General features: G+C 31.0%; 2 protein-coding genes across 2 annotated transcripts; both read right to left on the reverse strand.

Moving 5' to 3' along the window:
• Nucleotides 1-1,310: 1,310 nt before the first annotated feature.
• LOC132747348 (uncharacterized) lies at nucleotides 1,311-7,497 on the reverse strand. Its single transcript, XM_060736698.1, has 6 exons — nucleotides 6,883-7,497; nucleotides 6,180-6,230; nucleotides 5,096-5,194; nucleotides 2,542-2,607; nucleotides 1,949-2,208; nucleotides 1,311-1,325 (listed from the first exon to the last, which is right to left on the reverse strand). Exons 1-6 carry the CDS (start codon nucleotides 7,070-7,072, stop codon nucleotides 1,311-1,313), a joined length of 681 nt encoding a protein of 226 aa, XP_060592681.1. The 5' UTR covers nucleotides 7,073-7,497.
• Nucleotides 7,498-19,933: 12,436 nt separating this feature from the next.
• On the reverse strand, nucleotides 19,934-40,019 carry LOC132747347 (sushi, von Willebrand factor type A, EGF and pentraxin domain-containing protein 1-like). Its single transcript, XM_060736697.1, has 17 exons — nucleotides 40,004-40,019; nucleotides 34,395-34,610; nucleotides 33,221-33,436; nucleotides 32,157-32,405; nucleotides 29,892-30,098; nucleotides 29,059-29,265; nucleotides 28,670-28,879; nucleotides 27,421-27,627; nucleotides 25,895-26,074; nucleotides 24,152-24,328; nucleotides 23,754-23,842; nucleotides 23,434-23,502; nucleotides 22,989-23,082; nucleotides 22,392-22,492; nucleotides 22,126-22,194; nucleotides 21,473-21,590; nucleotides 19,934-20,771 (listed from the first exon to the last, which is right to left on the reverse strand). The coding sequence occupies exons 1-17, from the start codon at nucleotides 40,017-40,019 to the stop codon at nucleotides 20,767-20,769; spliced, it is 2,430 nt and encodes an 809-aa protein (XP_060592680.1). The 3' UTR covers nucleotides 19,934-20,766.
• Between the last annotated feature and the right edge of the window lie 32,070 nt (nucleotides 40,020-72,089).

A 72,089-nucleotide genomic window follows, 5' to 3' on the forward strand; every position in this document is an offset into this window, starting at 1 on the left:
TTGCCCAATGATCATTATAGTAGTCAGTCTTATGAAATGTAAATATTATTACGCATTACTCGACAATCAAATTATTGAGCATAATGTCACATAAAAATATAGATTCATGTTAAAACGCATAACTTTTTGTTACCGCGATACTTTATTACACTGTCCGTATCAAGCTTCAGATGTTGACAAAATTATGATAAAAACCAACTTCATAAATTATATCATCATCATGGTTTAAAAAATTAACAACTTTAAGTCAACAAGTAAAACTCCCTCTGAGCGTTAAATACCGTATTCATTTGATAAAGCATATTTTAGCATATTTGGCATTACATTTTACTTTGCTTAAATGTAGATTTCATGGCAAATTGTAGTAGCTGTTTAATCATATTGTAGCAAATTAGATGTTATGGTAAGGTTTTCTCAAAACTTGATCATAATAACAATAAATGATCATATATATCCGTAAATACACACTGGAGTCTATTAAAAGAGCTGTCATAAATTAAAGTGACATTATGCTAATCGAAGGGTAAATAGTGACTGTGGGTGAAGATCAAAATAAGTTTTCATATAACCATAATTCCTTTCAATTTAAAAAAATAAGTTCGCATAAACAATAAATAACACACAGATCCAAATGAAATTTCGGTAAAGATCCATTATAATTTACATATAACGCTTAGTTTATAAAAAGAGTGTGGCAGTCTTTTTAAATTTTAGGCAGATTTATAATGTTATCCTAAACATTTTGCAATATCAACTGTTGGTCAAACACCATTTTGACAGTCAATCTTTTGAAATATAAAGTCAATTCAGCTCAACTTGATAATGAATATATGAGCATAACGTCTAGTTATTCTAGTTAGTCAAGAATTCTAGTGTCATGTAAAAGTTGTGCAATTTTAAAAAATCGAACCATGATTTTCTTATATATCGACCCCTGGAGTTATTCAGTTTAGATAGATAGATAGTTTTATTCTGGTAAAAAATACATGTCATAAAACAACTACAAATTCAATGTCAACATCAAGAGATACATGTAAACATGAAAGTGCATGTGTTGATGCCATATATTCAATACCAAGGATGACACAAAAAGAAGGCATAAGCCGACTTATTTCCATTGTGGTCCTTAGAATTGATCATATGACACCAGAAAGGCAAAATATTTACTAATTATTAAGTATTGCACATAAATTATTCAGTCACAATTTCTTATATCAATTATTGCACATAAGTATTTCCATCACAAAATTTATCACACATGTATTATAATCATAATTATTATGACAGATATGTTTGACAATGAATAGGTACTACTTAAATATGCACTAAACATAAAAAAATATATAAATAAAAACTAGGTAAGATGACTAGATTAAAATGACTAAACAGATATTGATTGCATAAAATGTTCCTTATTAATAAGAGATTTTTTAAAATTATCACGACTTGCTATGAACCTAAGATGTGTTGGTAACCTGTTCCATTCCTGACAACCATTAAATACAAATGTTTTCTTACCGAAACCCTTAACTCTTGGAATAGAATAACTGTTACTATCTCTAAATCGGGTGGAGTAAGAATGTACCTCATTTGCAATTTGAAAATGCTCATTTAAATAACTAGGTGCACTATTGTTATGTATCTTATGTACATGACCAAGAATAAGGAAATTTACCCTCAGATGTACTGGTAACCAACCAACTTCCTCAAAATGAGCCCTCCCTATATGAGTACGGGGACTGAGATTAAGTATAAATCTCACCAACTTATTCTGTGTGGCCTGAAGTCTATTTTTTAGATTTTGACTCAACCCTAAATACCAGGAGGCACACGCATAATCAAAATGACATTGTATTAATGAAGAAACTAAAAGTTGTTTAGTATACCTATTTAAAAATGAACTTTTTCTATATAAAAACTTAAGTTTTGCATTGGCCTTCTTAATTACCTGGTTGGCTATAGACTCACCAGATAGACATTGATCTAGGTCAGCACCTAAGTATTTAACAGATTTGGTGGATGTTATTGTAGTACCATTACATACAATATTTAGTTGATCACATGACCTAAGTCTTGGTTTAGACGCAAATAAAATAGACTCTGTCTTTCCAAGATGTAAGGAAAGTTTATTATCAGTGAGCCACTTACTCACACTGCTGAGATCATCAGTAAGCTGAGAGGTAATATACTGGATATCTTTACCTGATACTAAAATACCTGAGTCATCAGCATATAGAAGCAATTTATTACGAACCACAGCCTCCATATCATTAACATAAATCAAGAATAGGAGAGGGCCAAGGATCGAACCTTGGGGTACCCCACAAGTTACATTGGCGCTAGATGAAAGTACACCGGAGACATTGACCATTTGTGTACGGCTAGATAAGTAAGACCTAAACCAGTGAATAACATCACTAGAAAACCCCATAGCATCAAGTTTCATGAGTAAAATATCATGATCGACAGTTTTAAATACATTGATGTCCACAGTAAATGTAGTCGGAAATTACATCCTTGAAAGGTGAAAATATGCCTTACCTTGTTTTTGAGTTGAGGGATTTGGTGTAGTAGCACTTGTCACTTTGGTTGATTTAGACGTGGGATCTGAATGGTGAAAAATAAGTAGATATGCAGAAGTCATTATAATTACTTATTTTTTTAAAAACATATTTGCAAAGCGTTTGATCATTGTGGCTCGCCATGACAGGATAAATAAAAAAACATTGATTTCTCTATTTAATGAGCATGCTCGTGTATAATAAAGGTTGACGCTATCCAACACCAACTTGAGCAAAGTTACATTGACTTAAATATATGTGCAAATTTTTTATGTGTGGCTTTGTTTGTTTGTTTTGTTTGTTTGTTTGTTTGTTTGTTTGTTTTAAAATCCAACTTTTAGCCAGCAGAAAAGTAACCAGCACAACAACTTGTCTCTACCTCAAATTTTTAAATAGTCGTACGAGTTTACAACACCTAAAAGCAATGCACCGCAAACAAGAACACATAAGTTCTACTAAAAAAATTCCAATCTTCTATTTCCACGAGATCGATCTTCTATAGTCCAAAATACAGAAAGACAAACTTAATGAAATAATTTACGAAATTTAAGTAACACTATAAATAGTTTATGTCAATCCAAACTCTATTCTTATTCATTTTTTTTTCAATTGAAGATTAGGGCGATCTCCTAGTTCTTGCTAATTTCAATATATACTGAATTAAAGCGTCTAGAAAGTCTCAGTTCACTAGATTAGATTATATCAACATGTAATTAGATAAAACAATAAATTATTTTCAACATGTGTTATTTACTATTATAAATTGAAAAGCCTTTAAGAACTTTTAAATGCAAAAAAATTAATTTGTCGCTATTGGAATAATTTTAAAAATATTTTGCGACATTTTCAACTTATTTTTTTAATATATGTGTCCATCATCTTATATAGCTAAAACTATTAATACACAAATATTGTTATATCTAAATTTCATAATAAAATATCATCACAATGGCAGTCAAACAGTATATAAACAGTAAATAACAATTGTAATCATAAATTTGATCTAATCTGCAGTCACCTGAAAAAATACATATCTAACTGATCTTAATTCACAAATATCATTTTTAACTTTAACAGGGGAAAATTTCTGGATACAATTTCAACAATAATACGATATATGCATGATACATCAATGCGTGTACATGCACATGTATATATCTATATATTTTACATAATTCGGACCAAATAGTGTGTTATTTGTTCAAAAACGTTTTAAGACATACAACGATAACTTCTGAATAACGATTTTGTTATCATTGTTTAAAAGATCAGTAAATTTAAATACATCAGCATTTCTCCAAAAAATATTCTTTTATATATCGTTTGCGTCAATCAATATACAGAGGACACTCAAGTAAAAAGTGAAATTCACCCTCTAATGTTTTACAGATTAAACATTTACGATCTGAATATGGGATTTTTTAAGGTTTGTGCCATCTGCCTGTTTCTATTTCTAATCTGTGAGCCGAAACCCTTAGCCTTGATAATGCAATTTTTAATCTCGTGTTTTTGATAATGCCTTAATACGGCTGAAATTTAAAATTTTCATATAAAATATATTTTCTTGTTGTAGATGACCCTTTGCAGATGACTTTTCCAATTTTGAATAAAACCATCGGTAAGTCTGCTTTTAAAATGTTCAAAAATAAAGTTTTATTTCCTACTCCCTGAAACAACCATGCAAAACTAAAACCTAAATTTTCTAACAAATCTTTAATAAGTTTAACCAAAGAATTCTTTTGGGGAAGCATATTCAAATCATTCAACATTAAGCAATATCCCTTTTTAATATACTTTTTTTGTGTTTGGGGCCTAACTCCTAGTATCCTAGTAAATGTTTGCAAAATTGTAAGTGAACAAGTTCTATTTTTTCTGAATTATAGAACCCCCACACCTCACTACCAAAACTTAAAATTGGTAAAATAAGTTTATCAAATAGATTTAATTCATTTTACAATTTTGCGCAATATATTAATTTATCACTTTTATAAGCACATTACGCCTCAGAATCGAAGAAATTTTTACATCTTTAGAAAGTGCAAATATGAATTTTATTACATTTAAATAATAGTTTTTAAGCATGTAAATTGCTTGCAACTGAAAAAGTAGAGATAAATGTGATATAATTTGTCATATACATAAAACTGTAAACAAAGTGGTATTTTGACTTCCACACAAAATACTAAATCACCATTACTGTACAATTTGCCAAAAAGCAAAAGATGCATAAGATAGTTCAGGTAATTGGCAGATAAGAAACGTTTTGGAAACTATAAAAGAATACCAAAATTAAAGGCTTTTCAGGAATAACAATAGAAGCATTGCTTAAGCATAATGGGCCTTTAAGATAAGCTAAAATTTCAGTTAGTATTAAATAGAATATGCTACTAATTCGCTTTGCCGTTCTTATATAATGTAAAAGGTTATATAACACAACGAAACATATTTGTTACTTAATGATATATCAAACCTTTACTTTAATTCACTTTTTTGACAGAAAGATTTAACATGATCGATGATCTATTAAAACCAACGAAAGATACCTGCTGATGTGTTGACTGTCTTTGCTTCTGGTGTTGGTGGTGGTGTTATTGTTGCTGTAGTACTTGAAGTGCTTGTCGTAGATAGATTAGCTGAATATAAAACAATAAATGCATTTTGTATTTCTAGAACATAATTGACAAGGTCAACATTAAAAATCTTTTCAATTTGTCATATGCAAAAGACATGAAATATTAAATGAAACCTTTGATATATTTAAGATGAATCAAAGTATGGTATTATTGAAATAGTAATGATATATTCATGTCTAGTAGACTAGTACCTATTATGCCTTTATTCATTTGTCGCCAAACAGCGCGTGCAAAGCATACAAAACAATGCCGCAAACCAGTTAAATTCCACGTTTATTTCACTATAAATACTCTGTATTTCGCTTGAAAAATATAAAGGGAAATTGAATAAACACACATAAATTTTTATAAACGTTTTCAAAATGTTTCTGCAAACGGTAGACTAACGACATTTTTTTTCAACCGAATGGAACAGCATTTAAAGAACGTTTCTATTTTCGAAAAAAAAATTAACCACCAAACATATAGTCCAACTATCTTTTTTTTTTGTTAGAATGGAAACAGATATTAATTCTTCGTGCATTATAGTATAATAATTCAAATGTTTTGTAAGCCTACCGACCCCTCGTACAAATCAGATAGCCTCGTGTTTCGATGCTCTTTCTATTACTAATTCGACTGAACGAGTACACCTCTGTCAAAGAGGTGCTAGCAAATACCTTACGATAGGGGATATTAGGGGTGAAATGTTTTAGTAATTTGCCATGAAAAAGGAAAAGTTGTTATTTTAAGGTTTATACTACGTTTAAGTGTGTTTGTTTTTGGTGGTGGTGGTGGTGGTGATGGTTGTTGTTGTTGTTGTTGTTGTTGCTGTTTTTGTTGTTTAAGCAAGTAAAATCAGAATTATGACAAAACATATCATTGCTAAAAATATTGTTTTATTTTTTAATTTGTATCTTACTATGAATTGTGTGTGTCTTGTGCGAAATTTTGTTTTGTATTTTTTATATTTTACGACATAACTGAATCATTTTTCACTGCTTACCTTGCGTATCGTCTTGTTGTTCACTTTTATTGATTGCATCGTCTTCTAATTCTGAAATGTTCAAAATAAAATATCAAAAATGACCAAAACAACAAATAAAATAAGCAAAATTATCCGAATGGTTTAAAAATATTGTAAACATGATTTAATAATACAGCAAGTTACAGAACAAGACTGTTTACATTGGCCGTCAAAATTGTTTTAATAATAGTATTGATACGAAAATAAGCCAACTATTCTTTTATTGTAAATCACTGTACGTTATTGTTATAGTTTTTTCTCTTTGTATATGTGTTTGTGCGTGCGTGCGTGTGTGAACGTTTGTGTGTTGTGTGTACGTGTGTGCGTGTTTCCTTCTGTTGTTTTATTGATGTTGTCTTTCTTTGTTGTTTTGTCTTTCACTGATTTTGTGATTTTGCTTTTGTTGTTTATTGTTGTTTACAAAGTGATAATAGCATAAATTAATTTGTTAAACAAAGAATAAAAGTAAAAACGGAAACAATTATAATCTCATTTTCTTGTGGTTTTCCATATTCTTGTTTCCTTGTGTTCCTGTTGTAAATTATGTTGATATTTTTTTCACGTAACATATTATCGTACAAATAATATTATGCTATCTTCACAAAACTGAAAGCACAAGAAATCGTTATAATGCAAAAATGTAATACATGTTTCAGCAAAAACAAAAAGAAACAATATTTACCGTTCGGTATATCAGTGATGGTTGTTGTATATGGCGTTGCGGTCGACATTTCAACTGAAGAGTTTGTTGTTTGTGTAGGTACTTTTGGTGTGGCTTGTGGTGTAGGATCCTCCGTCGACGAAAAATTACCACTGTTAACCCACGTAATAATGCATAAACAAATCAACACGTGCTTCACGTGAAAAGTCATTTTCGTGCTATATTTTCCCTTAGTTTTGTCACAAGAATAAAATCAGGTAAGTTCAACATCCATAATTGCTCAATGCTGTTCGGAAGAAAGCATAAAACTTACTGAGACGAAAATGTAGAAACAAATGAGTAGGTATATATTTATATACCCGTTTATCTTAAATAAAAGACCATTGGTAAACAAGGTTGATATGCTCGTCAACTAGTTTCCGATAAGAACATTTACAATTTCAACAGTTATCGACAAGTTCGATTGTATCGGTATGAAATCAGGTTACGTCAAATGGCTTTGATACAATTTTTTCAAATGTGATGGCAGAGAATTTTGTCCGCCTTACCAAAAACGCAGCAGCGGAATGACAGTAATTGTTGACAACAAATACGAAAGCTTGAACCCCGGCTTTATAAGTGACTTTTCCAGAGGAGTTTATTTGATGTCATTTGTGTTGCAACGCTATCATAAATTGTCTACCAAAAGACATGTTTCACACTCTCTAAAGGTGACTGTCCGCTGGTGTATGACTGCAGTTCTATAAACAGGGCGAAACAAAATAGTTCCTATTTGTCCCTATTTATTCAAACATAGATAGGATAAGGACTTTGAGATAGTTTGTTGATTGAGTGATGTAGTAAGTGAGTTAGTGAGCGAGTGAGAATAAATGAATGAATGAAGGAACGAACGAATGAATCCTAGTAATTGTGACTTCTCTTGTTTTCAATTTTGATATTTTTTGTAAAATAGAGGCAGGGTTGGGGTTAGGGGTTAAAGTGTCATTTTTACGTTGATTCCCATAACAATTATCTCTGAATGTATTCCTTTAATATAATAAGCAATCGTAAGGCTTTTATCTTCTCATTTTTTTTATTTTTATTTTTTTTTTAATTGGTTTTTTTTTTTTTTTTTTTTTTGTTTTTTGTTTTTTTTTTTTTTTTTTTTTTTTTTGTTTTTGTTTTTTTGTTTTTGTTCTGTTTTTTTGTGAAAAAATAAATAATTGAAGAATCAAGGCACCAAAATAAATGTATATTATCGAACTTTACTTGAAAGCTTATTCAAATTACTTATTTTGTAAAATCATAAGATAAACTCTCAAGTTTTTAAAGTTTTTTCAAGTTTCTTTTAAGTCAAGTATTTCGGTATTTTGTAAGTATCAGATTGTTAAGTTTTTTTTTTTGTTTTTTTTTTGTCTTCTTCTTGTTGTTTTTTTGTTGTTGTTTTTAGAAAGATGTATATATGTACAATCAATGCGCAAATTTCATTTTTTTGTTTCCATTACATCGTTTGTTAACCTGCTGAATTATCTCATGTTACTTGCTGTAATGAGTTTAAAAATGTTGGCCCTGTTGACTAATAGGCCCAAGGGGCTGGGTGCTTGTTTAACTTTGTAGACATATAGTTTGTTTTTTTACGAAATGCACATGCCACTATAAATAATCTATTTACTTACAAACTTACTATACATTTAACGGAGACTTTCATAAACTTGAATAACGTTGATTTTACACCTTCAAGACGTTAAATATGTATTACCCGTTACGTTACGTAATTATCAATGAGCTGCACGTAACGTTACGAGAGGTAAATGGCTAGACGTGTTGTATTTCCGTGATGTAAGAGGTTATAAGGGAGGGACAGAAATCTGTTTTCGATGTCAATTGGAACATTTATCCGAGTTGGTAAGTGAAATAATTAATTATATTTTCATTTGTATTTAATTTACATTCCACCCTGTTGGTTGTATTGTTCTAAAAGTTGTTTAGTAGAAATAAATCACAGTTGCACATTTCCCCTGTGACATTCGTTCTAGTTCTATATATTACTTTAACTCAATGACATCCGTATACCCCTGATATTTTGTAAAGTAAACAAAACACTTGCGTTTGCTGAACAAAGTTCAACATTTATCAATGTAACATGCATTTTGTATGTAAACATCCATGTACGTTTCGCGTGATCAACTTAAACGTTTAATGTAGCAATCACGTGACCATTTTTATCATTCCAAGTGACAGTAATTAATGATTGATTTATGTAGACAAAATTGCAATTTTATCGCGCAGTGATTCACATTTTCCAAAAATGAACAAAAGTATATACATGCAGCTCTGTAACATTGGGAAAAAGTACACATTTGAATAAATTGGTTTGTTCCGGAAACGCAACATATGTTGGATGCACACTTATGTTCATATAATAAACCACTGACACGTGTTGTTTCCTATTAAGAATAAGAAGTTAGAATTTTGTGTCCTTTTTACAAGTAAAAATGCTCAACAATTTGGGGTTTTTTTATCAATCGTCATCTGTTGGTATGTTCTGTTGTGATTATTATATAATAAATTATCAATCTATCTTCCATCTTCATCAAACTTAAATATAAAATTTACATTCAATTCAATATATTTATTGCATTAAACATGTAACATAATTAAAGCAAACAATACATGAAATACTAAGTACAATGGAAATGTATGCGTTTTACTTATGTTTATACAATTGTTATTGTCAAATGTTTTTCTAAAGAGCTTATCAAATGGTGCTCTGATATTTTTTAACTCTTTCTGATTTAACGATTTATCAAGATGGTCATTAATATAATGTGAAGAACGCAATTTCCCTCTTTAACTCTGTTAATTGGCTTAGTTCATGTCATAAACTCGTATTTCTGAATATATTTTTATATATGTAGATCTGAGTACATGGAATTGTTATATATTATATATGTACATCTTTAATGTAAGGTAAAGTTTTTTTTTTCTTTAAAGCCTGTTAGATTGTTTGTTTAGGGAATTTGACACTCGTTTAAAGTTTGTATGCTCCCCGAAGTGAGAGCATATACTAGTAGTCGCCGCCTTGCCCGTCTGTTGCGCTTGTCCGGATCAAAACTTGAAGACCTTGGAGATAATTTATTTAAACATCACACAGTGGTAAAGGGCATTAATGCGGAGTACAGAGTGAAAGAACCACAACTTTGTTTTTGCCTGTTTTTAAATTATCACCCATTTTAGAAGATTCTTGTCCAAGACATAACTCTAAAACTATAAGATATATCAATATGAAACTTGTAGGTAAATGTATATCTCAACTTGAAGATGTGCAGTGTACAAGAACCAAAACCGTAACTCTGCCTTGTCTAATTTTGGAATAAATGTCCTTTGTTTGGAGTTATTGCGATTGTTCATATTGTTTTGTTTTTTTAACTTTGTCCGAGACAAAGCTCTGAAACAATAAGAGGCTGAAACAATAAAAGGTATCAACACGAAACTTTGTAGGTCGATAGATCTAATTAAATAGATGTGCAGTGCAAAGAACTGTAAGAATGCCTTATTTTATTTTGAAGATATTGCCATTTGTTGATTTCTACACTTTGAACATTGTCCAGGACAAATATAAGTATAAGTATCAGAGTCATGAACGAGACACTTTGTAGGTAGAGAGATCTCATTGGGTAGATGTGCAGTGCACAAGAACCGTAACTCTGTTTTGCTTAGTTTTGAAGTAATAAGCCTTTGTTCAATTTTACACTTTGAACAGGGTCCAGAACATAGCTCTGAAAGTATAAGAGCTATGAACAAGACACTATAAGTGGATATATTTCATTAGGTAGATGTGCAGTGCACAATTACCGTAACTCTGCCTTGCTTAATTTATCAGTTATTGGCCTTTGTTTATTTCTACGCTTTGAAAATTGTCCAGGAGATAACTCTAAAAATATAAGAGATATAAACAAGAAACTTTGTAAGTAGATAGATCTCATTGGGCTGATGAGAAGTGCAAAAAAACCATAATTCTGCATTACCAATTTTTGGAATTATTGCCTTTTGTTCATTTTTACACTTTGAAGTTTGTCCGGAATATGCCTGTGAAACTACAAGTAATATCAACATGAAACACAGTCGGTAGATAGAACTCATTATTAAGAAGTCCAGTGCAAGTAACAGTAACAGAACAGAACAGTAACTCTGCCTCATCTTATTTTGGAATAATTGCACTTTAAACTTTCTCAAGGGCATAACTCTTAAACTGCAAGTGTATTTTGTTGTGTCCAAAATCTATGCGGGGAGCATCGCCCGGTTTAAACGGAGCTCTTGCCATTAATATTGGTTTATATACCTGTAAATAGTATTTATCATTTTATATAAATGATACAACGTATAGCCGTTTGTTCTTTTTTAAACTTATTCTTCCTTTTTATAAGCCGGGGGATGAGGGAGGGAGTGTAGGTTTTTTTGTTATTTTTATAACCAAACACTGGCGGACCTAAAGGTTTGACACTAAAGTCTTCCCTGATATATGATAACTGGACTTTCACAATTATTTGCATATCTTTACATAAAAGACAAACGTTTTTTTTGTCTAATTTCTTCTTAATGGAACAAACGGATTGTCTTTGTTTACGAAGTCCATACAGATTTTTTCTTCTTATATTTATCATTTTCATTATATTTGTTTTCAATATTGACACAGATCATCGATGGCTTTTTGATAAACACTGAAAATAATGTTTTGATAACAAAATACGCAAAAGCTACAAATCCTTCCCTTCACGTGAAAGTTATGTCACAGGAAAAAAAAGGCCAATGCACTCAAAACATGTTCCGAATTGCTATATTCTTTCTCAAACGTTAAGTTTCAATTATACTTAACTTCTTCTTGGTTTCTTATCTCATTCATACTCAACTGATGTGTGTGCGTACATAAACAAAGCAATTTACTCATGTTGTCTTATCATATATTAAAATAACTGCACTGGTATATAGTTCAAGTATATCCTGTTTGAAATCTGGTGTGTGTAAACATACCCCACATTGATAAAAAAAACATGCTAGAATATAAAAGAATGGCCTCTAATAATATTGTTTCGATAATGTTTTATGAATCACCATTTATTCGTTGATCCGATAAAGAAGACGACATATAGCAAATAATTCATTCTTATCAATAGAATCACTGTTAAATTTGGAACAAAGGCCTTTGTATTTGCACTAAATATATACATTTATAAGTTTATATCACGGTCTATCACGGCAAGGCAAGCTTGTGTGTTTTTTTAACAATATAAATTATGTTGCTGAGCATGTAGCATGTCATTCTCATTTTAAGTTTGAACTAAAATGAGATCTTCTGAGAGCAATGCAAACAATGTTTCAAAGTGAAACTTGAAGACTCGGCTCTTAACAGATATTTCAAGTTGTAATTTAAAACCTAAACAAATAAAGGTTTCCGTATCTCTTTGATAAAAAAGATTCATGAATCAACCCACTTTATCAAGACATGTTTCGCTTTAGTTAGCATATTTTAATACGCATTTCTATGAAAAACTGAATGTCACCGTCGTTATATACTCAGTATCATTTACACTGCATATCGTTATTTCTAGTCGTCATAGCAACCCACTTACACGCACTATATGCAGAGAACACATTTAAAGATATATAATATGCTCAGCCTTTTGAACGGGTAAATCTGTGCATGAGAGTGTTGAACTCTATAAACCAATAAAATCTATTTATTATACATGATCAAACACAAACATTTTATCTTGAGCATGCAGTTATTCTGTGCAAATTGTATAAGGATTAGCATTGTGATTTTTCTATTTTCTTTTCAGAAATCCACAATACTAGCAACTAACCATGAACACTTCAGTATTATCTGTGCTCGCACTTTGCTGCCTTTTCTCCCTTGCAGTGGCTGATAATGGCGCCTATTATACCCCATAAAATGGATCATCTGATGATTTTAAGTACTATATTTAGATTCTCACATCCTCATATCTAGTTGTTTTGATTTATTTTAAAGCAAAAGGTCCATGCGTAAGAATATGTCATGACGTAAATTATTTATTGTTAAAATATGAAAAATACAAAATTATTATTAAAAAAGATTATACTTAGATTAAACACTTACAATAAACATATACAAAACATTTTTCTAGGCTAAAAAGGAATCAGAATTCTAAATGTGAATCATTTACTTAATATACTGTTACAAAACATATGAAGTTAACACTTGAATGAACATAAAAGCATCAGATTTGAATATTTGTGTAAATTAATAATATTTTTTAGATTAAATTGTCGTATTTGATATTTGATATCTTAATAGTATAATACGAAAGGAATAATCTCCCCAAGCCCCACATTCGATCTCTTTCCAGTGCATTATTGTAGTGTAAAAGAGTATTTAGACTAGAGTTTCTGTCAACTGCATTGAAAACAAGGGTCGTCGGCAAAAACCACAGCTAAATACAAATACTTTGTTTGTTTCATTTTTTCTCTAAACTTAATCTATGTCTTTTGGAAAGAGAACATTGTTTTATTATTATAATAATATCAAAATATTATCATAACAGGTATTTATTGACTAAGTAATGGTTATTTTATAACAAATATGGTATTTAATATTCCAAAGTCTAATCAAATAAAGACTTCATTGTTAACGTATCCAATTTTCGACAGAATTAACCAATAGACTTTTAAGAAATTGTTGCAAATTTTGATAACAGCCCATCATTTCCGTATTATTTAGTGATGTTTTGAAAAATGGCTCTCTACGTAGCAAAATGAACAACAAGACAAGTGTTAAAAAGGGTAACGTTTTTTTCTATATATTTCAAACATTTTGAGATAACACCAATCATTTTGCTTGTGTGATTTGTAAGTTGAATGCTATTATTTGTTTCTGAAAAATAATCAATAGGTCAATAGAAGACCTTTTTATAGGGAAGACATTATAGATTATTTGGAGCAAAAGAGCTCTCTTAGTATCTAAGTTTTAAACGCATAGAACTGACCTATATGTTGTCAAGTTTTCAGTTCCTTATAATGCTCGCTATGGGAATCATACCTTTTATTTATCTTACTTACTTAATTGCATAACATATCCGGGAGAATAATATTATGTAGTTAAATGATATACTAATTATTCCCCCACTTTACGTTTTATCATAAAATGACGTCCTCATAAACACAATGATAATTATGAATTGAATTTTTATTTTGTAATTGAAATCAGTAAAAATGTTTTAATTTAGGTGCGTTATCAAAAATACAAACATGACTTTGTTGCACCGTAATTGAGTTTAAATTATTATTGTGTATATTAATTTTTTGTAATACCTGTAAAAAAACATCAACGGGGCACTTACGCTTCGGATATTTTAGGATAGTGATTCTAACTTATTGTAGTGGTTGATATTGAATATATAGCTCTTCAATTGTTGTCAATTGTTGGGATATATCGAAAAGAATGTGGGTTAATATGTCACGATTTATGTGTTTCGTGAAATTAGGCCGTCAAGCACCTGTTCATATTAAATTCAAATGATGATTTTATAACGTTGAATAAGCGCGGAAAAGGGAAACAATACATATCCATAAAGATGGATCATTACGCAATTTTGTCTCCATCCTATTTATAAATACGCATTTTTGTCGTTACCCTATTTATTTATACGCATGTTTGTCTTTACCCTATTTATTAATATGCATGTTTGTCTTTACCCTATTTATTAATACGCATGTTTGTCTTTACCCTATTTATTAATACGCATTTGTGTCTTTACCCTATTTATTAATACGCATGTTTGTCTTTACCCTATTTATTAAAACGCATGCTTGTCTTTACCTTTTTTATAAATACGCATTTATGTCGTTACCCTATTTATTTATACGCATGTTTGTCTTTACCCTATTTATTAAATCGCATGATTGTCTTTACCCTATTTATTAATACCCATGCTTGTCTTTACCCTATTTATTAATACGCATTTTTGTCGTTACCCTATTTATTTATACGCATGTTTGTCTTTAACCTATTTATTAATACGCATTTTTGTCTTTACCCTATTTATTAAAACGGATGTTTGTCTTTACCCTATTTATTAATATGTATGGTTGTCGTTACGCAATTTATTGATACACACGTCTGTCTTTACACTTTTATTAAAACGCATGTTTGTCTTTACCCTATTTATTAATAAGCATGTTTGTCTTATATATCTCATTTAATTTTGAGCTGTTTAAATCGTTTAATCGTTTCTTATTAGCATCTAACTATTACTTTTCGTAACATTCTTTTTAACATGATACACGTATTAGATAGACAGACTATTCTTTATTTTTCACACGATGTATGCACGGCATGAAAAAAAAGAATGCTTAAACATCATATGACATCACATGTATAGTTAAAAAACCAAATGGCTTCAGGGAGTGAAATTGTGTTAAATTACCTGAAATCAAAAACGTGTAAAAATTCTCTATTACGGGCTCTTCAAAATATTTTTGCTGTAACTGTAACATGAACAGTCTTAATTGTTTAATTTTTTCCGCGAATGCCATATTTTCTCTTATAAATACATGTAACAACAATCTTATTAACCTTTTTGGTTTAACATGTTAAAATAAACATACCTATTTCTTTCAGATTGTTTCTGTGATTTAAATTTGTATGTTCATACTTGATAAGAAGAGGAAGAGCGGACATAAACAGTTTACAAATCCATCCAGTATAGCATAGAATGTGATTTTAATCGAGTTGAAAGATATGCCATGCCCAATATCCAAACTTGAAAAAAAAAACAGCTTCGGTCTCTCTGTTAATATTTTAAGATTTTGTTTAAGTAAATACTGGGTAGACATGTTACATTTATAACTCAACACGGTGTCATATATGTGTTAACACACACATTATAACACATCTGCTCATTTCAGAGATAGTAAGGTTATACATATTTCATTCTTAACAAAGACCCATACCTACACAACCATGTATAAAATTGATTTGCTATAGGCTCACGGGGCTTTAACCCGTCCGAAAAAAAAACATTAACATATCATGTAAATAATTTATGATGAAACGTAAGATAAAACAAGGATTTCTCACCTAGTATAAAAGACTCTTCCGAATCTTGAAAATGTATACTCACGATTTGTTTCATTATTTACCAGTGATCCATGTCTACACAATCATATATGTCATCATATAGGCACTTTGACAGGCCCATGAAGCTATATACATACTCGTATATATATTGACCAATGAGACACAGATCAAGCGGAACAAAACATTCAGCTATCTCCCAAGTTAATGTAAAATGACTTTAAGACAGAAACTGACAGAGCTCTGTGGCTTAATTATGTACTTCTTTCATTTGACAATACGACGTATTTCTTCAGTTATCATTTTTTGCCCTTATAAGGGCAGTTTATATATATATATATATATATATATATATATATATATATATATATATATATATATATATATATATATATATATATATATATATATATATATATATATATATATATATATATATATATATATATTACTTGCTTCCTGTACGGCGGAAGAAAAATAGACAGTTTTTATGCTTGTTTAGACAAAACTTTGAATGTTGTCCATGCCGTTCTCACCAAAATGGATTAAAACTAAAGGAGGCTTCCTCTTGAAAATCGTTGTCATCCTGTCTGTTAAAGAAGCCCTTGTCTACACTTAATCAACATTATGATTAAGTTAATATATCTTCCAATTACAGGTAAGGTAGTACAATTATTTAAATTAAGGCATTTAATTTCTTGTCTTGTAATACCATTTTACTTATTTAAGTAAATCAAAGCTTTGTTATTACACAAATTATACAACAATTTTTAAAATAACGGAGTAATAATTATAATATTAAGAGGCAAGAAAGTCGGCAATTTTCATTTGAAAATCCAAAATGATATTATGCAAATCAAGGAAAGCAGGTTTCTGTAAAGAGCTGCCGTATCTTTTGCTGGATTTCAAAATGTATAAAATCATTTTATAGAATACACAAACGTGCATTTTAAGACTTATCCTATTGAAATCGACCTCGATTTTACAAATTTACAAGCAAAATTTCGACGTTAATTTCATAATTTACATCCTATCAACAATTTCAAGAGATTGTTTAGGATAATATAAAATAAATAGAATAAGATTTGAATAAATCAGAAGCTAAAATCCGACGTTACTTCGTAACAACCATGAAATCGTAAATATACCGACACATAACATTTTAGGTGGTAAGACAATTTTAATTAGGCGGTTATTTATATTTTGTTTTATATTTAAATTGTATATACACATGTAACACTGTCAATACGTTCATTTTTCTACAAATCGAGTGAGATTTACTGTATTAACTGGCAAAATTTCGTCGCTTTTTAGCTGAAATGACACAATTACATTGCGCAAAGCAGGCTAGGGGGTTGAATTTCTTTAACGTCAAATTACTGTATTGTAACATGGCCAGCGATTGGCTGCAAACTGTACTAGGAAAACCATAAGATTCATGGGACATCAGGTGATCGGATGAAAATGTAATATTTACGATAAAAAATATTTTAGAATTAATCAACTTATGATCAACTTATAAACAACTGAAACACATGTCTGATGGCGGGAACAATTATACGCATGACTAATACAACGGCCAAGGGAAATCACTCCTGCAGACTACAATCAATTAACTATAACTGCTTATTTCCCTTTGGTTACAAATATTTTGAGACTACATGTAATTTTATTGAAATCGGTAGAGATTGACAAAGTTGGACGTTTATTTTTCATAATTTTATTAATCGGTTAGTCACATCTGTATTTGGGTTGAATTTTCTAAATATACACAATGCACATTGTGTTGACTATAATTTTTCTTTCGTAAGAGTGTTTCATAAGCACGTTTTAAGATTAGATTAAAATCTGACTTATTAAGAAGCTAAAATTCGACGTTACATACCGGAAAAAAATGTAAATATATCGGCAAATTACGGGGTTTTTTTTGTTTTGCCATATCAAGTCTTGTTTAATATTACAATATCAACATCTCAAATAAATTATTTAAAGATATTGGTGAATTTTTTTTACAACGATCATAAATTGCATAATTTGTGTTATTATATAAAAACATATAGAGGATATTCACGTTTTCCTAACAAAAAAAGAAAAAAAACCTTACTACTGAATTTTTGCTAAGCACCATAAGTTTATTTTTATATTATCACAAGTTTAAAACAGATTTCTTTCCAATTTTTGGAAATTCTGATACAGCAATATTTTTTTTGATAGTCCCCTGTACTAACATGAATCCGTGTTGACAAATCCGTTACAACTCGCCCTGATAGCATTGAAACATGTTCCCCAATATTTTCATGTTTTGGTAGATTGTACAACCACATGTATTTTGTTATACGGCGACATTAAAGAAGCAGAGTAATGAAGGGCTGTAGGGATGGTGCAGCAGGCGGCCACCTTCCACAAGGTTGGCGAGACGCTTGGTGTACACCACACTGTCATCACCAGAGCCAGGGAGAGATACCGGCTACATGGTTCACCCACCAGGAGGCATGCTAGAGATCCGCAAAGGGTCACAGCACCAGCTTAGGATCGGTGTTTGGGCGTTCAGCCACGATGTGCAAGGTTTTCGACGGCAACTTCTCTTCGAAATGACCTCGCTAATGCTGCCGGGTCCGTGGTTCCACGCAGACGATACGTAGAAGGCTGCATGAAAGCAATTTGCAGTCGAGAATACCTTGCAAACGTATCCCCTTGAAATAGCCCAACATTCAGCGAGAGATATTTAACAGTTCTTTCTAGCACCTAATCCTTTATTTGGCATTTTTTAAGATTATTTCTTGAAAATGACATTTGGATATTATGGAAATCACTGTTTTAAGTTTTACATCACTATAAAAACAACCATTGTTTGATCCTTTTATGCAACTTTAATGTATCTATTATTTCCATCAAACATACAATTCTGAAAGTAAAATTTGATGTCATGTGGCAGATATTCGTGTTTCGTTATTCGTTACGAGCATTTTTTATGTATCATTTTGTCCTCGTATTTGTATAGACATCTTGTGTATTTGTCTGTAATCTATGTGTTATATTCCTGAACAGTCCAATTTACAATCCATTATCCTATATCATTTCTATTAATTCCATTCATCACCATTCATCCTTACAACTAATTACTTATTGTTTTTATTTTGACATAACTTGCATGCCGGGCCTCAGTTTTAACAAACTTCCCGGACAAACCATGCAAACTTTGATAAATATATTTCTACGGTTTACGCCAGTAATTGTTTCTCTTCTATAAAATTATTTTATTAAATTATCAAAGCATCTGTTTTATTTCCTTTACATGTAATTGTTGTTTATCATTATGTTTCATAATCATGAATCTTCCCATTTTTCATTTATGTATTTCAGAGCTGTATATATGTGCTTTGTTTAAATATATATTTCTAATGTTTACGCCAGAAATTGTTTCTCTTTATTTATTAAATAATCAAGGCGTTTATTTTATGTACCTTACAGACATAAATATCCATTCTTGCATTTATGAAGAACCATACGACATACGATATTTTTTTGTTTTGGAGACGAAACAATGAAACACAGAAGGTGACGTATCGACTACAGCAAATCTGAACGGCTATTCTGTTTTTATTTCACTTCCGGTGACCGGGTACTCCCAAGGAAATTAATATATTAAACAAAAGTTGTAACTAGTTATTTGTCTATGTAAAATCGCAAACATTTGATTTATTAAAAGGTACTTATTCTTATCTATATATCGACGTCGGATTATTCACTTCCTCGGACCATTTAGACGGCAATTAAATATTTGTGCACTTTGATCATATTCTTTGCGGGACAGAGTTAAATTAATACAGTTTTGAGGACAGTGTTTGTTGATGTTGTTTAGTGAGGTTAAGTGCTATGATCAGTTGTTGCTAACTGACAAATATATGAATGAATGAATGAATGGATAAATGAATGAATGAATGGATAAATGAATGAATGAATGGATGAATGAATGAATGAATGAATGAATAATTATATTGAAAAAAAGGCAAATGCCTGTGAGTACAGTGAGTACATATATACAAACATATAATACAATGTTTCTTTACAAAATAATCAGTCGCGGTCTAATTATATATTAATCATCATAAATGTATGTAATCGTAAAAAAATATCAATCATCACTGCATGCAATAGAAATATGAAATTAATTTTTTCATGTAATTATGTTAAGTTTCATCATGAAATTAGAAAATATCATACACATGACCTCATCGTATCACTAGAGGCAATTGGTGAAACAAAAGTATCAATCAATAAAAATATAAATGCTTCTATGTAAATGTTCTAATTCAAAATATTTAATTTTAAAACAGGTGTACACCTATCATAGACATCGTCAAAAAGATTTTGAAAAATACAAAAAGTGAACGTTAGTATTCAACTTCACCCAAACACACATACGCACATACATACACACGCACGCACGCACGCACACGCACGCACGCACATACAAACGCACGCACGCACACACACACACAAACACAATATTATACCAAAGTAGAGTCTTCATAGAGTCTTAACTTGAAAGGATTAAACGTCCATTTCCAAATCTGTGCATGCATAAAATGACCAATTTCATGTATCCGTCAGAAAATAAACGTTTCTTTGAAGTTTCTTCATACAATTTATTACTGAAGATATTGATTTAAATTGAAGAGATAAAATGTTGCTATGCATTGAGGCAAAAATAGAATATATACAAAACGACTGCGTGGATGAGTCCATGATCAAACAGAAAACGGCATTACAATGTTTGTTTTTCTTCCTATTCTTTATCCTTAACGTTTTTAACCTGAAAAAGTAAGAAAAAATAAATATTATATAAGAAAAATGCTAATGCTGTCAATAGAATAGTGTTGTCATGTTATCAATTGTGTTGATAAAAGAATGTACTAAAAGAGAGAAAAAGTAGGTTCAAATACAACCATATTTTTCCCCCAAAAATGCCAAGCAACGCATGTCAAATATTTGATATGTTCCTTAATACAAACCATCAAGGTCGTCAATAGAGTAAAAAATTATTTTGATCGAATCTGTTCATGAAATAAAAAAGCATAATATTTTTCTCCCCCCCCGCCCCCCCCCCCCCTGCCGCAAGTTTTAAACAAGAGTTTTATTTTCTAACATTTAACATATTAAAATGAATTATTCCGAAAAGAAAATGTAACATGTGGATATTGTAAGGTCAGTTTAACTCATCTTGTTTCAAAACAATGGCATCTCAAAGCATAAAATATTTGTTCAATATTAATGAATTGAATCGATATATGTTTTCGTTTTTGTTATGAAAGAGCATGTTCAATACAGACTATTCACTTCTTTAGAGATAGGATTTTACTACTGAAACTATTGTCATAGAAGTAATAAAGTCATGCAATGTTTGAATTTAATTATAAACTAATCTAGGTTGTTTTAAAGCTGATAAACAATCGAATTGCAAAGAATCGTTTCACATCTCCAATATTAACATGTCAAAAGATATAAGAAACTCACCGACAAATATCTCCCCTGGTGAAGAACTTGAAGTACAGTTTCTATTACAATAATCGTCTCTGCAGCATGCGTGACACGATGATAAAGTCCCAGGAATTTGATGTGACAATGAGTTGCACTAAAATTATAGTGATGTCATTTACATAATGTCGAGGGTAACTGCTTACGGCGTTAACGAGGTTCAACCGAGTTTCCGCTAAATAGTTGCCCGACAGCTAGATTTTTCTGACTGTTATGACAGCCGGTGTTTGAATATTACAAATGAATAATGTTTCGAAAAAGGAATTACGAACACTAATATTTTTATTCAGCTATCTTTCTTATAGAAGTGCATGAATGCACATCTTCATTCATTACGGCACAATAACGTCATCCTGAGAACCCATTTTTTTAATACTAGGGTTTAACTTACATAAGGGTGTTAGACAGATTGTTTTAGGAACGGTGTAAACAGTACCTAATCCTGTCTGATATGCAGATATAAAAAGTCTCTCCAATGTCTTATTCACTGATGTTTATACGTTTCCTTGACATATCATGTTCTAAATTTAATAATGACATTATGCAGGCTAATCAAAGCATAATGAATTAAAGAAACGATTATCCATATTGAAATCTTGGTAACAGAATAATATGACATATAATCAACATACCAAATGATGAGTACACCCTAGTTTATAATGGTAAGTATCTCCCCATTGTTGTTTTTCTATAGAGCACACCTATAAATTATAATAACAAAAAAGTGATCAAATCTGAAAAAAACACAACAAGCCATTTTTTAATAGCATTTGTTCTATGTGAATTAACACAAAACTGATGTCATCAATTCATCAATATGTGACAATAATAACTAGGCATTTCTTAAATGCTTACTAAAGTTTGTTTAAAGATAAACAACTTCTTAAGGTCTTGATACCTGATCTGATGCACACATTGTAACCTTTAAACAAGAATTTATATCACCGATATGTTGACAATCAAAGCACATTGGACCCCTATGTTCTCTTGAAGGAAAATCTGAAAACCACAAATTGAGAGTTCAATAAAAATATTTACAACAGAGTAGGACTTTTCAAACGGGTATATTATCCAGTGACCTTGAATTCAACAATATTTATGACCAAGCATTAAACGAAATAAATTGTCCTTCTGGCAGTCTAAAAAGTTTTTTTTTTTCATATTTCATATAAACCGTTATTTCTCAGAATAAAAAGTCGAACTGATAACATAGCGTATACATGATTGTTTCAGACTTGTTTAATATGTTTTCTACATTTTGCCATCGATTTTTTAATTACTCTGAAGCTGTTATTCTAGCTTGAGACAAGCCGAAATTTCTACCGAAGATGCAATCTCAACCTGGAATTGTGTCAGTCAAAATGACAATAGCAATAAAGTTATCGGTGTAGGAAATAACCCAATTTTTAAACTTTATGTTCAACATTGGAAGATTTAGTAATAGCTTTGAAATTAAAAGACCATGGCATGAATGTAGATCGACAATTAATAATACCTGTATTTCCACAACCTTTATTGTTACACATTTCGCTTGTACAACATTCAACACAAACAGAATTTGAGGTACTATTTTCCTCTTTGTAACATTTCTGGAATTGTTATGATTATTTATGTTCATAAAATGTCAAGCATAAAATAGCATATCACAGTGATTTTCTTTCGTCCGGGTATGTCTTAGCTCAGAGGTAGTTAACAGCAGTTTCAAATATTTTTCATTATTTTTCATGAGATCATTAAACATTTTTTGGTTTAAGCGGCAATGTATATTATTATTTCAGTTCTTTAAAGAAGCTTGTTCTTGCATTATTCTTTATCCTATATATAGTCATATATATTCGGTTTGATATTGCTTATGACTGACAAGTTGCCATTTCCCACAATTTGTGGTCATGGTCGATATTGAATCTCATATGGTATAAAAAAGATATACAAATGCTTACTTGTTCATCCATACAACCAGAGCGAAATGCCTTTCCATAATCAGTCTGATAAGATTCTGTATAGCATATCTGAATTTATAGATATATTAATGGTCTTTTTAAAATTAAATATTTCCAAATGAACAAACAAATTGATGTTATATCAAACGATTTTGAATAACAAAATGAAAAATCTTCATTGACATCAACAGTTTATCAAAAGCTAACAATAGTTTGTTTTATTGTGTCGATGTCGATGGTATTTGTGTAACCATTCGTGAATGAAACTTCCAGCATACCTTTTAAAATTCAAAAAAAAATGTTATCGATTATTTTATTACCTGGGTCCCCTGACAATGTTCAACTTTGTCACAATATTCAGGATTGAACATACCATCACAGCTAAAACAAGTTATAGGCGTTGCTTTCTCTGTATAATTATATAGATCATTTGTTTTTAATATCATTAAATTTCAAATTTGCAAAGAACTTGACATCACAATTGGAATTGCTTCAACTATATACAGAGTCTTAAAATTAGTATATAAAAGCGAAACATATTTGCCCAGTTAAGAGCCAATTCAAAATTTAATTCAGCATTTCCTTAGTAAAAGATAAATATGTTAATGTTTCACAAGAACTGATACGTTAATAATTTATAATCACTCTGAAATACGAAAGTACATACATGTACTTATAAATCAATAAATATTAAATAATGATTGTATTTGTTTCATACTCTGTAGTATGCAGGTCACGTGATATTTTTGCCATGCTCCATTTGACAAGCAAGTTGTGAAATAATCTCCGTACAAAGTATATCCAGGATTACACCTAAATTCAGAAGATGCACCAAAGTGTGTTCCATTAAGTGTGACAACAAAGCCATCTTTGGGTGGTACCAGCAATCCACAATCTGTTCAGATATTCAAAAAACTTCAATTATAACTATCATGATGTAAATTGAACAGAAAATAAACAAAACGTCTTTAATTCTAACATGACAATAAGCTTGCTGTATAACTTTCTTATTTTGAGCACATACATTCTTTATTTGAAGGACTAAATGTCGTTCTTCATGGAATTGCACGAACATGTCACATCGAATGTTCCATGATGACCGCCATATGGTCACATACATCTGCGGATGTTTCCAAATTCACAATTTCACCATTTTCATGATTAATGTTGAATTTGTCTGCTAAAGCTTGTAATGGGGCGTTAACGGTAGCTTGCAATAAGACCTACCGTCCATGAACAATCAAAGCAAACCTTTAGTATTTTAAAATTTGCCAGTTTGAGTTTTAGTTGGTATTTTAAATTCATGTAAGACCAGAAGTCTCTGAATAATTTCTGATATCTCGAAGAACACATTTAAGCTAGTTCCTACGCGTTTTGAAAATAGTATTATTGAAGCCCTGGAGGGACATTTTTTGTTTTAAAATTATTACTTATTACCTATTACATGTATCTATCGCGGATGACTTATTACTTACAAATTATGACTTGTTTTACATATTATATCTTGATTTCTATTGCCAACAAATTTCATAAAAAGTGAAATAATATAGTTTTCATATCTTATGTTTATGAAATAATTTCGGTTTTAGCAAAGAATGACTTTTTAATTTACATATAAATGAAAAATTTATATCAAAAGAATAAAAAATTTCGAAAACAAAATATTACACAGTTGTTTGTACTGAAGTGAAGCAATTATTTCTATATAAATGTCCCTCCAGGGCTTCCGTAGAATTTCCAAAAATTTTATCAGATGAGACTCGTAGAATATTAAATATAACGGTTATTTCCTATATCATGATTAGCGATGTATAAATTCCGACTGCATACATTTATAAAGGAAATAATAAGCGAATGAACAAAAAGTGGTAATATCAGTGTAAATAATAACTTGCAGTCAAACTATTAAACAAGCAGGAAACAAATCTTAAGACAAATAGGGAAAAAGAAAATGTAACAGAAAATACAGTAAAAAGAATGGAGAAAGATTTAAAAATCACAGACAAAAATAACATTTTAAAAATCACAGACAAAAATAACATTTTAAAAATCACAGACAAAAATAACATCTCTCTGTGAGATTACTACCATTCATAAAGGAGTGTATATGTATGGGTATTGCTAGTCTGTCATAGGACTGTCAAAATGACTTTTTGGAGACAAATGGAAATTTAATCACCCCACTCTTATCATTGAATCTTTTTATATATGTGTATACAATGTACATTAATGGGCTTGGTGATCGTTTACAGTTTATTTATCATTAAATTTTGTTTTTATGTTTTTATATTTATATGACTGATAAGTTTCCTTTAAGAATACTACAATGCGCGCGTGCGATTGCTCGTGTGTGCGTGCGCGTCCGCACATGCAAGTAAATTGTATGTGTAATTTTATACATTTTGTAACATCGCTTTGTTAAAAAAGACTCAATATTAAAATATTAAAAACATGTTAACACCTTTTATTTGGCAATGGGAAAAATTGTTACTCCAATGACCAGATGTCATACATCGTGCAGTTTCTCGACCGGTCATAAAGAATCCAGGATCACACTTGTATATTGCAATTGTACCATATACTGTATTGTTCTGGGTAAAACTAACATAACCATTTGCTGGGGCACTCAAAGGTCCACAATCTGAATAAAATAAAATAAACAAAGGAATAATTACGATCAGACAAAATGCTTCAGTTTTTTATGTTAGTAAATAAAATGCAAATCAAAAAAGGAAATGACAGTTGATGTAGTTACCCGTTATCATGCTAAAATCATGGGTATTTGTATTTGTCGTATATCACATAAAGTGTATTGTACTATGTCATGAATTCGTATATGCTATTGACAAGACAGCATACTCCCAAAAATATTTTAGATCTTTTTTGAAACAATTTGGTAAAATTCGTCCCATTTTCTGTTTCAGTACAGGTAATTATATATCTTCAGTCTAGTTACCATCCAACCACACAGCTAACATTTGAGATGGTTGTACATACCGTTACGTTCATACAATTTCTTTGGCGGCATGGCCGAGTGGTTAACGCGTCGGACTAGTAATCTAATGATCACTAGAGGCATGGGTTCAAACCCCGTCAGGGGGAAGTCGTTGTTTCCTTGAGCAAGAAACTTAACACTCTTTGCTCAGTACTGGTTGGTTCTAGGAACGGATTCGAAAGTGTGTCTATAAGCGTATAGCTTCCTTCACAATCGAACTAAAATAAATTCTGTATAAACCAATTTCTTTCATTGACATTTGCCAAATATATGTTTTCTTTTCTTTTTGTATGTGTTTATTTAGGGTCGCCGCCGGAAAGCCCATATGGGCGACCGTACACTCAAGTCGGACCCTCCTAGAGCGTCCCGCCGAGATTCTTTTTCGCCGATTTTTTCCAGCTTTATTGGTGAAGGAAGACCCCAGGTGCCCCTTCAGGCACGAGCGGGCACATGGCTAGAACCGCCGACCTTCCGTATGACAGCTGGATGGCTTCCTCACATGAAAGATTTCGATCCGAGTGAGGATCGAACCTTCAGCGGTGAGGGACCTGTGATCTCAAGTCAGCGACCTTAACCACTCGGCGAAGGCCGCCCCTATATGTTTTCTAGTTTTCCACAATCTGTTATTTAGGACGCTAGTGATAATCATCTTAATCCTATTTTAAATAATTATCATATAGTTGAAGATCGGAGGAAACCAAATAAAAAAATCAACATAAGACATTCATGAAACAAAAGAAAGTATTTTAGTATATCAAAATATCTATAATAAAAAAGTACATTCCGTTAGGTATGCAATATGGTAGGTTAACCAAGGTTCGATTTTTGAACGTTTTAGTGTAGTTTTAGACAGTTAGGATGTTTTAGTTTAATGTTTAGTAACCACTATCACACACTACATTTGCTGTAAAGTTAAACTTGGTGTCATTATGCAATTGTATTCATGCTAGGTGTGTTAGGTTAAGTTGAGTGAACTTGTTTTAGATAGATACCCTTTCTGACACAGGTTGGTAAATTCGTCCAATCGCCTGTTTCACTACAGGTTATTATAGTTGTGGATATTCCTTCGGTTTGGTCACCATATTTATCTTTGAAACCATCATCACAGCTAATGCTTGCGATCGATGTAAATACCGTGCCGTTCATATAATGTCTTTCATTGACATTAGTCAAACGTATGTTTTCTAGATTTCCACAATCTGTTATGAAAATGAAATATGTATAAAACTATAATACTTATTTTCTTAACCTAATTTGAAATTAGACTTATATAGTTGAGCGTGAGAGGAAACCTAAAACTTAAAATGATAAGACAAATATTTGTTCAATAATAACAACAAAACATCAACAAAAGAAGCATTACAGTTTTTCTGTATTAAATAGAATAAGGTGTATTCCTTTAGGTATGCAAGATGGTAGGTTCACCCAGGTTCCATTTTTGAACATTTAAGCGTAGTTATTGACAGTTCAGATGTTTTTGTTTCATGTTTTTTATAGTAACAACTATCGCACACTACATCTGCTGTAACGTTCAACTTGGTGTCATCATTCAGTTGCACTTATGCTACGTTTGTAAGGTTATGTTGATTGCCAGTCACACCTTCAGCACACAAAAAAATTATTGCTTTATCATATAATATGCAGTAATTGGGATAAGAGGAAAAACGTATAAATTGTACGTCATGTAATAACAAACATATTAAAAATGTATGAAAACAATTGATAAGAAATAATAAAACAGACAGTTCTGTGGAAATCAAACAAGTCAACAATGCCATTTTCTGACGCATGGTTTTACATTGTTCTAATTCTTTGTCGTTGCCGACGATTATAAATAATTTAAAGAAAAACATTGATTTCTTAATAGAAATTTTAAGTTTTTAATGATCAGATTTTTGCATTCACAGTTTACTCGGTTAATATACTTCAATTATTTCATAATTAAATGACCTGTCTGATAACTTCTTTATACCTAAATTGAATTCAAATCTAACTGAAGGATTCTATAATTTTAACGTTCTTGATTTCTATAATAACCCGTATCTCTTATTAATTATAGTGAACTGTGTCACCTCTTTCATCTCTGTTACACATTTGTCAGTATATTAGCATGTATACAATAACCATGAACCCATGAGTTAAAAATATTTTTTTCTTCGCTTTATCATTTTTATAATATGAATGACAAAAACGGTCTAAATAAGTTTACAAAATAGATAATATACAAAAATGAATAATTACCTTTTCTGACACATTTCGGTAGATTTGCCCACGTTCCGTGTTCGTTACATCTAACCAAAGTGCTTGTTAATCCTGGTACCTGGCTACTAAGTAACTCCTTATATCCCTCGTCGCAAGTTATATTCGCCAGCGACGTATAAATTGTGGTTCCGTTGACCAGGCTTCTGTTTTTAGCATTTGATAAATTTAATTTGTCCAAACTCCCACAATCTGGAAAAAAAAAACGTTGAAAACATAAACTATATATAAAATTTCGAAAATAACTCATACTAAGCAAGAAATGTCATTTAAGCATCTTTTGAAGAAAGGCAGAAACAAACATGATAAACTCTTGTATATTTTAAAGGAATTTTTGACGTTACAAGAAATAAAACATAATCGTTTCATACCTTTAGGGACGCATACTGGCACATGGGTCCATGCTCCTGTATCAGAACATGTTATTTGTTGCGTTGATATTCCAGCTGTTTGATTTCTACCTTTAATATAATATCCGTCATCGCAGTCTATATCAGCTGTTGATTCAAATGTTGTATCTGTATGTAGACGTCTGTGATCGGCATTAGTTATCGGGATATCTACTAGGTTTCCACAATCTGAATAAAACACAGTAAATTGCACAACAATATTCTTTTTTTTTTTAGTAATTGAAAGTCAGTCTGGTTAGCTATTGGTAGTAGGTGGTTAACTTTTTCTAGTCACGTTTAACGAATTAGCCTTGTTGTTAAAGTGGTTAAAGAAAACAAAAGAAACAGAGAAACTTATAAAACTTTCAAGATAACCTTTCAATCAATAGACCTTATTACGATAAAAGATAATGAATGTAAATATACATTTCGTCTTTTAATTATTGAAGCTTGCGGTATAAATGATATAAATTTCTTTATTCAAAAGACTGGTAGTAATTGCAATTGCAGATTAAGAAAAGAATGGTTGAGTAAACATAAATAGTCATTAGTTCTTTTACTTCAAATAGCACAACATCAATGTTTATGACGATACTTGGAATAACGTTCTATAACATCTCTACTTGAACCATGATGACTCAATTGTCGTCATTGTATAAGAATGTTATGTTATTCACACGTATATTGATTAATGTCTTAAATTAAATTAAAAAAATAGATTCTTTCAACATAGTATTTATGTTAAGTGAATAAGCCACATTCATGATTTTTAAAGACATTCATGATTTTAAAGACATTACTAATTATGTATTTACCTTTTCTGACACAGTTTGGTACATTTGCCCATGTTCCGTTCTCAGAACATTTGATCAGTGTGGATGATACCCCCTTCATCTGGGATTTATTGTAATCATAGTACCCTGTTACACATGTTACAGCAGCACTGGATCCGTATTTTGTGTCAGAAAATAGAAGTTTGTCTTTAAAATTTGAAATATTCAACATGTCCAGAGGTCCGCAATCTTAAAAAAAAGAAATGTATTAGAATTATACAGAATTTTTTTAATTTCGCTCACTGATTTTGCGTATGTCATGCATAAAATGCAGAACATTTACTTTGAGTTATTAATATTTATTTAGCTAGAAATTGAATTTGTTGAAAAGTTGAGATATACAATTATGAAGTTGGTCTAAGTTCCTTTATTCTGAACATCTTATTGTAGTAGTCCATGTTAAAGTTGGTTGATTCTCAGTACATATAATTTTTTTTGAAATCGTTCAACCATTACCTTCCTTCATCATTTAAAGTACGTATTCATTCATTTAAAGTTAAATTACAAGTAATTATTATATAGATATAAATGTTCTTTCTTAATAACCCGAATCTTGTAGCGCAGATAGAAACATACTGTATTATAAAAAACATTCCGTATTATATAAGTGACTAATACGGTACCATATATGGAAGAGACGGACTATCTGTCGTGGTAGCTTCTCGCCTTTACTATGCATTACGTAGTAAAAAAGAAACGGGAACCAATACTAAATAGGGATATTTGCGGAGAATCCGTTGCTATATTAAGTAATGAAGTTCCGCTGTTAAAATATATAACCAAACATATTTTACCGATTTTTATTACTTTTATCAACATTTCCAACATGACTAGCCAACCATTGTGTCCGAATTTCTTAACAATATCAAATATACACAAATAACGTTCATGTTCATGTTAAAGTAGAGAGTGTTCTTCATTTTACCTACCGTCGTCTGAAGCTGTTTACGTGTACTTATGTATTACTATCAATGGTAAAAAATAACAGAACTCTTTTTGTTAAAATATTTTGTTACTGACTTGGACATATTAATCCTTATAAAACGGATATTTTGATGTAATTCAACTATCGGATAAATGTTTTGGCTGAGCTTTTCCAAAGTAACCAACACAGAGACAATGTAGTTGCCAGTAAGCAGAGTGATGACGCAGCTAATTCATTCAATGCTTTGTCATTCAGATCTTATCCAGCAAGAAGCAATAAATTATACCGTAATATAAATAAGTTCAGCCGGTTATCACATAAACTTAACTTTGAGTACAGAGAGTCTTGTTGGTGGCAGAAAATTACTTAAATTGTGACAACTCAAATGTAATAAACAATTCGACATTCCTCAACAGAACTGATGTTGAAAAATGAAACTTTGTAAGAGGAATGAAAATCAAAAACACTGTAACAACTAAAACAGGTTTTCATCAGTTCCAACGTTGAACATCAATCGAATCTTTCTGTTAGTTGTTTGGCATGTTTAAATAGATCTTAACAACGTTTCTTGTGTAGACAAAAGGTAAGATTATAGACATCAGTACAAATTTTTTTTTTAATTTCTTTATAAATACAAAGACACAAAGAGCACTATCATGAAAATATCAACGTTTAATTAATGAGATATAACCTCTTAGATATTTCAAAGATGTATTGGAGTATGATCATTATGAACGAAATATTTGGTATTGCACCGTCTGAAATAACATAAAAACGGTAGATCTTCTTTATTTAACTGCTAACGAGATAAAACGATAACATACAATTTCAATCAACGGCTATATTGTAAAAGATGTATTAAGATGATTGCTATGTTAGTGTTTGTAAGTTTTATAAATCAAAAGGTGTGTGCTTATGTTATTTTTTAATTAAAATGCAATTTTATAATAGTTTAATATCTTAGTATATCAATTATAGAATGTTACATATCTCCGTTGCACCAATTTACGACACATGGCATAGTGTGTAGTCATGAGTAGAGTGTGTAGATAGATAGATAGATAGATAGATAGATAGATAGATAGATAGATAGATACATAGATACATAGATACATAGATACATAGATAGATAGATACATAGGTACATAGATAGATAGATCGATAGATCGATAGATAGATAGATAGATAGATAGATAGATAGATAGATAGATAGATAGATAGATAGATAGATAGATAGATAGATAGATAGATAGATAGATAGATAGATAGATAGATAGATAGCCTTTTAATAACAATTATTCTGCAATGTTGGTATGCCTAACCTTTTCTTTGGCACGTTTCAATTGTAGTCCATGTTCTGTCACTTTGACAAGTAGTACTCTGCGTTTTATTTCCAGTAGGATTTCTTGTGAATTCGTAGCCCTCGTTGCACTCATAAGATTGCTTATCCTGGTACTTGTATATTTTAGTATCGTTTTTTGTTTCATTTTGCAATAAATGCACGTTGTCGGTAGGACCGTTTTGCAATAAATGCACCTTGTCGGCAGGATTGATAGAGAGTGGATTACATACTGAAATAAAAGTTACAAAGATCGATAGGTTGTAGATTTAAATATCTACTTTTTCTGTCGTATCTAAAACTGAAGAAGATAGCTAGAAAGTTGTATAAATGTATGGATAGATGGATGAATGTTCGCCCGAACTGACGGAAACACAGACTGACATTCTGAAAAGACAGGTTATAATAATAAACAGTTTTCATTTCAAAGTGTACGAATTAAATTACTTCGATTGTGATACATGCTGTTGATTGAACATAAAAAAAGATAATTGAATATAACATCAACGAAAAAATACGATGAACATGTCCTTAAAACATTAACTCAATTTCATTGATAAAAGTCGATAAATTAGATAAGAAATAGACAGATAGATAGATAGATAGATGGATGGATGGATGGATGGATGGATGGATGGATGGATGGATTGGTTGGGTGGGTGGGTGTGTGTTTGCTTGGATGGATGGATGGATGGATGGATGGATGGATGGATAGAGAGAGAGAGAGAGAGAGAGAGAGAGAGAGAGAGAGAGGGAGAGAGAGAGAGAGAGAGAGAGAGAGATAAATAGACATCATAATTCATAAATACTTTGCTTGGGTTTATTATTAATATTTTGTAGCATATGTATGTGTTCACTCGTTTCTTTTTATAAAAGTCATGAAAATGTTCTTCATCATTTAATCACATGATACCTATAATTTATAAATGTACTGACTAATTATTCATTTTTGTTTGATTTCTTTACTAGAACATTGAAACATTTAATTTTATTGAATAATTTTCAAGACAAATTACGAAATATAAAAAATACTGAACGATAACTCACCCTTTCTTGTGCATTTGTCAACGTAAGTCCAGGTTTTATCACTTTGACACTCAATGGTCCGACTCATGTTGCTTGGATTTGCATCTGAGAATTCATAGCCAGTCATGCAAGTGTATGAAATGGTTTGCATGAAAACGAAACGATTCATGGATATTTCTGTAGCATTCATAACTATATGTAAGGGGATAATTGCAGCAACGTTTGGTTTAGGACATTCTGAAAGAAAATGTGGACTAAAATTTAAGAAGTTGATAACTTAGAAGTTAGATTAATAGGTAGACAGATAGATAGATAGATAGATAGATAGATAGATAGATAGATAGATAGATAGATAGATAGATAGATAGATAGATAGATAGATAGATAGATAGATAGATAGATAGATAGATAGATAGATAGATAGATAGATAGATAGATAGATAGATAGAATAGATAGATAGATAGATAGATAGATAGATAGATAGATAGATAGATAGATAGATAGATAGATAGATAGATAGATAGATAGATAGATAGATAGATAGATAGATAGATAGATAGATAGATAGATAGATAGATAGATAGATAGATAGATAGATAGATAGATAGATAGATAGATAGATAGATAGATAGATAGATAGATAGATAGATAGATAGATAGATAGATAGATAGATAGATAGATAGATAGATAGATAGATAGATAGATAGATAGATAGATAGATAGATAGATAGATAGACAGATAGATAGATAGATAGATAGATAGATAGATAGATAGATAGATAGATAGATAGATAGATAGATAGATAGATAGATAGATAGATATAGATAGATAGATAGATAGATAGATAGATAGATAGATAGATAGATAGATAGATAGATAGATAGATAGATAGATAGATAGATAGATAGATAGATAGACAGATAGATAGACAGACAGAAAGTATAACCTTCGTTATATCATCAATGTGTAACATATAAACTTATTCACCGGGTGTTTTTATGAAAATCATCATTCAAATGTTCACAAACATTTCATCACATGATATAAAGATTTTTTATGTATTGACTGATTCAATTATTCATTCATTTGTTGTTTTATTTTGTTATTAGGAAATTGATTAATTGATAATTTTGTTGATAATTTTACATATATATTTACGACTTATTGGAAAATATTAATTGCGATTACTCACGTTTTATTGTACATGTGTCAAATGTAGACCAGTTTTTATCACTTCCACACTCAATGGACCGATATGTGTTGTTTTTCTTTGGAATTGAGAATTCATAGCCCACATTACATAAATATGAGATTGTATTCTTGAAAACGAATACCTTACTGGATAGTTCTGTATCAATCATAGGTATATGGACGTTTTTATCAGCAGGAACAATTGGTTTAGGACATCCTGAAACAAACAAAAAACATTGATGCTAAGTTTAGAAATTAATAAATTATTTGAAATATCGACAGGTAGATAGATAGATGGATGGATGGATGGATGGATGGATGGATGGATGGATGGATAGATAGATAGATAGTAGATAGATAGATAGATAGATAGATAGATAGATAGATAGATAGATAGATAGATAGATAGATAGATAGATAGATAGATAGATAGATAGATAGATAGATAGATAGATAGATAGATAGATAGATAGATAGATAGATAGATAGGACATCCTAGATAGATAGATAGGAAGGTAGGTACGTAGGTAGGTAGGTAGGTAGATTAGATAGATAGAGAGATAGACAGACAGACAGACAGACAGACAGACAGACAGACAGACAGACAGACAGACAGACAGACCGACCGACCGACCGACCGAACCGACCGACCCCGACCGACCGACCGACCGACGACCGACCGACCGACCGACCGACGACCGACCGACAGACAGACAGACAGACAGACAGGACAGACAGACAGACAGACATACAGACAGACAGATTAACAATAGATAATAACAATGTTTTGCTGTAATGTTGGTACGCCTAACCTTTTCTTTGGCACTTTTCAATGGTAGTCCATTTTTTGTCACTTTGACAAAAAGTACTCCGTGTAGGAGTAGGATTGTTTATGAATTCGTAGCCCACGTTGCACTCATAAGGTTGCTTATCCTGGAACTTGTATATTTTTGTTGCGTTTTTTGTTCCATTTTGCAATAAATGCACGTTGTCGGCAGGAGAGATAGTGAGTTTATAACATACTGAAATAAACGTTTGAAAGATAGTTTGATTTCACATTTAAATATCTCTCTTTTCCTTTATACCTAAAAAATGATGCAGGTAGCTAGAACATTGGATGAAAGAATGGATGGATGGGTGGATAGCTGTTTGCCCGGATGGACAGACAGACAAACAACAACTAGATAGAAAGATTAGATAGATCTACAGACAGACAGACAGACACTTACAGACAGACAGACAGACAGGCTTCAAGGCGACAGGCAGTGCCTGCCTTGACGGCAGGTTATGCGTACTTTTTGGTAGGCGTTGGTAGGCGTTGGTTTAAACATATTTATCAAGTTACAAAACTACACAAGATACAGAAAAGATACAGAAAATGAATATGTACATTATTATAAGAAAATTAGACTGTCTGTTTCGTCTTTTGATGTTTTTGTTTTTTTAATTCCAAAATAATATTCGATATCAGATTTTAATTTGAAAGTATATTTTGAAACAACTCCGCTCCAGCGTAACATTTATCAACTCAAACATGTATTAAAAATGTTCCACATTTGATATGAACCCGTTAAAGCTGATCTACGACACATGTAGACATATTAATTAAACATATACTAAACATATGCATAATTTGAATTTAATGCTTTAACGATAATGAAATGTGTGTTTGTAATGATTTTTTTATATTAAGTTTTCCTAATATACGGGTGGGGGCTCGTGATTTTCGTGCAAAAATCGCCAGTAAATTAAGACAGTGACCAAACCAATGAATGAATGAATGAATGAATGAATGAATGAATGAATGAATGAATGAATGAATGAATGAATGAATGAATGAATGAATGAAAAACAAAAACAAACTAAAAATCCCGTCTTTTTTAGTTAATTTCCTTAATAAACTGTATGTAAAATTTAGGCTAAATAAACCACATTTTATTTTTTTGTGATATATCCAAAGAGGGGTCATTTGTGTTTTTCACACCATGCAATGCTATCTCAATCTGATTTAAGGGTAATAAAACTTAATTGATCGATCTGATCTTCTGTTGCGTAATATGTTACGTAATTTATAGCATGAGATGATAATGTTTTTCACAAGTTTTTGGGGTGTCAACATACATTGGGGCCATAACATAACATAACATAATCTTTATTTCTCTCAATAAATGATATAATCATACGAGGCTCATAAAAGGTGACAAACAAAACATGCAAATCAATAATTACAAAATTAGAACTAATGAAATATAAATAACACAAGTATTTTCAGTGAATAGTTAAGTTCTTATTTTTTGAATAATACATTTAACAAATTTACACAATTTGAGAAATTCAGATTTGTTTTTAGTACACATAAAATTTTCTAGTTTAAAAATGTTTGGTCGTTGATAATATACTTTTTTCAAAAATTGTTTTCTTTCTTCGTTGAATTGACAACATTCAAGTAAATAATGAAATTCGTCGCCAATTTTATTTTGACAATTAGAACAAAATCTTTGGTTAATTGGAGTACTGGACCAATTTCCCCTTTCTATAGGAAATCGATGATTTCTTGTTCGAAATTTAATAAAAAAGTACAGTAATGAACTATCTAAATTTGCCAAGTACGATTCAAATCCAAAAGTTGTCTTAATTATTCTATAAAACAAACTGTTACTCGAATTTTCAATTTTAGAATACCACTCATTTAAAAAAGATCTTTTAACTTTTGTTTAACAGAAAGTTTGAGCCACTCAGAGTTTGTAAATGTGTTGTCGAACCACACTTGTGGTAGACCACATTTGATTAAAATAGTTTTTGACATTAAAAAACCATGGAAATTTCTTTTTTAAGCAAATTATCACTTAAAGCAGCTGTTTGAGTGTAGTAAGTTATTATAGACAAGAATTGACAATTTATTATTAGCGTTAACACCGTGTTTATTACATAATTTTTGACCAGAATGATATTATCCTTTCTTCGATGTCCAATAGCTAGAGGCAAACAACCGGTTTCTCCATAAACAAAATAATTTGCTGTTGACTTTTTTTAATTTAAGAATAATTTTTAAAAACCTTAGTTGAACTCGCTCATAATGTCGAGATTACCATATCCGCCAAATTTCTACACCGTACAGTAAAATCGGCTTAATTGTTTTATTAAATAATTCAATTTGTAAATCTATTGGAAGATTGAGACGATTAGAATTTTTTACTAAACTATACATGGCTCTTGTAGCTTGGCTTGCAATATGTTTTTTACATTTTAGAAAAGAACCTGTTTTTACTAAAATAAAAATTCCAAGATATTTGTATTCTTTACTACCTCGATAGGTTCGTTTTTAAAAGTAAAATTATACATTGTTGTCTACCTTTTAGAAAAAACTACGATTTTTGGTTCTTTGGACGTAATTAACCTTAAGTTTTCCAATTATCACAGTAATTGTTCATATATATTTAAATGCTTTTTGTAAATCATCTGCTGTTTCTTCTGATAATTATTACCCGTATCGTCAGCATAGAGTAATATAAATAATTTTAAAAGACAGAAAAGCTCATTTGTATTACTTCCATTTACCAATGTTATTCAATGTACGTTACTATCATTTAAAAAATACGATTCTAGATCGTTTAAAAATAATGAAAATCAGATCTGCCATTGATTTATATTGCAATCCAATCAATTTATTAGCCGAATGGTAGTTCCTTTATTCATTGGTAATTGAAAATTATAACTGCAATAGCCGAACCCCGCCCAACTTTATTACATGATGATTCTGGTGCGGCCAATGAAATTTTAGGTAATCATCCAATCAAAATCATAATTTTTCATATTTTTATCCATTAGTTGCTATTCTTTGCTAATCTTTATTTAAAATTTTTTGGGTTGGGGCAGAAATTTATTAAAAAATGTAGGAATTTGTTAATAGTAAATATGTTCCAAATCTGAATAAAAGAAAGCACAAAATATGTTTTGGAAAAACTGGGTCTTTTCCAAAAAAAAAACTGCCTGATCTTTTTATGAACACGTACATTTTAATTTCATACAATATTTACCTATTGCGTAGTTTTAAAACAATAATAATTATATTCTTCTCTGTGTGTAGTCAAAAGATTTTTTTTTAACATTTAAAAAGAAACTGGTATAAAAATAATCAGTATTGAAATAATCAAATTTTGTCATAATATATCCTTTTTTTGTGATATATCCAAACAGGGGTCATTTGGGTGTTTTTCACAACCATTGCAATTGCTATCCTCAATTTGATTTAAGGGTAATAAAACTTCATTTTTAAAGTTACTAAAAAAGGATTTCCAATGAAAAATTTTTAAAATACGGGACTTGAAAAATTTTTAGAAAATTCTTTTAATTTAATCCTAAAAAAGGCCCCCTTTATACAAAACCCGTGTAAAAAATTTGATTAAATTAGGCCTCAGGGGGTTCTTACCCGTCCAAAAAAAAGCCATTGAAAATATGTTTAAAACACATGTGAAATTCAGGTAAAACTTTTTTAAAAACCCCCTTTTAAAAACCCTTTCTATGGCAAAAAATAAAAAATTTGTAAGAAAATTTTAAATTTTTTAAAAACAAAAAATAAAATTATAAAAACATGAAAATGAAAAAAAATAATATAAGGCCCCAACAAGCTTCAAAACCATTAAAATGTCAAAATAAAAATAAAATTTAAGTTGGAACACTAAAATTCCCTCAATAGTGCGAATAACTGAAGACCCAATATGAACCATGTATTAATTTTGATACCTGTCATTTCCACTGAGCTCTAATTAGAATAGTTACAATTGATATATCTTATAGACTTCGATAAAATTCATCTTCTAACACTGATTACTTACCTTGTGTGAACTGTTGAAACCCCTAAGAACCGAATGCGTACTAAAATATGGTCGCACGCTTAACAAGGGGCCCTTATTAACACATCTACACCTTAATGATTTGCACGTTTTTCTCTCAATTAACATAGATTTTTTATATCCCAAATGGCTATTCGAATATAAAGGCATACACTTTTTATGATATTTATAAGTGATCAATACAGTGAACAAATAGAATATATTACATATCATGTATACTTAATTTTATGTGTGGTAGGTCAAGCAAATCATGACACAAAAAAAGTCATGTAAAGTTTTAAAACATTATTTCAGTTAATATTTTAACTTTCTTGTCGTTCATATACAGAAGCATGTGTGTAAATTTACTAAATACAGAAATTGACAGAGCTTTGTATCTCAATTGGGTACATCAATATTGAATACATATTTCTTCAGTAATCATTTTGGCACTTAAAAGGGCCGTTTATATTTATAACCGGATAAGAAATTTCAACCTGTAAGGCAGAAGAACGGTTTTCTCGAAAATTCAAAATGTTTGTTGAGACATATTTTGAATGTTGTTCATATCGTTTCCAACAAAATGTATTAAATTTAAAGGATACTTCTTCTTGAGTTTCTGTCTGTCAAAGGAGGGCCCTGCCTACAAAAACAGACAGTCATCTTGACATGAATAGGCAAGGTCATCTTGAAATTCCTGTCTGTAAAAGAAGGCCCTACTTACACGAAACACAAAGTCATCTTGAATTTTCTGTCTGTTAAATTGGGCCCTGCCTACCCGAATAGACAGTCATCTTGACATGAATAGGCAAGGTATCTTGAATTCCTGTCTGTTTAAAGAAGTCCTTGGCTTACACGAAGAAACAGTCATCGTGAGATTCTGTCTGGGTTAAAGGGAGGGATTCCTGCCTTTATGAACAGACAAAGGTCATCTTGAGTTTATGCATTGGGTTTATTTATGAAGTGGTGGATAGTTTGTAAATATTTGTAAAAAACAAGAACTGCGTATTTGATTTTGGATTTGAATCTTATCGTTAACTGTCTTAAAAACAATACACATCTGTATATTTTGATACTACAATTTTCATTGAAATCGACGCAACATTTGACCAAATTGGAAGGCAAAAGTTCGACGTTAAATTTTCAAAATTTTATGAATTTGTCTGCCCAAATTCGTCTGCCAAGTTTCGGCACAGTGGTGAATTTAAAATAATTACAGCGCAATGCCACATCGTTTTGAAATATATTCTTTTACAACATTCTCAAGAGAATGTCCATGTGCACATTTTTAAATACTATTATTAAATAAGTAATAAATGATTTCAATGAATCTTAGAAGCTGAAAATTGAACGTTACATAGCTGAAAATGTTAATTAAGGGTATACATCAAATTTAGGTGAGGCGGAAATATTATTCTAAAATTTTTGCCATTTAAAGGTTTGTTTTATAATAAAATTTCATATTCAAATGTGACAACAGTGTCATTTAACGCACAATCCATGATCAATGTATGTAAGAATTGAGTAAGGATTTAACGATTTTTAAGAGGCAAAAAATCAGCGGCATTTTATTTTGAAATTCCAAAATTGATCTTACCAAAGCCAAAGGTCAAAAGCAAGCCGTATTCGGTGTTGGATTTTAAAATCTTAAAAACAGTTCCCTAAGCAATACAGAGACGTGCAATTTTTGATATAAAAAATTTCATTGAAATCGACCAGAAATTTTGACCAAATTAGGGAAGCGAAAAAGTTTCAACGTTAAATTTTCTTTAATTTCATGAATTTTGGTTTCCGCCAAATAGGATTAGGGGTAAACTTTTCTAAAATAACGCAATGTAAATCGTTTTTGGAAAATAAATTTTTTTCTTAACAACATTCTTAAGGGGAAATTGGTCCATGGTTGCACACTTAAACACTAGTATTTTAAATGAAATTTAGCCAATAAGAAATTTCACTGATTTAGAACAAAATTGAATTTGCATTACCTGAAAAAAATTAAAAAAAATTAATTTAATTTTAAATTTTAAAATTTTAATATAAATTTAATTTTTTATCTTTATATATTAAATTTATTTTAATATTACAATTAAATTAAATATATTTTTTTAAATATTATAATCTTTTTTTTTAAAATAAAAATTTTAAAAATTTTTTTTCTAAAAAATTTTTTTTTAAAATTTTAAAAAAAAAAATTTTTTAATTTAAAAAAATTTAAAATTTTAAAACTTTAATTTTAAATTTAATTTTTTTAAAAAAAAAATTTTCAAAACAAAAAAATTTTTTTTTGAAAAATTTTCAAAATTAAAAAAATTTAAAAAACAGGATAATTTAAAAATTTTTGAAAAAAAAAGGCAAAAAAGGGTTTTTTAGATTTGAAAATTGGAAAATTAAAAAAATTTTTTAATTAAATTGAAAAGAAAAAAAAAGGGAAATTTTTTTTTATTAAAATTTCAAATTTTTAAAAAAGGACCAAAATTTTACCAATTTAAGAAAAAGTTTTTCGACTTAAATTTTGGTTTTCTAAAAAAAATTTTTACAATTTTGAAAAATAACAAAAGGGTTTAACTTTTTAAATTAAATTTTTTGCATTATTAAAACGTTTTTTGAAATAAAAAAAATTTTTTTCTTAAAAAAAAAATTTTCCCCCAAAATTTTCAAAAAATTTTACATTTTTAAAAAACCTAATTTTTAAAAAAATTAAAAAATAAAGAATTTTAGCTTGGAAAAAATTTAAGAAAAGCTAAAATTTTGAAAAATTCCTTTTCCCAAAAGTTAAATTAAAAAACCGCAAATTACAGGTTGAGGCGAACATAATAAAGCTTAATCATGCATTTAAAGTCTTGTTTTAAAATAAATTTCATATCTTTAATGTAAAACCACAGTGTCATAAGGCACACTCTTTTATCATTCATGTAAAAATCGAGAGGAAGTTAACGATATTAAGAGGCAAAAATTTTGGCGCAAAATTTCAATCTGAAATTACAAATTGATATTCCGCTGGGTAGGGGTTAGATTTTCTTTCAATGCAGCCGTTGATGTGAGGCGAACAGATTATCTTAATCATGCCATTAAAAGTCTTGTTTTAAATTCAAATTTCATACTTTGAATGTAACGCACAGTGTCATAAGGCACACTCTTTTATCATTTTTCATGTAAAAAAATCCGAGAAGAAGTTAACGATATTAAGAAGGAAAAAAATTTGGCGCATTTCATCTGAAATTACAAATTGATATTCCGCTGGGTAGGGGTTAGATTTCTTTCAAATGCAGCCCATATCTGTTTGTTAGATTTTAAAATCAAGATGATACCGTTCCTTAACCAATACATACACTTGCATTTTGATACTAATTTCCATTGAAATCGACCAAAAATTTGACCAAATTGGAAGTAAAAGTTCAAAGTTAAATTTTCTAAATTTCCTGAATTGGTCCGCCAATTACGGATAGGGGTAAACTTTTTAAATATACGCAATGCACATCGTTTTGAAAATAAATTGTCTTACAACATTCTGAAGAGATTGTTTATGTGCACATTTAAAGACTATTATTAAATAAATAGAATATATTACATATAACAGGAACTGCTTATTTGATTTTGGATTTGAAATCTTATCGTTAACTTCCTTAAACAATACACATATGTATATTAAGAGTATTAAGAGGCAAACATTTGGCGCATTTCATCTGAAATTACAAATTGATATTCCGCTGGGTAGGGGTTAGATTTCTTTCAAATGCAGCCGTTGATGTGAGGCGAACAGATTATCTTAATCATGCCATTTAAAGTCTTGTTTTAAAATAAAATTTCATACATTAATGTAACCACAGTGTCATAACGCACAATCTATTACAATTCATTTAAAAATCGAGAGAAGTTAACGATATTAAGAGGCAAAATTTGGCACATTTCATCTGGACCAATTTGGAAGCAAAAGTTCGACGTTAATTTTTTTTCTAAATTTTATGAATCGGTACCGCAAATCCATACAGGGGTGAACTTTTTAAATATACGCAATGCACATCGTTTTGAATATAAATTTCCTTACAACATTCTCAAGGGATTGTTCATGTGTACATTTAAAGACTATTATTAAATAAAATAGATAAGATTTCACTGATTTAAAAGCTAGAATTAAACGGTGCATACCTGAAAATGTTATTATACAGGCAAATTACAGGTGAGGCGGTTAGATTATTTTATTTTTGATATTGATAGTCTTGTTTTAAAATAAAATTCCATACTTTAATGTGACAACAGTGTCATAACGGACATTCTTCGATTGTGTATGTAAAACTCGAGTGGTATTTACGTTATTTAGAGGCATAATTCAAAGCACTTTTTCTAAATTCGAAATTGATATTACGCAAAGCAGGGTAAGGGGTTATATTTCTTTGAATAGCAGGCGTATTAAGTGTTAGATTTAAAATTCTATTATATAGTTCCTTAATCAATACATAGACGGGCATTTTGATACTAATTATATTGAAATTGACCAAAATTTGACCAATTTGGAAGCAAAAGTTCGACGTTAATTTTTTTCTAAATTTTATGAATCGGTCCGGCAAATCCATACAGGGGTAAATATTTAAATATACGCAATGCACATCGTTTTGAATATAAATTTCTTTACAACATTCTCAAGGGATTGTTCATGTGTACATTTAAAGACTATTATTAAATAAATAGAATAAGATTTCACTGATTTAAAAGCTAAAATTGAACAGTGCATACCTGAAAATGTTATTATACAGGCAAATTACAGGTGAGGCGGTTAGATTGTTTTATTTTTGCTATTTATAGTCTTGTTTTAAAATAAAATTCCATACTTTAATGTGACAACAGTGTCATAACGGACATTCTTTGATTATGTATGTAAAACTCGAGAGTGGTATTTACGTTATTTAGAGGCAAAATTAGAAGCACTTTTTCTGAATTCGAAATTGATATTACGCAAAGCAGGGTAAGGGGTTATATTTCTTTGAATAGCAGGCGTATTTAGTGTTAGATTTAAAATCCTACATTACAGTTCCTTAATCAATACATAGACGGGCATTTTGATACTAATTTCATTGAAATTGACCAAAATTTGACCAATTTGGAAGCAAAAGTTCGACGTTAATTTTTTTTCTAAATTTTATGAATCGGTCCGGCAAATCCATACAGGGGTGAACTTTTTAAATATACGCAATGCACATCGTTCTGAATATAAATTTCCTTACAACATTCTCAAGCGGTTGTTCATGTGTACATTTAATGACTATAATTTTAAAAAATTAGAATATCATTTTATCGATTTAGAAGCTAAAATTGACCTGTGCATACCTGAAAATGTTATTATACCTGCAAATTACAGGTGAGGCGAACAGATTAACTTAATCATGCCATTTAAAGTCTTTATTTAAAATAAAATTTCATACTTTAATGTAACCACAGTGTCATAACGCACAATCTATTATCATTCATGTAAAAATCGAGAGAAGTTAACGATATTAAGAGGCAAAAAATTGGCGCATTTCATCTGAAATTACAAATTGATATAACGCTGGGTAGGGGTTAGATTTCTTTCAAATGCAGTCGTATCTGTTGCTGTATTTAAAATCGTATGATATCGTTTCTTAACCAATACATACACGTGCATTTTGATACTAATTTCATTGAAATCGACCAAAATGTGACCAAATGGGAAGTAAAAGTTCAACGTCAAATTTTCTAAATTTCATGAATTGGTCCGCCAAATACGGATAGGGGTAAACTTTTTAAAGATACGCAATGCACATCGTTTTGAAAATAAATTGTCTTACAACATTCTGAAGAGATTGTCCATGTGCACATTTAAAGACTTTTATTAAATAAATAGAATAAGATTTCACTGATTTAAAAGCTAAAATTGAACGGTGCATACCTCAAAATGTCATTATACAGGCAAATTACAGGTGAGGCGGTTAGATTATTTTATGTTTGCTATTTATAGTCTTGTTTTAAAATAAAATTCCATACTTTAATGTGACAACAGTGTCATAACGGACATTCTTCGATTATGTATGTAAAACTCGAGCGGTATTTACGTAATTTAGAGGAGTTTTTCTAAATTCGAAATTGATATTACGCAAAGCAGGGTAAGGGGTTATATTTCTTTGAATAGCAGCCGTATTTAGTGTTAGATTTAAAATCCTATTTTACAGTTCCTTAATCAATACATAGACGGGCATTTTGATACTAATTTCATTGAAATTGACCAAAATTTGACAAATTTGGAAGCAAAATTTCGACGTTAATTTTTTTCTAAATTTTATAAATCGGTTCGGCAAAACCATACACGGGTGTCCTTTTTAAATATACGCAATGCACATCGTTTTGAATATAAATTTCCTTACAACATTCTCAAGAGATTGTTCATGTGTACATTTAATGACTATAATTTAAAAAAAAAAATAGAATATCATTTTACCGATTTAAAAGCTAAAATTGAACAGTGCATACCTGAAAATGTTATTATACCTGCAAATTACAGGTGAAGCGAACATATTATCTTAATAATGCCATTTAAAGTCTTGTTTTAAAATCAAATTTCATACTTTAATGTAACCACAGTGTCATAAAGCACACTCTTTATCATTGCCATCGTTGAAAAATCCGGAGAGAAGTGGGAGAGTGCGATATATAAGAGGGTCAAAGAATTTGACGCGCAGTTTCATCTGAAATTACTGAAATTGATTATAAGCGCTGGGTAGGGATTAGATTTCTGTCGCAAATGGCGGATGGCGCTTATCTCGTTTGTTGGATTAAAAATCGTATGCATACCGCGTACATAACAACTACACTCAGTCAGTCGTGGGTGTTGCACATTTCTGATAACTAATTTCATTGGAACGACCAAAATTTGGACGGGCGAGGAATTGAGAGAGAATGAGTGGCAATCTGATAAATTTGTCTTAATTTCCATGAATTGGTCCGCCAAATACGGATAGGGTAAACATTTTTAAAATATACGCAAGTGCACATCGTTTTGATATAAATTTTCTTACAACAGTTCTGAAGAGATTGTCCATGTGCACAGTTTAAAGGATGCAATTATTGTAATAATAGAATAAGATTTCACTGAATTTAAAGCTTAAAAATTGAACGGTGTGTCTATACTCGTGAAAGATGCAGTTCAGGCAAATAGCGTATATGGCGTGTGTTGAGATGTATTTTATGTTTGCGTATGTGGTATAGTCTTGTTGTAAAAATAAAAGGTTCCATACTTTAGATGTACAACAGTTCATTAACGGCATTCGTTCGATTATTGTATGTGAAAAAACTCGAGTGGTTATTTACGTTATTAGAGGCAAAACGCGAAGCACTTTTTCTGGGCATTCGAAATTGAGTATTACGCAAAGCAGGGGCGGGGTGGGGTGAAGGGTTAATGATTTCTTTGAATTAGCAGCCACTCTATTAGTGTTAGATTAAATCCTACATTCACGAGTCCTTCATCGAACTACATAGACGGGTCATTTTGATACTATATTTCGATGGTGAAATTGACCAAAAATTTGCACCCAATTTGAAGCAAAAATTCGACGTTAATGTTTGCTAAATTTGGTGATGAATCGTTCCTCCAAATCAATACAGGGTAGTGAACTTTTTAAGAATAGTTATTTTAACTTTTGCCATTTAAAGCCTGTTTTATAATAAATTTTCATACTTTTAATGTGACAAGACAGTGCCATTACAACGCAACATTATACGGTTATTTATGTCAAAATCGAGTGGTATTTACGTTTTAGTTTAGAAGGGCAAAAAAAATCGCCGGCATTTTTTCTGAATTTCAGGAAGTCAGTCTTATGCAAAGCAGTGGGTGGTAGGGGTAAAATTTCTTTTGAAAAGCAGCCGTATGTGTGAGTGTAAGAATCTTATTATAAAATTCTTTAACCAAGTTACAACTATACGTGCATTTGCAGGACTTATTTCATTGAAATCGACCAAATTTGACCAATTTGGAGCAAAACGTTGATATTCTGATTCATAATTTATATGAATTGGTCCATCAGAAACGGGATTAGGGATGAACTTTCTAATATACGCTATCCACATCGTTTTGAAATTATTTTGTAATTTTCTTACAACTCCTCAGAGATTGGTTATGTGCGTAGAATTCAGGTAGCTAAATGTAATAGATAGAGAAGAATTGTGGTGGTATGAAGCCTAAATTTTGACGTTACATACCTCGAAAATGTATTGAATCAAAAATACAGGTGACGGCATTAAAATGTTTTAATTTTACCGAATTAAAGTCTCGTTTTTAATACAATTCATATTCAAATGGCCCGACAATGTTTTAGGGTCGAGTGCGTGAAGAACAGTTCATAAACTCTAGTGAGACTTTACGATATTAAGAGGCGGAAAGAGTTGCGCGATGTTGTTTGAAATTCCAATGATGTAAGTTAGGCTGGCCGGACAGGGGCAGGGTTGCCGGTTTTTTAAAAAAGCGCCGTATCTTGTGTGGAGTTAAAGCCATAGTTATAAAAATGTCCTGTAAACCAAAGCAACGAAGTGTAGCATTTTGTCTGAGACTAATTTGCGATTGAGGAATCAACAAAATTTGAACCAGTTTGGAAGCGAGAAACTCAGTGACGTTGAATTTTCATAATTAGATCTCAGCAAAAGCTGCGGATGGGTCCGTGAACTTTTTAAATATACGCAATGCACATCCGTTTTGAACGTTTTAAAGCTTCCTTTACAACAGTCCTTCAAGAAAGTGTTATTGTGTGCTTTGCATTTTAGACTTAAATTGGAGAAAAAAAACGAATAGATTTGACTTATTTTGATAGCTCAATTTGGGACGTCCATAAGCCTTGAAAGATGTAATTATTACCTGCAAATTACAGGTAGGCAGTAAAATTACTTTAAATTTTGCCGATTTAAAGCCTGTTGTAGAAGTTATTTTTCATTTCTAAATGTTGATAACAATGATCATGAACGCATGTTCTACGATTATTTATGTAAAATATGTGAAGTGTGTATTTCACTGTGGTATGTAAGGCAAAAAAGTCGCCCGCATTTTTGGCTGATGTGTTGCAAATTGATCTTACGCCAAAGCAGGGGTAGGGTTAGGCATTCTTTTAAAAGAAAGCCCGATATTTGTCGTTTTGATTTAAAATCTTATTATAGATTCTCTTTAACAATACTGACATAAATGCATCTTGGAGACTAATTTTCATTGAAAGTCCGACCAAAATGTGACCATTTTTTTGGAGCCAAAACTTCAGGCGCGCATTAATCTGATAACCTCGGAAACTTTTTTTTTTGAAGGAATCAGAGGTAAGGCGCTTTAATTTAGGGACAGCAGCCGTTTAATATTTGTTTATACAACAACTCTGTTTGACATACTGTTCCCTAAAAAGCAAAACCCGCCTTGAATTTAACAAGAGGTCAAATTACATTGAAAATCTAAGCTCGAATCACCAAATATCGAGAAACGGAAAATGTAACGCAGCATACCACAGACAAAAACCGTTCTGGCCCCGTTCTGTCCAAAAAAGCCTCCAAGTTGTTGAATAAATATGTCGACGAGAAATCTCATGAACGCCATACATGATAAAACTCGTGAGTTCTGTTGCGAAAAAATCCTTTTGTATAATTATTTTTCGAGAGAATAATATTTTTGTGTCTGTGTTTTGTCTGCACTAGTCGTGTCAAGCCGTCTGTCGGGTAAATTTGTAAACATTAACCGTCTTGCTTATTTATTAAAATTTGTTAAATTTGTATCGAAAATTTGGAGCAATAATTCGTAAATGATAGTTCTTTCATGCCTGGTCGAAATGTCAGGCGAAATAAATAAAAGTCGGTTCAAAATTAGTCACGTGATAAACATTGCATCTTCAAGAAAGGCGTTGCCTACTTTTATGGTCTGTCTAAACGAAGCAAAATATCTGCCGACAGACAAAAATATAGCAACAACAGTCTATATTTTTAGTTAATATTGTTTGGACTTCCATAAAAATTAGCAAAATTATTCTTTATGACAAAATGTATTTTATCAAACTTTTATTACGATCTAAAACACAATTCACGCTGAAAAATCAGAAATATAAAGTAAGTGTTTGCAAGCAATGCCTACCTTAATTGGATATAGCGACAATGAACAAAAACTTCAAAACGCGAATTTTGAAAATTTTTAACCCGAGAAAATGCCTGAAACACGTAAAAAACGCAAAAATTCCCGTTTTAAAAGATGTATTGACGTCTTGAGGTTTCCTGATTTTGTCTTGAGACAGACAGACAGACAGACAGATTTGTTCCTGCAGATCATATTAATTTTTAGATCCATTTTTTGACTAATTTTAGCTTTCAAGATTTTCTCTGTATTTATCGAGACATTCTAGTTCCAAGCAGACCACACCGTTCCTCGCAATATGTTTCTGGGAACGATTGCCGTCATCAGGTAATTGGTTGCGCACCCATCTTCTATTTAAGTTACTTTGTAAACATATCTAAGTCAGTTGTACAAAACGGTCTGAACAGAGCAGCATTTTTGAAATGTACTCCAATCCGAGGTTTCTACTCAAATTTGAATTACAAATATCTAACTTGTCATTGATCGTTTGTTCTTATACACTTTTATATAACTCAAAAGATGGTATAATAATTTTAAATTAAACATTTTTCCTAGAGAACCTGACCAAAGCAAGAACTTGACTGGATTCTCACTTGACCCAATCTGGTTAATCTTTAACAAAATATATACTTGCAACCCGAATATTTTACTCTAGAATTATTGTTCCATATATGTTTTTCTGACAAGCTTTATTGTTTACTATAGAACAATTATGTGAAAGCCAGATTATCTTAATATTTTATTTGTCAATTATTCATGAATAGATTGGGAAAACCCAATAATAATCATAGATTGAACTGGAAAATATCTAATTTATCTATCAGTAGGTAGGTAGAATCAAATCAAACCCCGACAGATGTTGCTGATGCCTAGTTAACGCCTGGCATATTCAAATTCTGAATAACCTCATCTAACACTTCTTTCTCACTTTGAAGGGGATGTAACATAAGCCATATAGATGATTGACTGTGTGATTAAATAATTATCTGTTAGGTCAGATAAACAGATCGACATACAGGCAGATAAATAGATAATAGACTGTATACTTATTTAATTGTTTGCTTCGTTAATTTTTTATTGGTTACACATGAAGTTGTTTCCTGTTTGCTTTTAAAAATAAATCATGCAACAGTTATAAACCATTTCATCACATGATATGTAAATACTTTGACTGATTAATTTATCTATTCTTTTGTTTTATTATTTGTTTATCACAACACTGATTGATATATGTTTTATTCAATAATGTTCAATAAAATTAACGCATTACTAAAATACAAATTGATAACTCACTTTTTATAGTGCATGTTTCAAAATCAGACCAGAGTTTAGTACTTTTACAGGCAATGGTTCGATTGACGTTGTTGGGGTCTGCTTCTGAGAATTCATAGCCTTCGATACACGTGTATGATATTATATCCTTGTAAACGAATTCATTCTTAGTAGCATTCAATAATAATTGAAAGGAATTCTTAGCAGTAACATCTAGTGGGGGACATTCTGAAAGAAAATGTCTAAAGTATAGTTATACGTTTAGAAACAGATATCTAATAATACCATTAGATAGATAGATAGATAGATAGATAGATAGATAGATAGATAGATAGATAGATAGATAGATAGATAGATAGATAGATAGATAGATAGATAGATAGATAGATAGATAGATAGATAGATAGATAGATAGATAGATAGATAGATAGATAGATAGATAGACAGACAGACAGACAGACAGACAGACAGACAGACAGACAGACAGACAGACAGACAGACAGTTAGACAGACAGAAGGACAGACAGACAAACAGACGGACAGACGGACAGACGGAGAGATAGATAGATAGATAGATAGATAGATAGATAGATAGATAGATAGATAGATAGATAGATAGATGGATGGATGGATGGATGGATGGATGGATGGATGGATGGATGGATGGATGGATGGATGGATGGATGGATGGATGGATGGATGGATGGATGGATGGATGGATGGATGGATGGACGGACGGACGGACGGACGGACGGACAGACAGACAGACAAACGGACGGACAGACAGACAGACGGATAGACAGATAGACGGATAGACGGATAGATGGATAGATGGATAGATGGATAGATGGATAGATGGATAGATGGACAGACGGACAGACGGACAGACAGACAGACAGACAGACAGATAGATAGATAGATAGATAGACAAATAGACAGACAGACAGACAGACAGACAGACAGACAGACAGACAGACAGACAGACAGACAGACAGACAGACAGACAGACAGACAGATAGACAGACAGACAGACAGACAGACAGACAGACAGACAGACAGACAGACAGACAGACAGACAGACAGACAGACAGACAGACAGACAGACATACAGACAGACAGACAGACAGACAGACAGACAGACAGACAGACAGACAGACAGACAGACAGACAGACAGACAGACAGACAGACAGACAGACAGACAGACAGACAGACAGACAGACAGACAGACAGACAGACAGACAGACAGACAGACAGACAGACAGACAGACAGACAGACAACAGACAGACAGACAGACAGACAGACAGACAGACAGACAGACAGACAGACAGACAGACAGACAGACAGACAGACAGACAGACAGACAGACAGACAGACAGACAGACAGACAGACAGACAGACAGACAGACAGACAGACAGACAGACAGACAGACAGACAGACAGACAGACAGACAGACAGACAGACAGATAGATAGATAGATAGATAGATAGATAGATAGATAGATAGATAGATAGATAGATAGATAGATAGATAGATAGATAGATAGATAGATAGATAGATAGATATCAAGTAATGGGTTGCGCATCCCAGTTCTAATTAAGTTACTGTCTAGGTTAGGTAGTCAAAACGGTCTGAACCGAGCAGCCTTTTGAAATGTACTCCAATCAAGAGGTTTCTACTCAAATTGGAATTACACATATTTAACTTGTCATTGATTGTGTGTTCTTTAACACTTTTATATAACTCAAAAGTTGGTCAAATAATCTTAAATTAACTATATTTTAGAAAATCTGACCAAATCAAGAACTTGACTGGATTCTCACTTGACCCTATCTGGTAAATATTTACCAAAATCTATACTTGCAACCCGAATATTTTACTCAAGAATTGTTGTTCCATATAATTATGTTATTCTAATAAGCTTTAATGTTAACTATAGAACAATCATGTCAAAGCCAGAGTATCTTTATATTTTATTTGTCAATAATTCATGAATAGATTGTGAAAACCAAATAATGAGATCATTGATTGAACTGGAAAATATCTAATTTATCTCTCAATAGGTAGAATCAAATCAAACCCCGACAGATGCTGCTGTTCCCTAGTTAACTCTTGGCATATTCAAATGCTGAATGACGTCATCTAACACCCTTATTCTTACTTTTAAGGGGGTGTAACATAAGCCATATAATTGATTGACTCTGTGATTAAAGAATTATTTGCTAGGTCTAATAAATAGATCAACATACCGGTACATAGATAATAGAGTGTATACGTATTTAATCGTTTCCATCGTGAACTTATATTATTTGTAAGATATGTATTTGTTTCCTGTTTGCTTTTAAAAATAAATTATGCAACAGTTATAAACCATTTCATTACATGATATGTAAATACTTTGACTGAATAATTTATCTATTCTTTTGTTTTATTATTTGTTTACCACAACACTGATAGATTTATAACTTTATTCATCATTATTCAATAAAATCAACGCATTTCTGTAAATACAATTTGATAGCTCACTTTTTCTAGTGCATGTTTCAAAATCAGTCCAGGTGTTAGTACTTTTACACTCAATGGTTCGATTGACGTTGTTGGGGTCTGCTCCTGAGAATTCATAGCCTTTGATACACGTGTATGTTATAATATCCTTGTAAACGAATTCCTTCTTAGTAACATTGACTAATAATTCCAAGGATTTATTAGCAGCAACTTCTGGTCGGGGACATTCTGAAAGAAAATGTTGAAAGAATAGCTATAAGTTTAAAAATAGATATTTTATCAGATAGATAAATGGATTGATGAATGGATGGATAGACGGACGGATGGGCGGGCGGACAAGCGGGCGTGCATGCGGGTGGGCGGTCGGGTGAGCGGACTGGCGGACGAACGAACGGACGTTCTAACGGGCTTTTCTATTTTTCTCTCTATTGTTCTTCACGCCAACAAGATTTTGCTACAGCAAACAGCGAGTTTAATACTGATTGTAAATAGCCTAATATTTTAAAGTATAAAATGATGAATCATTACAGTAAACATTTTGAGTATATATTCCTTACACAATAACAGATCAATATGAGAACTAACTTCCGAGGATAATATTTTAACATTTGTCACAAATTTCTATACTGATTTTATTGTTATAAAGCAATCAATAACACTGCACCCATTTTGATTCATAATCGTAAAGTTTTTAATACCAGCATCCTTTCTAAAACGTGCATTTCAAATAAAACAATAATTTTTACAAAAGGTTAAAAATGTCTTCCTAACCAAATCACAACTTTATCCGATGAATATCTCTGTATGTCCTTGTCATTGTTCACAATATTATCGAGTTCGGAACGTTCTGGTCATATTTCTTGTACTTTCAAGAGAATCATTCTCATTCCGAGTTTGTTAATTCAAATCTTCACTTAATAGAAGTTCAAAGTTTCTAAGATTCATTTCAATAAATATGTTTTCTAGACATTCACCGGCTGTCAATTCATCAATTTCATATTTAGAAGAACAATCAGGTGGGTAACATACAGATAATTACAGAAGGTCTTTTACTAGATTCAAATTTTTTATCAGTAACTAATATAATACCAAATAAGAAGTCATGGCAAAATTGTCAAAACAAATTTACCTCCTTTAAAATATCTATTAAATCCCTTTTGTTCAAATCCTTTAGTTGTTGTCGTTTTTTTAAACTAAAGGTTACTGTGCTGTGAACCCATTAGAACACCGCATTTTTCCCATAAATACTCATCTTAATAACATTTATTAAATTGACTTGTCTGTCTATTTAAACATCAAATTTAGTGAAGAATTCGAAATACGTCCTGATTGACGGGCAATAAATAACATGCATGATTAACCCAAAAACGCTTAAGATAACTTCTTTTGTACTTTTAACCAAATAACCAGTGTAATATTGTATTTGTGTGTAAAGGTGTACTGACAAAATCATTTAGGCCATGAAATATGTCTATAAATACAATGATTATAAAATATGCCTCAGTGATAAATAAATGTTTTTTTTCTACAAAAATGGCAAACATGAGTTCAATAACGTTTAAATAACTGTTTAAGAGCATATAAGAAACGTGACGAAAAAATAAATATGAAATAATTTGTAATAAATGAAGCAAATGTATACAAAGTAGTACTTTGATTTCCATACAAAATACCGAATCCCTTCAATTGTACTATTTATCAAATACAACAGATGATTAAGGATTTTCAACCAATGAGTAACGTGTATGATACTTTGAAAGTACACCAAAAATTAAGGCTTTCAAAATAAAGATGCATAATGAGCCCCTAAAAATGTGAGGGTACTTGAGTGCAAGTGATTAATACACGCACGCCGGTTAACGCAGTCTAGCTTTCGGTTTGCTAGTTATTCCAAACGCAACCTCCCTCTTAAAATCCCTTCGCTATGAACAATATTTCTTTATAAAATAATAATGGCATGATCATTTATTCAAATTCAGTAAGGTTACGACTAATATAATCCTAAACTATCTCGGTTGTCATATAACCATTTTACTCTAAAAAAGAAACAAAATATTTACCAGGTGAACTGGCTGTCCGATATGATTCAGTTAAACTGAATAAACTGATAATCCGAAAAATTGAATACCAATTAATATTGACAAAATATAATAGTTTTGTTCTCATTTTGTCGGTGACAAATACCCAGTCGCACCTTAAGTATGGGAATATAACATAAATATTGCATGCCGTTTTGTTATCTTGAGTAAACAATACTGACTTTGGTTAAATTGATAAACGAAATACGACATGAATTATAAACGCAGACTCAACTTGTGATATCTCATCACGCAGAGATAGCGTGTCAATCGAATCATCTTGACACTATCCGTCAAACTTCGGATATGGACCTCGAGCACAATATTAAAAAAACCCACAAAAATAATAAAGACTTTTTCTGTCTTAGCTTAACGTTTAAATAAATAGTGATTAAATGGTGCAAGCTGTTGCATTTATCCCCATGTGTAGCGTAAATTCTATCTAACTGATGTTGATTTATGATATCAAAGTAAGCAGTTCCGTATTAAGGTACTTATAGACGCCTTGCACAATCTGGAGTCAATTTGAGGTCGCTCAGGTAAGCCCAGTACAGTACAAATCTTTTGTACCCTGTCTCTGGATTACCAAAACTACCATTCAAGATATGTGCAGTCCTCTGAACAGAACTTACTGCACTGATACCTATTCATTTGCATTTGAAGAAATTGGTACCATGCCGAAACAGAGGTTGGCCAGATTTCGGATAGTTAACAACATTTTTGTCAATAATATATGGATATGAAGCGGCTAGTTGATCTAAAAATACAACTACATAATTTGCTGAAAGCTTAGATTCCTCTGCTCTCACAGATTACTTGTGATGAGTAATGATATGCAACATTTTGCTTTTAGGTGTTTGTTATGTTTGTATTGTAGATACCTGAAGTAGAAAATGTATAATTTTTTGTACTTATTCAAATTTGGGTAGATATTGTGCATCTGTGTGTCTATTAACTTTATAATGATTGTCAGACATATTTTTCAATCATAATTATTTTGAAAAAGACTTAATTTTTCTTTGGATGTCAAACTGTAACACAAAGCTTTTTCCCAGACAAGTTGCACTGACTGACACGTGTGACATTAGATTTTTTTTATAAATTAATTAAAATGATTTTAAAGCAACTTAAAATAAAAATTTGAAGTTATCGACTTTGAAGGAAAATAATGATTGAAAATTGTTTTTGTTTTTTCCCAATAATGTATGCAAAAACACAATTAAAATAATGCATCAGTTTAAAACATTTTTATGAAAGTACAAAAAGGCTAAGGACAGGGAAGTCAGATAAAACAACAGTTAATCTGTTCGTTTTAAAGTTAATATTTTTTTGTATCGGGTGTTTTTCAGCTTTTTTTGCACTGTTTGCGCTTGCAATCGGAACCAATCGACAGTTATTATTTCGCCAAAAAGTTCCATTATGTCGTTTTTGAAAAACACTCACAGCATTGTCATAAAAGAAAATCTATGACCCTTGGTCATGTTTTAAAAAGAATATTGACTACAAAGATATAATATATGACCCTTTAACACAAAGTTAAGTGGTCCACTCTTAGAATTGTTACAATATCCTTCTCATCCGTCTCAGAAAAAATATGTTGTATCGTTGTATTATATATATTTATAATATAATTATAAAGTCTCAGTCAAACAATAAAACAACAAGAACAAAAAGCAAAAGAAAAACAGCCTCTGTAAATGTTTAAGACTGCATATTTCCCATAAACAAGCTCGTCATAAGGAAGGCAAAACAACCCTCAACAACAATTTAAAATATGCCGATATTGTGGAGGAAAGTATCCAATATGTCACATTGCCCTGCTTTCGGAGCGAAATATAACTACTGTCATAAAAAGAATAATTTTATATCGGTCTGTAGAAAACGTCAAACAAGATGAAGTATAATCGAAGATGAACAGCCGGATTCACAAGTTATGTCAGAGGTAAACACGGCGGATTACAATTTGAATGAGTGCGATGTGTTATTTTGATTCAAAATGTCAGATAGAAAAAAGTGGAAAAGAAAAACATAAAAGTAAATGACGTAGATGTTTATGTGTTGATAGATAGTGGGTCAACATTTTATATTTTTAGGTAAATCGAATTCGAGACAAGTTCGTCCAGAAATCAAAACAATGAAAACAGAATCATTTACATTTGTGTAGAAACCTCCACATAAAGGCAAATGTTCTGTTGTAGTTTTAGCAAGGTTTGATAAAATGGTTGATTTTGTGTGAAAAATGAGACCTCGTTTGTTGTTTATTATTCATTACAGTAATCTTGTGCACTGAATTGTAGTTTTTTAGTATGGTAACCCTGTCAACGGTTCTGGACTAAAGGCCTACAATTGTAATGTTTAGTTAAGCACCGGTAAAACATAATACTTATTTAAGAACTCTTTTTGATTCTGGTATGATAACTTTGTCAACACTTGTCACATGGTAACTTGGTCAACACTTGTTGTTATAAATATAGAAGGCCTATCTTTGTCAGTTAACACTAGGGTAACCTCCAAATATGGAGTGATAATGTATTTCTTATAAATTCAGGTGCACAATCTTCTCAGGGGCACTATAGAGTAAGTATTCAGTATTCAAGAGTCAAGATTACGGATTTAAGAGTTTTGCCTTTCGCCAAGAGACGTGAAATAACGGAAATTAACTGTGACTTGTAAACAATGTGTGAGAAAGAGAAACACTACAAATTCAAATAGATGATATAGATTAGAGACTTAATCATAATATGTTTATCAATAAATGACGTTTGAACAGTGATAACTACTATTTGTGTTTATTATCATATGAGAGATTTTAATTGTAAATATGAGAGAGAATCGTTACTACTATTACCACAGCGGAGTAGTTTTGGTAACACTGGGGTCATCAAACAGGATTTTAGGACTTAAACACGTTAAGGAAAGATTGTAAGCTGACCATCTAAAAAGACATTTATTTGAACTATCGTTATACAATTTCCAAAATGGGATCAATGGGACTCGAAAAACGGAGAATTGCAGGATAAAAAAACTGGAATAAAGAAGAAGCTATGGGGAAAAAAGAGCAAGAAGTCGTGCTACAGAGAGAAGATTTGTGATTCAGTATCGACAGAGGATTAATTAATTACATAAGTACTGAGACAGGAATCAGATAAGGCAACTCTTTCACCAAAAAATGGATCACAGTCAAGTATTGGGGAGGGAAATCAAATTGAATTTCACACAGGAAGTATGATGTATCACTCCTCAGACAGACTCTATTTGATTGGGAAAAAAATAGCCGTTGTATTTTTTAATATTTTCGGCTTTTTCCATCATGTGTCATTACATTTTTTAAATTTTCTTGTAATGTATACTTTTATATACTTTAAACGACTCCTTTTTGCATGAAAAAGGTTAAACGTAACGGGCTTTGAAAAAGGCCGGCGTCAAGGAATAGACAAAATGGCGGCGTGGCCGAGAGGTTAACGCGTGGGACTAGTAATCTAAGGATTGCTGACCGCGTGGGTTCAAACCCTGTCAGGGGCAAACCGTTGTTTCCTTGAGCAAGAAACTTTACATTCATTGCTTAGTACTGGTTGGAACCAGGAACGGATTCGAGAGTGTTTCAATAAGCTTATAGCTTCCAACACAATCGAACTAAAATAAATTTGTATAAACTAAGGAACGCCACTAACGTCAATGTTAATCACATCGTTTCAAAACGTCGAAACGTTAAAAATGTTTTTTTATTCACTTACGTAAAGCAAAATTGTGATTTAATATAATTTATTTTCTGTAATTTTTAAATAAAACATTATTTTAAAAGCACATTCAAATGTGACATAAATGATAATAGGTCACACAAAACAGTTACTTAGACAAAAGTTGAGGCACAGCAGTAAATACTCAAAATCACCACTGTACACAGAATAGCAAGTTTATCGTGCAATGCATCAGCTAAAATATATCAATTATTTAGAACTATTGTACAGAAATGTGTATAAATAATCACTGCCCATCGCTTGACGGAGTTACTTGGCAAAGAACATCCTGACACGTGCGTCTCACAAGTGGTCTAACACGTGACACTTTAAGTACGGCTGACGTTCTCGGCTTAATCCTGTATAGTTTATGAAGGATGGAAGGTCATTTCTATCCATTGGAATATAGCTTGTCTTACATATTACAAATCTAACTTCACCTGTATCGTCTGCAGCAAATTTCATGTAAACTATACCGGGTTCGAGTGACGTTTACGGAACTGGTGACAATTTGAGATGTTCGGTACTTTTTGAATCCTTTTTCGAGGGACATCGTCCAGCTTTTCAACATCCACTCACCATAGGTAAAGGAAACGTTACTGTATGCTGCATCCGTCACGCGTAGGATTGTATCACAATTTGAAGCCAATACAACTTCTTTTTTGTTCCAAATCCGGCGACGATCAAGCACGTATACAGTTAGAATGCAAAACAAACATATAGGTGAGGCAAAGCTTATATTCCCGAGAATTCTTCCTTTGACTTATTAAAAATTAATGAGGATAAAGATTTTATAAGAAGTGTGCTTTTCATTCATTCGCATGTTTCAAAACCACCCTCAAATAGCCTATGATGTAAAATTATTTTACAGAAAGTGAAACCTTTCCCGTATATTGTATATTAAATACATGGATTTAAGAGTCAGAAGTCTTGATTTGCATTTTCTTATCGATATAGTTTTCAATGTTAAATGAATTTACAGATTGAGATTAATAAAACAGGTGGAAACATCAAGTTTTCGTCCTGGTTTGGGCTTAACATGATATATATGTACTTCGGCGTAACTAACATCTTTCTAAATAATTAACGAAATTGCTTGTTAACCGTTCAACAGAATAAAAAATAAAAACTTACCTTGTATGTCCTGGTAATTGCATCCTGTCTTATCTGAATTTGTCAGGACCAGAAGAAAAGTTCAGATTAGAATGGTTTCCGGATAGGAAGGGTTTTGCATATTGGAACACGTGACCTCGGGATAGTTTAAAAAGGAAACAGAAATGGGTATAAAATTTATAACATAAACATTGTATTTTTGCAAACATATAAACTAATATCTTTGTTAATTTTAATACAAATAAGTGAATAAAAACAACAACAAAATGCCACATATTCACTCATTTTTATAGCTTTCTCATTTTCATTGTTCGTTTACTTTTTCCTACACTAGCCCATCATTTAATAAAAATTGAGTAGGGCATGTGAAATAGTAATATCTGTCATATGTTGCTCTACGGATCGGAATATCCGTCCCGAGGTAAGATGATATCAATCATGCCAGCTAAAGAATAACTTTTAAAACATTTACTTTTAAGGGTTCTATACATTGGACAAACTAGTAAAAAAGTGGTATTCAATTTCAATAGATTGCATGTTGCAAGATTTACAAAGACACTCATTTAGGAGTATATGTGTGTATCTTCCCGTTTCTATGACTAATCTGTGTGCTGAAAACAGTTTTTAAGTAACTTTCTTTAAAAGTGTCTAGACATTTTTCTCTTTTGAATTCATGTTTAAAAATTGCACATATTTTTATTTGCTTGTGTTGTTTATTTCAGAATACTATTTTGGGTAATAGCTATTAAATATTATTTGTTTTATCGCTTGGAGTGTTGTATTATCAAGATTTTGTAAAAGCCAAACTTATCCAAAACCATGTTTATTTAGTATGTGTTTTATTCGCGATACCCAAATAGTCAAACAGGACATACCTGTCAATATCTTTTTCTTGTCATAATTATGTTTTTTTTATTTTATATTTTTTGGAACCACGTTTAAGGTCCGTTTATTTAAGAAAAATAATACAAGAATACAAACCATGTTAACTTTTGCATACATTGATATGTAGATAATTAAAAATATTTTTTTTTTTGTTACGTTTTAGTCAGGTATTATATCAGAATATATAAGACATTTAAAAAAGTTAAGAGGTTCATTCATTTACACAATAACACAAAAAGAGGCAAAAGTGTGAAAAGAAAGGAATTAAAAAAAAACTGCTTTGGTTTTTTCTGTGCATGTACTCGAAAGCAAACAATTCAATTAGATTTATCCAGCAATTTTTAAAATTCTTCTAATCGTATCATTTTGTAACGCAACAAATTTTTGAATTTTAAATCTGTTTAAAGAAATTTCTTTTGAAGATTTATATCTGAAGTTTGTTTCTTTAATTTACTGGTATAAATATAATATTTTGAAAAGAGAAAAATATGTGATGTTTCTTATCTTTAGCATGAAAGAAAGATGTAAAATTGTCATAAGTAACATTTATTGCTATTTCATAAAGCCATTTGAATAAATTATTCCAGACTATTTATACCGTTTGGCAGTCCCAAAATAGGTGCTCTATACTTTCAACATCCTTACAGCAAAAATCACAAAGACTAGATTCGGTTTATTTACATTGAAGGAGAAATTTGTTTGTTGCAATATTCCTGTGTAAAAAATTATATTGAAAGTTTTTTTTAAATATTATCTTTGCAATAAACAAAAACGTTTCTTAAAGATTTTGCCATTTAAATTCTTTTTGAGGAAGTCGTTCTTCCCATTTTTTTCGATTTTTTTAAAATTTATTTGCTTTTGAATCTGTATAAATTTTTACTGATATTGGACGTGTATCAAAAGTGCTTATTTCTTTAGGCGTTAAAGTTTGATTAATTTGTTGTAGTTAACGTTTCCTTTCATTTAGTATTGTAAAAGTTAAATATTTCTGTATCAGGAATGTCAAAAGTAAGTTTCAGCTTGTCAAAGGTTTTAAATTGTTTTGTTTTCAGTGTTAAATATATCCATTATTTTATTTATATTTCTACATTTCCATTTTGGAAAAAGAATTAAAGGTTCTATTATTTTTTATGTGTGAATTCTGCCATATTAATTTGTCATATAGATTTTGTGGATTTTTATTAAATTTATTTTACCCCATGACAGTTGTAATTAATGTAACAAAGTATTTTGAAAAAAAATCGATTTTAAATTTCTGTATATCATTTGTGTTAAAATTACTTTTAAATAAGTCGATTCCACCTATTTGTTTTCTTTAGTATCTCTTTCCACAATCCATGGTTACTTTCATCAAATATTCTTTTGATCCAGCTTGATTTTATCGAATTTGTAAAAATTGGCAAGTCTATTATATTTTATCCTCCATATTTAAAGTCTTAAAGCATAATTTCATCCCTTTTAACTTTGTCTCTTTTTGAGTGCTATATATAAAAATTTGTATAATTGTTTTCATAATTTCTTCTGGTGGACTCGGAAGAACAGAAATTATTAAGGTTAGTTTTGAAATAATTAAGGCTTTTTAAATTAATATATTGCCAATTTTGTTAAACGTCTTGCCCTCCATCTATTAATGTTCGCTTCAAATTGGTTTAACCTTTTCCCTCATATAGACGTGTTTTGACTGCTTTTTGTCTCCCTCCAAGGCCCCAAACAGTGAAAAATGCCCTATAAAGGCCCCAAACTCTGTTTTTCGATTAAGAAATGTTTTTTAAAAAGTGATAATTTTTTTCGGCGCGGTCCCTTATTAAATGATACATCAATGGGTTGCCAGAAGGGGGATGTGCCACTTACTTCACAAAATATTGTCGAAGAAAACGCTGCATGATAGAACAAATACGTTCAAGACGCACCTCAGTCTATAATTCCTCTTTAAGCTGTTTAACCTAAAATATTTGACACCTGTGAGAAAATTAATGAAATCGAATAGAAATCTTACATTACTTATGTATCAATAGCATATCTAATCCCTATTGAAAATGTACACATAAAACTTTATTCATAATCACGTGTATCTAAAAATAAAAGTTCACATGTAGCTACAAAACATGTTTAACAACAGAAAAAATGGTGCTTAATAATCACTTAAAAGTTTTAAAAAATATTGACTACTGGTTCACATGATATTGTTAATACTGATATTGTGATGAATATATATACATAATAATGCTGCACGATAAAAGAAACGTTCGTTACACACCTCTGTCAATTTCCTCTTTAGCCCATTACGCGATATACACGCATTTTAATGCCTTTTTACACACCCCCCTTGTTGTTATCTCAAATGGTAAAAAAATGCCTTATTTAGGACCCCCACACTTCTTTTGTTTGAGAAATGTTGTTAAAAAGTGACCACTTTTTTTTCGGCGCGTTCCCCCAATCAAAAGATACATGAGGGGATTGTCAGAAGGGGGGTGCGCCAAGAAAATTTTGGACTTGTGAGAGGCTAAGAATGACCCCAGATTGATTATAAGGTCACGTGTAAACAACGCTGAAAAATATTGCACTCTATCTCAATCCATTGAGAAGTTGCAGCACTTTAAAATCAATTTTGATGGAAAAAAATCAACGTAAAATAGTGATTTTTGGCAATTTTGATATGTCCCCTCGTTGCCATGGTAACTGAAAATTCTAGCCTGAGTATGTTGTTGCAAGGGCAATAGTCCAGTCAACATTTGTGCCAAGTTTGATTAGTATTGGAGCAGTTTTTATAGTATTATAGCAATTTGAACTTTTAACGGGAGACTTTTCAATGAAAACAGCCATTTTTTACAAAATGCTCATGAAGTAATGGGTTAATATATTTAAGCTAAATATATTTGGCACTTGTGAGAAATTTACTGAATTCGAAAAGAAATTTTACATTACTTTTGTATCAATAGCATATTTAATCCCTATTGATAATGAACACATATAACTTTATTCACGTAAACGTGGACATAATCAATTTTTAATAATAAAATTGTATATGTATCTATAAAGTACATTAACAACAAAAAGATAGTACTTAGAAATCACTTTAAAGTTAAAAATAAAGACGTCAACATCACAAAATATTGTCGATAATTTTTGTTTTTATATGTTTATGTTTAATTATTTTGATCATCTAGTTTCAAATAAGTATATACCTTTTGTACGATATTTTCACTGTCTGCAGTTATAAGCTTTTTCTGGAATATTTAATCATATTATATTTTCGCATAATTAACATTGGAATCCGACCTTGTTTTCCATAGAGGGTTGTTTAATTTGTTAACTTTTTTACTCCTTATATTTTCCTTCAATGTCTGATGCTGGATACAACCACAAAACTCAGAACAGTTATTTAAGATAACCCCAACTAATATATCAAAAATTTGATTTTTTTGCGATGTTTGTAATACTGTGTAATAAAGTTTATGTAATGACAACGAGGCATGTCGTGCTGTGATCTTTGAAAACCACCATTACTGAATAAATGTACGCCTCGAATATTTGAAAGATTAAAAATTTCGATTGTAGTATGATAAATTTTAATGTCCATATGAGTTGATCTGCCATTTTCAAATATCATAGCTTTTGTTGTTTCAACATTAATCTCGAGACCACAATTATTGCAAAATGATTTGACGTCTTTGACCATAAGTTGAAGGTTTTCTTAAGTTTACTAAAACGAACCATATCGTCTGCGTTCATTAATAGGGATATAGTTTCCGACATATCACGATTCGTATTGTTTATAAAATAATTTAAAAAAAACATGGTCAGCAAATGTGAACTTGGGTTTCCCTGCTTTAATCCAGACGTATAATCAAAGAAGAGGGACAATTCAAAGTTGAATCTAACACAAGTCTTCACAGAGTTGTACATATCAGGCAGTGCTAAAACAAACTTCAAACTCTTTTCTTTCGAATTTATGCGGTATTTGTGTTCAATTCTATCAAAAGATTGCTTGTAGTCAATAAATACGCAATAAAGCTTCTCTCCATCCGTGTTTTTGCTATAATTGAATTTAGGATAAAATAGAATCCAATATCGATTTTCCTTTTTAATATCCAAATTGTATTGGTGTGAGTTTAGAATGTAAAGAAGCCCAGTTTGTAAGTCTGTTTAAAAGTATCTGAGAATAAATTTTTGAAATTATGTTAAACTTTATTAATGTTATTCCTCTGTACTTTTAGCATTATTTACATCTCCTTTCTTAAATACCGGGGTAATCATTCCTTCAACCCATAATGCTGGGTATACTTGATTGTTAAATATATAGTTACAAATAGATTTTAAAAACGAAAGCGTTATTTCAATCGAGCATTTAAAGATTAATTTCCGAAAGTTGATCTATGCCGGGACTTTTTTTTTGTCATTTTGTGACATAACAAATTTCCGTATTCCCGCTTTGGTAATATCTCTATTGAGCATTTTGACATAGAAAGTAATATTGTGTCGGGTATATTGAAAGCATGCATCATAATAGTAATTTTCTTTTTGACCGTACATTTTAAAACAATATATATATATATATATATATATATATATATATATATATATATATATATATATATATATATATATATATATATATATATATATATTAACTCATCAATTGTGAGTGAGTCTGCTTTGTTAGTTTCTTTTTGTACTTAGAATTAAGAATTTTCCAAAATTTACGTGGAATTAAGGAGGCTTATTTGTTTAAAATTTGTTGTTGTTTTGAAATTTGTTATGAAATAAATGCTGTTAGTGATTTAAATAGCTTAGTGGACAAATATACATACCAAGTTAAAGCTTTAAGAGATGTCTGTACCCAGAAAGGATTTGTATGCCATCCTGCATATTCAGTTCCCGTAGCGATGTATCCATCAATTTTACTCGATATAGGTAAATTAGACTGTGTAAAACAGCAGCATTTTACGGCATTAATGGTATCATAATAAAAATGACTGCGTAGATCGGGCGGAAATTGTTATAATAGTAAAATATATGTTAGAGTGTGCCAAGCGTACCAACTCTGACCCAGACAAAACAGATTGTTGTGTATTACTCTGTTATTTATTGGTCAAAATGTATTACTAATAAGCCCCACCTACTAACCTTATCTAAGTATACCACGCTCTGTATCAAATCAGTTAATCAACGATAGTTCAGCATTATAGACGTGTAACTTCTCTATAAAAGAAAACATAACAAAGATATTAAAAGCTCTGATCATTTAAAAGAACTGTGTGACTTCATTTCAGACTCATCAAATGTTATTGTACTCCGATATTTAACTATGATTTTGTTAGGTTATGCAGGGGTTTGTTTGCGTTTTGGTGAGGTCTTTAATTTGCATTTTGTACTAAGACAAGGACAATAAATATACAAATACTAAATATGTCTACACGAATATACCACGGTGTACAACGACGCATGCTGATCAGCATTCCTGTAAAGTTTCATGACCCTCGGTCAAATTCCTTTTGAAATACGTGCGGCACAAGTTGAAAATTGCAAATTTTTACCAAGTCAAGGACAATAACTCTGAAAAAAAAACAGAGTAAATCCACAAGCGAAATTCCAGGTGCACAACTTCACATGCTGAGCAACATTCCTGTAAAGATTCGTGATCTAGGTCAAATACTTTTTGAGCACCGTGCGACCAAGTTAAAAATTTCAAATTTTTACTAAATCAAGGGCAATAACTCTTAAATTAGAAATTCTTAATAAATCCACGCAAAAATTACCTGGTACTCAACTACACATGCTGAGCAGCATTCCTGTAAAGTTTCATGACTCTAGGACGAACGGACAAGAAAAACTAAATAGTGGGTTCATAAAATGTAAAACTGATATATAAAGTGATCACAAAGAAACCTGTCTGGTTACTGTGTTACAAAGTTACTTATTCTGCAACAATGAAGAGTTGAATTCTTATTTATATATTTTAGGCATGCTTGTCGTTTCTAAATTATAGCTTGTTGTATCCGATATTTGCATTTAGGAACGCGTTCACGTAAAACAAGGATTGCTACCACCGCTGCTAATGCAAAAGGTATTTCAGATAGGTGTTTGAAGCGACATTGTCGCTGGAAATTTGATTTAGCCAAAAACGGCTATATAGATGATTCTGTGCAAAAAAAAGATTTTTGTTACTAGACTGTTAAAATTCCATTGCAGTGTATGCTGTATTGTTATAGAATATTCCGAAGTTGAATTTCTTTCTAACATTTGTATATGTTTAATCGTACGCCTTGCCATTGCAAAACAGTATTTGTGTTTTGTGTTAGATAAGGTTAAGACTTTAAGTTCTGCGCGTTACGTAGTATAGCCGCAGAACATATGCCTCAACGTTAAGTTGCACATAGACTAGTGTGCGTTTGTCACGTAATCAGTGATTGGTCATGTGGGCTGATTGTTTCGTCTATGGGTTTTAACCTAACTTATCATACCTTGGTTCATATAGATTGTAATGATAACCATGATACAATAACTTAAAAGTAAAATTGTTTATGTTTCGTAATTATGTATAAGTTTTGTCACATAATATTGTGTATTTTATTTGCGTGGAAATGAAGTTCTATATTAACATGTACTTGTACACACTGTTAAAAACAACAATGGTACGCCTTGTTTATTCAATGCTGAGCTTGTGTTTTGTGCTAAAGAATGATAAGACTGTCACCTGATACGAATGCCATACACTGGACATTTAACACGTAACTGTTTATCAAATCAATCTCCTCGAGGAAACTAATTCAGTCCGAGCTTTACGACCCAGGCTTGGTCAGTTACAATATCATTGTATATAGGACAGTTAATTGTAGGAGTGCTTACTCAGATAGTGTTTTAGTGTTATGCATGTACACATTTTTGATACTGAGAGTGCAAATTTTGTTTTAGACACTGGAGCTTGTTGTTCGATATCTTCATCTGCATTTTATTATAGAATTCAAGAAGATATTCGACCTATTTTACATGATGATGATTATTTGGTGCTTTTTGAAGTCATAAATGATTGATTAATGACTATAGTTGGCCAGTATGAAGTTTCTTTACAAATGCAGATCAAACTTTTGAGTATACTGTTTTTTATTGCAAACATTAATTACGATGGTTATAATTAGGATATGTGGCCTGCTTTTTAAATTTGTCTTTTGACGTCATATCTGTGATATGCAGGCTTCATAACCTCAGATCCCCTTTCAATATTCAGTTTTATTTAGTAACCACCCATTGTTTTCTCGTTTATGGCACAAGTATCCTTTAATGGTGACCATACGCCGCTTTTCATGGGATGGCACTACTGTGTCACATTGAAGGTTCCATGATAACCGCCGTATGAACACATCTGTATATGTTTCAAAATTCAAAATTTCACAATTTTCGTGTTAAATGTTGAATTCTGCTTAAGGCGGTGCTAGATGGTATGGACGGTAACTTGCACTTTCCATTACCTCCATGAACAGGCTCAATCAAACAGATCCTGCAACATTTTTAATTTTGTCGTGTTGGGCTTTCTTTAGGGAGACTGTGTTTCTCTTTTTATTAGGATCTGACCGGCGTATTAAACACTGCCGACGATATCATATGTTTTGGTAAGACATGAGGAACTTGATGCCAATCTTGGAGCTTTATTGTGGCATCTTCAAAACCAAAACCCTACATTGAACAAAGGTATTTAATTCTGCTAATCTAAACTCAAGTGTTTTCGGATACGCATTTTCTGCATCAGGAATCTCACCTGATACTGACAAAGTAAATGCAGGGAAAAGTATGTGCAGACCAAAATCAATATCCGAAATCCGTTCAATTTTTGGTCTCATGAACTACCTGTCTTAATTAATAGATTGCTGACTATTCTAGCTGCTAAACAGAACAATTAGGTCGACTTACACACCAAAGTGTTTGAATTGACCGAAAAAAATTCGTTCACGTCATTAAGAGATACAATAAATAGTGATAAGGTCATGTTATATTTCGATAGAAGAAAGGAAACGTAACTCTGGGTTAATGTTAGTCCTATTCGATGCTTAGGGAAATAGTATCATACGGATGTAAGCATGTAATTCAGTTCAAAAGCGATATTTTCAAACAGAAAGAGAAGCTTTGAAGGCTGTTTTCATGACTCAACATTTTCATTTGTATTTATTCGGCAAGAAATTTGAAATGATAAAAGATCAGATTGTTATGTATAATCGTCAAAGTTAAACATGTAAATTTTATTCATTATGTAGAAGTGAGTTGTGTAAGTAGCGTGAATGAATGTGAAAGCATTGATACCTATCAACTATTCATAAATATTGATTATGCTCATCTTTTTTGAAAAATCCTTTACTTTTTTTGTACCTTTTAATTTCGACTTTTTTATTTTTGTCCACTTAATGACAAGTGAAATTAGTATCAATATTTTATGGTATGGTTTAAAAACGCATTTTGGAAGATATTCATATCTACAATTTCAATGGAAACGGTAATTTCGTCATTAAATGTTAGAGGATTAGGAAATCAACAAAAAAGACAACAACTTTTTGAATGGTTAGACTCTCAACCATGTTCTATATATATGTTGCAAGAAACACATTCTAATAACTATTATTCCGAAATCTGGAAAAAAGAATGGAAAGGTGAATCATATTCTAGTGGAAATAAAACAAATAAGGAAGGAGTAGCAATTCTTATAAAAAAAGATAGTAACATAAAAATAGTAAATACAAATGAGTTAATCATTGGTAGATTAATATCAATTGACATAACTATAAACGAAAGAGAATTTACTTTATTAAATATATATGGTCCTAATGATGATAATATCAGTTTATTTGCAACATTAGAAACATTTCTTTTACAGAATAATGACAAAAACATAATCGCCCGTGGCGATTTTAATACAGTAATAGATACAAAAGTAGATAAAAAAATGGACGATATGATACTCATAAAAAATGTAGAGAAAATATAAAATCATTAAAAGTCTCATGTAAATTAGTCGATATTTGGCGAATACACCATCCCGATAAAAGGCAATATACGTGGCGTTCAAATGGTAAACCATGCATATTCTGTCGACTAGACTTCTTTCTTATATTAGAAAACCTCACTAACATAATTACAAAATCAATAATTACTCCGGGATATAAAACCGACCATTCATTAGTAAAACTTTTCATTGATAATAAAGTGATGGAAAAGGGACCAGGCTATTTTAAACTGAATAATTCAATATTGACAGATAAAGAATATCAGACTGTTGTGAAAAATACAATTAAAATGTTGGTAGAAATTAATAAAAACAGTAACCTTAACACATTATGGGAAATAATAAAAGGCGGAATACGTAATGAAACAATAAAGTATGCAAACAATAAAAAGAAAAAAGAAAAAAACGAAGAACATAATCTAATTAACGACATTCAAAAACTCGAAAACAAACTGTCAGTTCAAACAGATGATAGAGTCAATGAAGAGCTAAAATCAAAAAGGTTGGACTTAGAAACATTGTATGATAAAAAAATAAATGGTCAAATATTAAGGGCAAAAGCTATTCATATTGAACACAATGAAAAAAAACAGTAAATACTTCGCAAATCTCGAGAAAAAACATGCTGAAAAGAAAATTTTACATAAACTTATTAAAGAAACAAAAGAAATTACTGACAGAGATGAAATTCTTAGTGAAGAAAGACTATTCTATGAAGATTTGTACAAAATAAAATATTCTGAAGCTCCAGAAATAGATTTTTTAAATATATATATAAAAACTTAAACTGAAGAAGAAAAGACAATTGTGAAGGAGTTTTAAATGCACATGAAATAAATATAGCTTTAAAAGAAATGCAAAACGCTAAAAGCCCAGGCTCTGATGGCTTGACAGTAGAGTTTTATAAAATGTTTTGAGACGACTTAAAAGAATATTTCATAAAATCAATTAATCATTCTTTTGTAATAGGTAACTTAACTACACGTCAAAGACAAGGAATTATATCACTTATACCAAAAACCAGACAAGGATCTCACAAATTTATCCAACTGGAGACCAATAAGTTTATTAAATGTTGACTATAAAATTGCCACAAAAACAATTTCTAACCGATTAAAAAAAAATTATCTTCGATCATAAGTTTTAATCAATCTGGATTTATGAAAAACGGATACATTGGGGAAAACGTTAGACTTATTTTTGAAGTTATTGAACTATTAAAAGAAAGAAATAAACCAGGTTTGTTATTTTTTGCTGATTTTGAAAAGGCATTTGATAGTCTTAGCCATAATTTTATTATATCTACATTGAGAAAATTTAATTTTGGAAATGATTTAATTCAGTGGGTGAAACTCTTTTACACGAATATAACTAGTATAATAATCAATAACGGCCATTTTTCAGAAACTTTTAATATAAAGAGAGGTGTGAGACAAGGGTGTCCATTATCATCGTCCTTATTTATTATATGTCTTGAAATATTGTCAAATTACATAGAAAATGATCGCGATATCAAGGGAATATATATTGAAGGAAAAGAAATTAAACAAACTTTTTTTGCTGATGATGCATCTTTTATAAATGATGGTACACAAATGTCTTTTGAACGGCTTGTCTATGTCTTAAAGAATTTTAGTCTTATATCAGGTCTTAATCTGAATACTAGAAAATCAACAATATTAAGAATTGGATCACTTCGTAATACAAATACAATTTATTGTAAAAAATATAAATTAAAATGGTCATCAGAATCAGCAAAAACATTAGGAGTTACTTTTTCAACAGATAACACAAATATATTAAAAAATAATCTTGAACCAAAACTTGAGGATTTCTACAACTGCTTGAAACAATGGCAACATAGAAAATTAACTTTGATGGGTAAGGTAGTTATCAAGACATTTGCACTACCAAAAATAATATATCCTTTTGCGGTGTTAGAAAACCCGCCAGAATCAAAAATCAAGGAAATTGAAAATGCAATATTTCATTTCATTTGGGAAGGAAAACCAGACAAAATTAAACGAAATATTATAAAGCAAAATTTTGAGAATGGGGGACTTAAACTTACAGACATATCATATATTTTTAAAATCGTTAAAAAGCAAGTTGGATCAAAAGATACTTAGATAAAGAAAATCATAGCTTATGGAAATTATTTGTTAAGAATAAATTATTAAAGTATG

This window comes from Ruditapes philippinarum, unplaced genomic scaffold, assembly GCF_026571515.1.
Source record: "Ruditapes philippinarum isolate M1 unplaced genomic scaffold, ASM2657151v2 ctg5733_1_1_1_1, whole genome shotgun sequence".
In the NCBI taxonomy this organism is placed as follows: Eukaryota; Metazoa; Mollusca; class Bivalvia; order Venerida; family Veneridae; genus Ruditapes; species Ruditapes philippinarum.

Excerpts from the sequence above, each read along its gene's own strand:
- LOC132747348 (XM_060736698.1), bottom strand. The coding sequence starts at position 7,072 with ATGACTTTTCACGTGAAGCACGTGTTGATTTGTTTATGCATTATTACG. Across the intron at positions 6,231-6,882 it reads CATCACTGATATACCGAACG|AATTAGAAGACGATGCAATC; the intron begins GTAAATATTGTT and ends TGAACATTTCAG. Across the intron at positions 5,195-6,179 it reads ACAACAAGACGATACGCAAG|CTAATCTATCTACGACAAGC; the intron begins GTAAGCAGTGAA and ends TTTTATATTCAG.
- LOC132747347 (XM_060736697.1), bottom strand. Across the intron at positions 32,406-33,220 it reads TGACAAATGCACAAGAAAGG|TATGTAATCCACTCTCTATC; the intron begins GTGAGTTATCGT and ends CTTTTATTTCAG. Across the intron at positions 27,628-28,669 it reads ACCGAAATGTGTCAGAAAAG|ATTGTGGAAATCTAGAAAAC; the intron begins GTAATTATTCAT and ends TTTTCATAACAG.